The sequence below is a fragment of the Marmota marmota genome, unplaced genomic scaffold (genome assembly GCF_001458135.2).
Source record: "Marmota marmota marmota unplaced genomic scaffold, marMar, whole genome shotgun sequence".
Classification (NCBI taxonomy): Eukaryota; Metazoa; Chordata; class Mammalia; order Rodentia; family Sciuridae; genus Marmota; species Marmota marmota.
The window spans coordinates 9,052,977-9,123,032 of record NW_026000241.1 but is presented as its reverse complement, the minus strand read 5'-3'; the positions used below and the strand labels follow the sequence as shown (position 1 = coordinate 9,123,032).

Here is a 70,056-nt window from a genome sequence, read left to right as displayed (position 1 = left end):
GGAAGCTCGGCTGAAGGGCAATAGGCAGGAAAACACTGGTTTGTTAACCAACAGGTCTCATTGCCAAATGTCACCCGGTTTACAAACAAAGAGCTTCTGTCTTCTTGGCTCAGCCCTCTTGTTCCTGTTCCTGCTTCTCCTCCACTTGCCCACTTCTCCTCATAATCGGGACCCTCTATCCTCTGGGGTCTCTCTTCACAGGGATCAATCTTCTTGGACCTGATTTAAAAATAAAAATAAAAAACCTGCTAAGCAACTCCCCAGTGATGGAAACAGCTCAGGTCTCCATCCCTTCCCCAGTTCTGAGATTTCCATTCTCCTGGCTAGGGTAGCGCCCCGAGTCCCTGGCAGAAATCTGAACTGCATGAGCACATAATCACCACATCTGTTGGAATGAAGAATGTGTAGCAGGTCAGGTTCAGGGGAATCTTCTGGGAAGGAAGTCACCAGCCAAGGGCAGCCTGGAGGGTATCAATGGCTGGCTTAGGGCCAATCATTAAAACTTCTTCCCAGAAGGAATGAAGCCCTGGCCCAGGGAAAGCCCCAGCCAGGAAGGCCCAGTCCCCCTTTCTTGGGGCTGCACTCTGGCCAGGGAGAGGGAGGGCTCTGGGCCTGCTTTCTACATACACCCCGTGAGGACAAGGTCAGGAGGACCCTTCACTAAGGAGGCTGAGATGGACACAGAAAAGTCAGGAGCCTCAAGTTTCCTCCATTTCCCTGAGTGAAGAGTTGCTCCTCCATTCTCTATGCCAAGAGAGCTACTACAATTTAGTTTTGCCTCGTTTGAATTTTATATAGAAGAAATCATACAATATGTGCCCTCTTGTATCTGATTTCTTTCATTTGCCACTATGTTTATGAGGTCATTCTATTTTTAATTTTCTAATTTTGATTTCATTTTGTAATAATTGCTACTATTAGAAATACAACCTGTATTTTGTATTATCCTTAGGTCTAGTAACCTTGTTCAGTTCACCTATAAAGTCTAATTACTTAGAAACTTCCATGAACACAAGAATAAGAGCTCTGTTACTTTTTTTCCAATAACTTTGTGCTGGATGGGACTTTCAGTACAACTTTGAATAGGTGTGGAGATAACAGCATCCGGGTCTTGTTCCTGATCCCAGAAGGAAGGTTTCAACGTTTCCTGCATTAAATATGGTATCCGCTTGCTATAGGTTTGTAGATTTTCGTAGATTAAAATGTTCTTTAGATACCTACTTTTGAACATAAATGAATGTTGAATTTCAGAAGCTATTGAGATCATTGATTTTTCTTTTTTGTGATTAATTGCAATGACTTATTTTCCAAATACCAAGCCAGACTTATATTCCGGAATGTGTTTGTGTATGTACATATATATATATTCTGAACATGTGTGTGTGCACGTGTGTATTCATTCAGTCTCTAATATGGTGATATTTGGTTTTGAAAATAACTTTTTATTAAAGTATAACATACATATTATATATAGCATATGTAATATAACAAATGCTCAAATCATAAATGTATAGTTTGATGGGTTGTAAGTTTTTTAATACCTTCCTATAAAACAGCTCTCAATTCAAGAAATAAATTAGCACCAGCCCCCCCAGAAACCCCACACAGGAGTTTTTCCAGTCAATCCCAAAGATAACCATTGTTCTGCCATCTAACACAATTAATTATTTCTTATTTTTTGTAAGTTTTTATAAATGAAATTGTATAGAATGTACATGAGTTCTTTTATTTGAAATTTTGCTTATGAGATTCTCCCTTGTTTTCCCATGTAGAAGTAGTTCTTGTACTCTCATTGCTATGTAGTTCTTATTTATGGTGAATCTATCATATCTGTCCATTATCTGTCCCTTCTCTGGGTGAAACGCTTAGGTCATTTTAACTGGGGGGCTATTACATAGTGCTGAGTTAAACCTGCATGTTCATCTCTACTGGGCTTACACCAAGAAGTAGGTTTGCACAGCATGTGCACATGTTCTGCTTTAGAAAATTCTGCCAAACACTTTTCAAAGAGTAGTCATGACAATTCTTTCTCCCACCAACGTTAAGAGAGTTCCAGATCCTTGCCAAGGCTTAGAATCCTCTCTTTCCCATTTTAGTCACTCTTTGGGGGAATGTAGTGATGTTGCATGATGACTTTAATTTGAGCTTTCCCTGAGGACTAATAAAGTTGATCACCTTTTCCTGTTTGAGGAGAGCATTAAGATAGCTTCTTTTTGGATGGGGCTGCTCATGTCTTTAGTTTTTGTTTTGTTTGGTTGATTTGTTGGTTTGGTGGATTCAGTCTGTTTCTTCCTGACTGACCTGCAACCTCTAAATATTCTTTGGAGGTACCACCATCTCCCTCCATGAGCCTGCTGCTCTCCTCCCTCACTTTCTTCAAATCCAAATATAGTCTAGCTTCTCTGAGTTCATCCCGACCCTGCACCTGCATTCAGATGATTCCTTTTCCCTTCTTTCATTCGACTAGATGGTCTAGTACCCTGAAAGGCAGGGAGAGTGACCAGAGTGGTTAAAATTCACAGGAATGGGAGTTTTAAACCAGCTCTACCTTTTGCCCTGAGCTTTGGTTTCCCCGTATGAAAATAGGAATAAAATACTTTCCTCATAAAATCATTAGTATTTAATGAAGTCATTCATAAACCTGCTTAGAACCGTGCCTAGCATATGGGGGATGTTTAATGAATAATTTTTCACTCATACATGAATGAATGTAGGATGTTCAATACAAGACCAAGCCATATTTTGAAACCTTAGTAAATATGTTATCATTGCCATTGTTTCCAGACATTTCTGAGCCCTGCTACAAGCCAGTGCCAATGCAGAATGCCTGAGGATCTGCAAGGGGGTCCCTTTCCATGGGCTCCAGATGAGTCATGATCCAGCGTGGGGACAGGATGAACAGAGGCAAGCCCACCTACAAGGGAGGACAGGGAGGGAGGAGGAACCTTGCAGAGTGGGGACCACCTTCCCCACAGTCTCCTTCTTGAGACTGAACCAAGCAGTGTGTTCCGAGTCCGGACTCCAGACATCTGTCTTATTATCTTTGGACACCCATCCCCAACTCAGTTTCCCATACTCCTCCTCTGTCCTATTATCTGTGACTTTGTGGCGCTCTCTTGTGACCTCCACCTCTTTCTCAGTCGCCAGGTCTCTGTCCCTCATCTCTCTCCGCAGCTTTCTTCCTGCAGCACCACCCCTCCCCAGCCGCTTCAGTGCCCCCTTTGGCATTACCTGCCCTGTCTCCCAGTCAGCTGCCTCCTAACCCTTAGTCCTGCCTCTGCTCCACGTCTCTCCACCTAGGGTCCTCGGGGCTTCAAAGCAAGCTTCTTCCCCAGGAGCTGAAGGTCACTGGGTTGGAAACTAGGAGGAAGTGATACACTTCACCTCTCTGCAGGCCCAGCAGCAGACATGGGCAGACCCATGGAAAGTGCCAACCCAGAGGTGAGCCCAAGCCTGCCTGGGTCTTCACCAGCACTCTCCCTCATTGGAAAGTCACACAGGATGTAACATGGAAGCCAGAGGACCAGGATGAGACCTAGAGCAGAACACACTCCTACAATGAGGAACTGGGGGAGTGTGGACCTGGTAGATGAAGCAGAACCTGGTGGCTATTTGGAAATGGAGGAAAGAGTCAGCAATTTCCAGGATATTTGGAAACACCTTGGCTTGAGATTGCTCCTATGACATAATTTGACCAAGAAAATCAAACTCTCTCAGAGCTGAAGTTCTCCTTCAGGGTCTCTGAGTCCAGGGCAGCAGAGAGCCTACCCAGACCTCTCTTTGGGGAGGTAGAATCAGGCTCCCTGATTCCTGGCACTGAGGGGTTTTCCCTAACCTGAACACATCCTCATGGAAGACTGACTGTGGCCCAGGTCTTTGTGGAGTATTGAGGTCACCAGTGTGAGTCAGACTTGGTCCCTGACCTTAAGGACAACAGATAAGGGAGCCAGCAATTTCTGCTATAGGAGATGGGGATGTCCACTGACCATAGGGATTCCAGAGGCATGAAGGACCACACTTGTACCCAGTGCTCTGTAAATGGTGGGGGCCCTGCCTTCCACCAGTGACAGCTCTGGAGAAGGGATAACAGGTCCTAAAACAGGCAGGAAAAACTCCCCCACTCCCCCCCACCAGGGATCCTCCAGCAACCTCCACAAGATGGGCTTGACTGGAACCAAAGGATTGAGAGAGGGATCATAGGGACAGGATTTGTGGGAGCTGGTGGGTAGCAACAGAACTTCGGCTTTTACCCTGAGGGAAGTGGAGCCCTTACAAGGGCTAAGGAAAGACTGAGAAGAAGGGGCAGAGAGGAGCAGAAAGGTGATTCTCAAGGCTTCATCCATAATGCAGGAGAGAGAGGAAGGAACTTAGATGAGGACAGGAGTTGAGAAGTAGTGAGGCAGATTGGATGTCAGACATTCTAAAGGTGGAGAAACCTGGGGTATGAAGGAGAGGAGTGGAGATGGCACCGGGTGTGTGGGCCGAGACTGGAAGGAGGGAGTTGCAGTGCTGAAATGGGGAAGAGGTGAATCCAGAGCTCCATTTTGGACGTAGTGAGACTGGCGGATCTTGGACACCCAGGTGAGGGAACAAGCTCCCTGGGTGCCACTCAGGGTGGTACTGACATTGCAGAAGTCAAAGGGAGAGGTCTGGAACTTTAGTGAGAATTATTATGTGAATCATGGTTCCATTACCTCCCTAGGACCATGCCCGTATCTATTTACACAAAATGCGGGGTCCAACTCTGGGGGGGTTTGTGGGATACTTCACATCACATCTGTGGAAGTCTGGGGTCCCACAATTTTCCTAACCATCCCTTTGAGTCGGACTCTAACCTTCCTGTCATATTCCTGCCCTGTACTTGTGGAAGCAGCATGTGTGGCCAAACTTCCATTCAAGCCTTCTGCTCCAAGGACTGAAGATCACCTGCCCTCCTTCCTGCATGATTCCATCCTTACACATAGACTCAGAGGGGGCTGAGATTTTTTTTTTCTCTGCCCTGGCCATATCTGGTACTGAGCTTGCCTATGGGTGTTAGCTAAACTTCATGATTGATTTGTGACCTCGTCCTGGCCTCTAGGTGAGAGACCCAGCAGGAAATTTATGTCCTGGCTTCAAGGACAATAGGCACATTCACAAACCTCAGAAGGATTTGTGTGCAGTGTGGAACATTGTTTATTCATTGCCTCACGGGTCACTCTGCATTGTCTGCAGGCCTCAGTGAACAAAAGAGTTTACTGAAATGAGAAAGCGGTTGTCCATCAGTTAGCTGTGGTTGGTGAAGCAGGAAATCAGAGGTGTCTGCAGGAGGAAAAAGGAAACAAAGAAGAGTGAAGTCAAACATTCCTAGTGTGTGCTGATAGATGGAGCTGCCCAATCTGTCTGTCTCCTGGCCGTTCCTCTCCACTGCCTGAGGCCAGACAGGCAAACTCTCCCACGCTGGGCTGGGGAGAAAAGTTCACAGGATGTAGAAGCCTGGCCCCTGGGCCAAGTGCCCACCCTTACCCTCTGTACCCAGCCAACCCCTCTGACTCCCCAGCACCTGCTAGGGCAGGGGGGAATGACCTTCTTCCTTCCCTTTGCTAATTAAATTCTCGACCCAGTTAGACTGCAATCCAGGGCCCAGTTGGAGTTTCAAAGATCAAGGGAGCTGGTAGCAGAAAGCTCAGAGGTGCAGCCTAGCCAAACCAGAGGCAGGTGACAGAAGGTCACCATAAGGGCTGCTGACTGGCCTCCAGCTTTGTTCTCCTCTGGGCCCACAGTCCTCTGGGCCCAAGCCAGCGGTGCGAATTGTGACACTGCTCACTGGGAGCAAGGCAGAGCACCTTGCTGAGGAGCAAGAATGAGCAGAAACTCCCAGGTACTGAGGGAGGGAAGGTGGGGTGGGAAGCTCTTCCTCAGGGATGAATAGGACAATCTGGTAGGAAAGAGGGTATAGTGTGGTGTGGCAGCTGCCAGCTGTCAGTGAGAGACCATGTATTCACTTTATGGTAATCGCAGGGACTCTGAGGTCACAGGCCAAGCTGGGGAGGGAGGAGTAGGCAGAGGCCCCAATATGGCTCCTAGGAAGAGTTATAAGAGCCTACAGGAGGCACCCCAAACCAAATTCTCCCCTTGCTCAGACCTTCACCCCTTATAGAACCGTTGACATGGACCAACTCCCTTGCTTCCCAGAGGTCTTGACCACTCTCCCACGTAAAGTCGTCTTCTCAAAGCTTTGGCATCCACGTTCACTGCTGTCATGCCATCAGTCGCTGGCGCACTATATTTGCTGGTTGCAGAAACCAAGGCAAAGTCAAATCCACCCTTCAACAATCGTTGCTCAGGCTGAAGCTTGGAACAGCCTTGGATGTGGGCCAGACCTGTGCTATAGCCCACTGAGCAAGGACCTTCTGCTTTGTGCAGATGTCTGAGGTGGCCTTCAGGCTATAGCTGGGCACTCACTTCTTCCCAGAGGAGGAACCAAGGCAACAGATTGGATGAAACCAGGAGGATTCTGGAGAGACCGAGGCCAGAACTCCACTCTCCATGCTTCCCCCAGAAAGGGCCCAGGTAGGAACCCAGAGAAACTTCCTCAGAATCTTTTAAGGTCTGCCTGAGAGAAGAAAGTCAGAAAGGGGAGGAGAGAAGGAGGTTGGCCTGTCCCCTGGAAGGGAAGGGAGTGAGTGCAGGGTTTTGGGTTCTCACAACTCTGCTTGTGTCACTAGGCCTGACTGAGGACTCACTCCGCCCCAGTCCTAGAATCACAGGTGTTTGAGCTGGAAGTCCCTAAGGGGACTTGGCCAGCAGCCTCAATTCCTGCAAGGCCCACATGGAGGGATAAAGAAAGTTATGAGGCCAAGAAAGTCCAGCTCAGCCCCAAGGGCAGGATCAAGGTGACCTACTACAAAACAGTATGCTGTGTTGCCAGGCCAGACCTTATGTTTTCCTTACCTCTTGATTGTATCAAGAGGCCATGTCATAGGGTACACTCTATGATATTCACACGAGGAAATCACCCCACGACACGCGCTTCTTGGAAAGTGTCCCAGCCTTAAGCAGCACTTGAGTATATATGCTCTGGCATAAATTCTTGAAGCATCTCTCCTTTATAAGGAGCACGATGATAACTGTCTTGGTACAAGGGGCCGGAAGGACATTGCAAGGAGGGACACTCTTGCAGTTTCCATCATGGGCCAGCAGAGGGCAGTGCAGTGCAAGCACCCGCTGGGTACTCTGCGCCCTGGGTGTGCTGGCTACCTTTTCAGCACCATGAGTGAGTCCTGGAGCAGCCTATGTGCTCTGCATGCCTGCTGTCCAAGTCTCTCTCTAAACTTCTGCCCAGCTTGCAGCCCCTACGATCACATATTGAGCTGCCACACCACCTGCACATGGCTCATGTGCTCAGAAGGCCTCTTGTCCTTCCAAATACCCATACCACTGGTTTTTGACCCAGGATTGCTTACTGCTGGCTCAGCAACTCCAGGTCAGGACTAGTCTGACCACACCCCTATCAATAGGAACCTTCTCCAAGTTTGTCCTTCCTTGGGCTGTCAACCTGGAAGGTGAGCGAGGATAAAGTTTATTCCAGCCAATGGGTAGATGATTGTCCAGGGTGGGGGACAAATTCTAGATACTTAGTGCCAAGCAGCATCAACAAAGGATCCTGAGTAAGGGTGACGGGAGATGGAGAAAAACACAAAGAAAACACATTTTTCAAGTAAAGCTGGGGCCAGGGGGGACACAGCACTCTGATGGAGGAACAGTGACCTAGAACTAGCTCCACACATTTAATATATAGAGTCTCATAATTAGGAAGTGAAACTATAGGGACATTGTAAGTTGTGAGTTTTCAAGGCTTGGAAGTTATCAAGAGGCTTCTTTGTGCACTAAAAGTTACAGAGCTAGAAACTCTTTGTGGCTATCCTGCTGTTCAACAGTGCTAGGAACATCCTGCAATTATCCCTCTGTACCCAGGAAGCCCATTGTACTGGAATGTGTGATAACTGTTAGTGTCAGAGCCAAGTGTCAAGGCTGTTAACGTCTTCGCCTTTTGGAAAAGGAATGTTTCCCAGGCTTGGCTTTTGCCAGCACCACAGGATCAGCCAATGACGGGAGTCTCCTCTCCTCTCCACAACTTAGAATTGGTACTCCTCCAAGTGGTGTCCCACAGGTCTGGGATTTTTTTAAAAGGAGAATGAGGAAACTGCAAACTGGTTGTTGCAATTATATTCGTTGACAATAACAACACAGGATATTAATCAGCGGTGGGTCACTTATGTTGTATGACCCAGTTAGAAATTGTGATAAGAAGGAAAAGGCTTTTAATGAGGTTATTTATTATCTTCATAGCATTAAGCAGTCTGCAGAAACCTACCACACTAGGTCAAAATGACCTATGTGACCGTGGTCTCATGCCTCGTGGTTCCCAGTCTGTTTGGGGTGTGTGACATTTTCAATCCTTTCTCAGTGACTCTTACTCAGCCTAGGGTACAATGCAGAGTCTCCTTACTAACTCCTCCACTATTCTAGGAACATTCTCTCTGGGACAGAAGGTGTGCCTTGGTCCTAGAGGAGTGTGTCCTAATTTAATAGAGCCGCCCAATTGCAGCACCTCGGGGTTGAGAAAAAGTCAGTGGGATGAGAAATGCAAGCTCGGGCTAGTGTCGTGTGCACCTGGGCTGGTGTCAGCAGCAGCTGGCTAGCGGCCCACCCCCAACCCCAGCCTTGAGCATTCACCTGGATCTTGGTCCCATGTGGTTCCTTCCTCGTGGCTCTTCCTGGTTTTCCTCTGTGACACTGGAGAGTGTGTCTGATGCCCCTGGACCAGGTAAGCTTCTCTGAGACCCTTCAGGCATAAGGGGGTAGGGGCAAAAAGGAAACTAGACTAAAAGAAACCCAAGTTACAATAAACTCTCATCTGAATCTGGGGTATTCTCTACTCCCTGAGCTGACCGTGGCATCCTTTGCTGGCTGAGGCTTCTTGCAGCATTTAGGGAATAGACAGCCTTCACTCTCTCGGGCCCAAGCTGGAAAATACTGACTAGTGCTGCTTCCAAGATAGTCTGCAGCCACATGCCCAGCCACAGGCTCTCCTGGTTCCCCAAGGAAAGGCCCAAATCAGCACCAGACCACCCAGCAGCACCCAGTAGCCCAATGGACTGAGGCCCTTAAAGAGGCTCTGTAATTGTTCCCTCATATTTTTTTAATTTATTTATTTTAATCAGTTATACATGACAGCAGAATGCTCTTTGTTTCATTGCACACAAATGGAACACAGTTTTTCACTTCTCTGGTTGTACACGAAGTAGGGTCATACCATTTATGCAACATACATGTACTAGGGTAATGATGTCTGCCTCATTCTACCGTCTTTCCCATCCCCATGATCCTGTCCTTCCCTTCCCTCCCCTTTGCCCAATCCAGAGTTTTTCCATATTTCCCATGCCCTGCCCACCATTGTAGATCAGCATCCACTTATCAGAGAAAACATTCAGTTTTGGGGTTTTGGGGGGATTGGCTTACTTATCTTAGCATTATATTCTCCAACTCCATCCATTTACCTGCAAATGCCATAATTTTATTCTCTTTTATTGCTGAGTATTATTCCATATGTATATATAACAGTTTCTTGATCCATCCACCTATTGATGGGCATCAGATTGGTTCCACAGTTTAGCTATAGTGAATTGTGCTTCTATAAACATTGATGTGGCTGTGTCCCTGTAGTAGGCTGTTTTTAAGTCCTTTGGGTATAGACCAAGGAGTGGGATAGCTGGGTCAAATGGTGCTTCCATTCCAAGTTTTCTAAGGAATCTCCAATCTGCTTTCCAGATTGACTGCACCAATTTGCAGTCCCACCTGCAATGTATGAGTGTGCCCTTTCCCCCACATCCTCGCAAACACTTTTTATTTCTTGTATTCTTAATAACTGCCATTCTGATTGGAGTGAAATGAAATCTTAGAGTAGTTTTTATTTGCATTTCTCTAATTACTACAGATGTTGAACATTTTTTCATATATTTGTTGATCGATCGTATATCTTCTGAGAAGTATCTGTGTGGTTCCTTGGTCCATTTATTGGTTGGGTTGCTTGTCTTTTTGGTGCCAAGTTTTTCGAGTTCTTTTTATATCCTGAAGATTAGTGCTCTATCTGATGTGTGTGTATGGTAAATCCTCCTTCTGTAAAGAGTAAAATAGTAAATACTTAGGCTTTGTGGACCAAGAAGAAAATTAACAATATTATGTAGGCACTTATATGATAAGAGGGAATGAAAAATTTCCACAAATCTCTATTGATGAAATTCAAAATGTAACAATAATAATACAATTTTTGTTGGTAATACAGGTCTAGAAGAGTGAAGTCCTTTTGAATGGAATAATACCAAAGTTAGAGTTCCTTATCTTATTGCAAAGGTCCATTTTATAAACCATTCTTAGTTCTGAGATATACAAAATTAAATAATGGGCCAGATTTGGCTGAAAGCTGAAGTTTGCCAAACTCTAGTCCATTCATTTTCACTTCTATATAGAATTCCACAGGTTGGCTGTAGTGTAATTTGTTCAATAATTCACTGAGGTCAGATGGAGGTGATTCCATTTGGTTTTGTTTTCAAATGGTATTTCTGTAAGTATTCCAGTACATATCAGTGTTCTATATACGTGTTTCTCTGTTAGTTAGTGCACATAGAAGTAGAATTGCCAAATAGAACATAATCTTTAATGCCATACTGCTTCCAAAGTGGTTGTACTAATTTCTACCAATAGCAGCAGTAACATTTGTCTCTATTGGTCCATGTGTATATCAATACTTGGTATTTCAGAAGTTCCAGAATATGCAAATCTCACAGCCATATAGTGCCACATCATTTTGACTGTCATTTTCATTTCTGGATTACAAGTGAGGTTGAACCCCAATTTTTCAAAAGCTCATCAGGCCAGGCACGGTGGTACACGCCTGTAATTCCAGCAGCTAGGTAGGCTAAGGCAGGAGGGTCACAAATTCAAAGCCAGCCTCAACAAAAGTGAGACACTAAGCAATTCAGTGAGACCCTCCCTGTTCCTAAATCAAATAGAAAATAGGGCTGGGGATGTGGCTTAGTGTTTGAGTGCCCCTGAGTTCAATCCCCAGTACACAAAAAGAAAAAAAAAAGTTAATATTCTCTCTTCTATAAATTGCTGAATCATATCTTTCACCCATTGGGTTGTTTATGATTTTCTATTGGGTTGTTTATGATTTTCTGACTGATTTGTACAAGTGATTCATATAGTCTATTAACCCTTTCTTAGTTTAAATGGGTTAATGACACCTTCTCCTATTTTGTGTTTTCCTTTTTCAAACCACATAGATCTTTATGTCCTCTAAGTATGTACTTCCAAAGGTTTCTAAATTTTGTTTTCCTTTATTCTTCAGGAAATTAAGATGGGGGACTAACTGTTGTTTATTGGATGGTTTATAATCCTTGAACAATTTTTGATAACTCTATCTTTTCTAAAAATCTTCAGTATATCACCCTCACTTACCATATTTCTGGGTACCAATTGGTCCATTTAGGTGGCCAATTTCTGCACATTGCCTTGATTGCTATAGTTTTTTTTATTATTACTATAGTTTTGTTTTTTTTAAAAAAAAAAAAAAAAACAAGCTTTGATGTTTAGTAGGGAAAATCCCACCTCAACTTGATCTTTAAAATTTTCTTGGTTACTTTGGCCTTTTGCTCTTCTGTTCAAATTCTAGAACCAAGCATGACAATGAAGTCTTTGAAAACATCCATCATGATTTTGACTGAAATTTCAGTACTTGAAGATTAATTGAAGAAGAATTGACATTTTTGCATATTTTAATGGTTCATTGTAGTTGTACATAATGGTGGGATTTGTGGTTACATATTTGTACATGCACACAATATAACAATATAATTTGACTAATATCATATCCCAGTTTTTCCTCCTTTTCTCTCCTCCTCCCTCCCCCTGGTCCCTTACTCTGCTGATCTCCTGTTGGTTTTTAGGAGATGCCTACCAACACACACACACACACACACACGCACACACACCTTTCTTTTCCCTTTTTCCTCTCTAGCTTCCACATGTGGGAGAAAATATACAACCCTTGGCTTTCTGAGTTCAATTTATTTTGCTTAACATACTGTTTTCAAGTTCTATTTTCCTGCAAATGACATAATTTCATTCGTCTTTATGACTAAATAAAACTCCACACACCACATTGTCTTTATCAATTCACCCACTGATGAACATGTAGACTGGTTCCATAGTTTGGCTAATTGTGAATTTTGCTGCTATAAACATGGGTATGCGTGTGTCACTGTACTATGATGGCTTTTTAATTCTTTAAAAAGGAGGAGTGGGATAGCCGGATCATATGGTGGTTTCATGCCTGGTGGTTGTACTAATTTACTATCCCACCAACAGTATAAAAATGTTTCTTTTTCTCCACATTCTCTCCAGCATTTGCTATTGTTTGTATTCTTATTAATTGATGTTTTTAACTAGGACAAGATGAAATCTCAGTGTAGTTTCCAATTGCATTTCCCTAATTGCTAATGATATTGAATACTTTTTCATATTTGCTGGCCATTTGTATTTCTTCCTTTGAGAAGTGTCATTCTAGTTCATTTGCCCATTTATTATTGTTTTGTTTTGTTGTTAAGTTTTTGAGTTCTTTATACATTTTGTGTTAGTTGCGGAGCAGGCTGACCGAATGTTAGCTGCAGGGTAGCCTGGACATTCAGCCCCCATCTGTCTGGTTCCTTATCACTTGTTTGTCTCAAGGTTGAACACTCAACCCCACTCAAGGCTGAACACTCAACTCCCACCCGCCTGGTGCAACGGAACCCACGACCAACATCTGCCCGGTCAGCCTGAGGGCAGAAGATGACACCCTTAGCAACTACTGTATGATCCAATCATTATACACCAACAAGGCAGCTTGCAGACCCAGAGACCCCATTAGATTTTGGCTATAAAAACTCTCTCCTGCCGGGCCCCCCTCACTCTCTCTCACTCTTTCCTCTCTCTCTCTCTCCCTCTCTCTCTCTCTCACCCCCCTTTTTTCTCTCTTTCCTCTCTCTCTCTCTCTCTCTCTCTCTCTCTCTCTCTTTTCCCTGTCGATCAGACACCACCGCAATAAAGATCTCTTGGTCGCTCTGAGTGTCTTGGTCACTTTCCTTTCATTCTGGATATTAATCCTCTGTCAGAAGAGTAGCTAGTGAAGATTGTCTCCCATTCTATGGGTTCTTCACAGTCTTAACTGTTTCCTTTGCTGTGCATCAGCTTTTTAATTTGATGCCATTCCATTTATTAACCCTTGGCTTTATCTCCTGAGCTTTAGGGGTCTATTGAGAAAGTCATTGCCTGCCCCCATATGTTGGAGTATTGAACCTATGTTTGAAAAAAATCAACATTTTAGTGATGTTTAATCATCTGGCCCATGGACACAGTATAGCTCTCCTTTGGGGAAAGATTTGGATCTTATTAGTTAATGTCTATTATAAGTTAAATAATTTTTCCCTGAATTTTTTTCAACATTTTTTGTTAGATTTACTCTTAGGTCCTTTTTTTTTTTTTTTTTTTTTTTTGTAACTGTTATTGTGAATGTCATTTAAAATATCTTTCATTTTCTAATTGTTGTCAGTATATAAATATGCACATGGCTTTGGTATATGCCTCTTATAACTTGAACTTTTATAAATTTTCCTCACTTCTCTTTAGATTCTTTTGGGAGTTTTCTTCTAGTAAGTAATCATGTTCTCTGTGAATAGTAGCACTTTTAAATTCTTCTCTATAATCTTTCTTTTAACAACTAATTGGGCTGGCTAGGACTCTAAGGTTGAATAGTTTAGCTAAATAATGATGTCTACCCTTGACTCACTTCTTATTTTAAAGGGATAAATAAGCTTCTACTATTTCACCTTTTGGAATGGTTTTGCTATTGGTTTTTATTAGGGACTCTTTATCAGACTAAGTAATTCCCTTCTATTCCTAGTTTGCTAAGTTTGCTTTTTTTGGTTTCGGTAGAGGAGGTTTGTTTGATTTTGGGTTTACGTGGACTTTGGATTTTACTGAAAAGCTTTTTTTTCCCAACAGTTTTGAACATTACAGATTATTATGATGAATTGCAATAATATAATTTTCAACGTTTAAATATTTTTGCATTCCTTGCAAAAATTTAACTTGATCAAGAAATATTTTTAAGTATATAGCTAGAGTCATTTTGCCAATTTGTTTTGTCTTGTTTAATGACTTAAGTTGTTAGAGGATATTGGTAATTTGTTTTCTAGGTTGCTTTTAGGATCAAAGTTATACTAGCCCAATAAAAATTATTTACCAACTGTGATATTCTTTCTATGACACATGGAGGGAGAAATTATGTAAGATTGGAATTATCAAAGTATTAGAATACTTTGTAGAAGAATCTAGAACACAGAACCTACTACCATTCTCTGTAGTTTTCTTTAATAATTATAGGACTGTTCAGACGTTAAATTCTCTTCAATAAGTTCTACAACTTTAGAAAGCTATCCTTTTCCTCTATATTTCCAAATTTATTGTTGTAAAGATCCCCAGAAAAGACTTGATACTATACAATAAAGCATCAACAAAAGGTAGTCACCATGAATAGATGTTAAACCTCAACATTAATCAGGGAAACATAAATTTAAACAATGATGAGATAATCTCTACATGCCCCCCCTAGAAAGGCTAAATGTTAAAGAATAGTAATATAACTGTTGGTGACAATGCAGAGCAATTGAAATGCTCATACAATACAGGAGGAAAAGTAGATTGGTACCACTTTCAAAAACTGACAAATCTCTTGGAAGACACATCTAAGAATTTGCAGTATTACAACAGGCAAACACTGAAAGCAATACACATGCTTAATTACAATAGTATAGATAAATATATTGTAATATTAATTCAATGGAATTTGAGGAATAGAGAATGCATAAATTACTGTTATGTGGAGCAACCTGGGTGAATCTCACATATTTATACTGTTGAAGAAGCAAGACAAAATGATGCATGTAGTTTGATTTTATTTATGCAGCATTTTTAAAAGACAAAGTGAAACTGTATTGTTTACACCATTACATCAAGCTTAGTGTTATGGAGAGCTGCCTCAGAAAACACTCTTAAGTCCGAATTCAAATCAAAGAGATCTTTATTTACCTGGCCAGGGACTGTCACCCACCCATAGAGATTGAAACTATGTAAGAGAACAGCAATTTCCTGGCCTGTGGCTTGGGAATTTAAGGACAAAAACCACAGCTCAGGGACTTTCCTTAGCATCATGCAAGCAAGTCAATCATAGAAGCTAAGATAGCAATTAGCACAGCAACTCAAGACAATCGCATCTTGGACTTGAGCAAGTGTTAGACAACCATATCCTGAGTTTAAGCAGGTGGTTAGTAGGGGGCGAGAATCTAGTGCAAAGTCTTGGATCACCAAGGCCACTATATCCTGGGTTGAATACATTTTGTAGGGTACTAAGTACAGAAAACAATACATTATAAGAAAACAGCCTTTATTTCAGTTTCTCAGAAACAGCTCTTGTAACAGTGTTTTATAGAAGGCAGCACAATGGAGTCTTAGGGCTGTCTATGACAGCTCTTGCTTAATAATTGTCTTATCTCACTTAACAAAATCTTATATCTCTAATCTATATTTTTTACTAATCTAAAACCTATAACTTACACTCTTATTGATTGTACTTATCAGTTCACACCACAACATTCCCCACTGGTTTTATGAGACTAAATCAAATCATTGTTTATTTAAGTTTCGTGTTATCTAAGTTGACCATGTCATAATCATATTTTTCAAGGACCAGCAGTCTAATCTTTAGAAGCAGGCTTCCTGTCTTTTTCTGGCCTCAAGAATTTCCAAGTACAGCTGTGTGCAGTGTGCATGTCTGAAAGGGAAACAAAAACAGAAAGTAAAAATCTAGGGTACTGTTCATCGTCGGTTGTCCTCGGCTGTATCTTCTGTTGGAGCTGGCTTCTTGATTTGGGAGTGATGAATCCAATGTTGTTTTCCAGTGACTTTTACAGCAGTAGAAGTGGTCAGGATGGCTGGAAAGGGTCTGTGCCCGAGAGGTTCCAAGGTGAATGGATAATGGCTCGGCTGGAATAGGTGAGTGAAGTTCTCTCCTGCAGCTAGCTGCCGGACTCTTTGTTAAAGCCTGAGTCTGTGGGAGGCTTGCTGGAGAGCCTGTAAGGACTTAAGAAATGAGTGGTCACTTATTTCAGCTAGTTTTTTATCTTTTAGTCTGGGAACCAGCAGGGGTGGTCTTAGAACAAAGGGAAAAAGAAGACCCGTCCAGTCTATGCCAATCTCCAAGTGTAATTAGTAAGGGTGTCTTTTAGATTTCTATTTATCCTTTTTACTTGTCTTAAACTCTAAGGCCTATATACAATGTACGTCCCATTTAATTCTAAAGATTTTAGATAAATTTTGAGTTATCTTAGCTATGAAAGCTGGGCCATATCGGACCCCATGGCTATTGGGAGGCCAAATTGAGGAATTATCTCCTGAATAAGTGTCCACATATATCAGCAAATATTTATAACCATATTGTCTGGGTTTTACTTTAGTGAAGTCCACTTCTTATTTTTCTCTTGGTGTTTTTCTTTGTAGTCTGTTCCTGTAAATTCTTTATAGAGATCTCCCTGTACATGAACAGTAGCAAAACCATACCTACTGACAGGGTAGATATTAACAGATTTTCCTTTGCCGGGTCTGAGAGCCTAGGTAAGTGCAATTAGCTCTGCCTTTTGTGCAGAAGTTCCATGTCCCAGAGGCTGAGCCGAGACAATTTCATTTAAAGTAACTACAGCTGTCCCCACATACCTGATTCCATTTTGGACGTAGCTATTGCCATCAGAGTAGCATGTCTCATCTGAGTCTGGCCACGGTGTGTCCATCAGGTCCCACTGGACATTCTGGAGTGACTCCAAGATTTCCTGGCAGTCGTGCAGTGGCCTAGAGGGATCATCATCAGGATGAGGGTGAAAAGCTGAAGTTTTTAGGAATTTTTTTTCTGGGCTGGTCTAGAAGGGCCTGGTATTGGGTGGTACGAGCGTTGGAGAGCCAGTGCTCTGGAGGGCTCCAGAGTAAGATTTCCACATGTGGAGCTACCACCTATAAATCTTGCCCCAACGTAAGCTTATCTGCCTCCTTAACCAGGATTGCTGTGGCAGCGATGGCTCAGAGGCAGTTTGGCCATCCTGCCCCAACATAGTCCAGTCTTTTGGATAGATATGTTTCCATGGCCCCAAAGTCTGAGTTTGCATCCTTTGGCTATTCCCCTGATTTCATGTACAAACAGCTGAAATGGCTTCAGAACATCTGAGAGGTCCAATGCAGGAGCAGAGACTAGGGCTTGCTTCAGTTTGTCAAATGTCTCTTGTTTTTGTTTGTCTGTTTGTTTGTTTTTGTTTTTTTCAGTCCAAGTCAGAGAGTCCTTTTTTCCCCCTGTACTAACATACAGGGGCTGGGCTAGTTCAGCAAAACCAAGGATCTAAAGGTGGCAATACCTAATGGCCCGGAGGAATTCTCGTACCTGACACTTAGTCTTGGGGCGAGGAATTTGCATGATTGCTTTAATTCTGTCCTGCGACAGAGTCCTTTTTCCTTCTTTCAGGTGGTAGCCCAAGTAGGTGGCTGTTGAGGTGCACAATTGGGCCTTTCTAGCTGACACCCGGTACCCTAAGGTTTTTAACAAGTTGTTGGTGGCCTGTTCACATTTAGTCATAGTTTGGGTTGCTGTCAGGAGATCATTTACATATTGTAAAAGTTCAGTCTCAGGGTGTTGCTGCCTGTAAGCTGTGAGGTCCCAGCTTAGGGCCTCATCAAATAGAGTTGGAGAGTTTTTAAATCCTTATGGCAACTGTGTCCAAGTCAATTGTCCTAAAAATCTCCCTTCTGGATCTGACTATTTAGAAGTAAAAATTGGTTGGCTTAGCTTAGCTGATGGCAAGTTGAAGAAGGCATCTCTGAGATCCAGGAGAGTGTACACTTGGCGAAAAGGAGGCAATGAACTGAGAAGAGTGTAGGGATTTGGTACTATGGGATGAATGCTTTCCATCCTGTTGACTTCTTTTAGGTCCTGTTCCAGTCCGTAGTCTTTTGTCTCAGGTTTCTGGACAGGCAGCAATGGCGTGTTTTAGGCTGATTGACAGGGGATCAGGATAGTAGCTTCCCCGCAACCTGTGGATATGAATGGCTATGACTTTTTTAGCTTCCAGTCTGATAGGATACTGGCGGATCTGCACAGGAGTGGCAGTGCTGTTGAGCTGCACTATACTAGGTGGCAGGTGCTCCGCTAAGCCAGGAGAATTGGATTCTGCCCAAACCCCTGGGATTTTCTTTTTTTTTTTTTTTTTTTTTTTGGAATCTGGTGAGGACATCAGAAGGTGGGGTACAGGGGTCTTTTGTTAAGAGCAGGTATTCTTCCTCAATTGGACAAGTATGTGTGTGTGTGTGTGTGTGTGTGTGTGTTGTATACATATATATGCATATAAAAGCTTCTGGCCCTTTTAATGACAGGTTGGCTGTGCCTCACAAGGAACAAGTGAGTTATCCTCCCTTTTTTAAGTCAGTTCTCATTAGAAATTGGCCCCTTACTTTCCATTCCTGGGGGCTATTGTTGTTTAGGGAGTGGAGCCCTTGGGGGTTGTTGTCCAGGGGCTTGAGGCCTTAAGGTGCCTTGAGACTCTGACATAGCCATCACCGTGACTCTTGTCAACCTTTTAGCCTGCTTTTCTTTGTTGGGGGATCTCTGCTATTGTAGACCCTTTGGGCTATTTCCACCCATTTTGACAGCATCTTTCCCTTAAATCCTTCCTGTCTCTGTAACTTTTTCCTAATATCTGGGGCCGATTATGTTACAAAAGCAATATTAAGAGCCCTTCTATTCTCTGGAACCTCTGGGTCTATGGGTGTGTACACATGATAAGCCTTGAGAAGGCACTCCAGGAAAGCAGCCAGGGGTTCATCTGGTCCTTGAAATGTCTCACTTACCTTTGCCAAATTGGTGGGGTTTCTACTGGCTGCTTTGATCTCTCTCAGTGGAGCCTGGCGTACTGATCAGTCACCTCCATACCTGTGTTTGTCCAATTGGGACGAATTGAAGGGAAAATGAGTTCCACATGAGCTGGATCATCAGAGGGTTGGCCATCAATGCCGAGAGAGTAGTTTGGGGGCTTTTCTTTTGATTTTAACAGAGAAATTATTAGTAGAAAAAGGAACATATATTATGAAAGGGTTTCCTCTTTCTCCCGATGTGGAAGGGGGAGCCTGACAGAGGGGAAGTATAGGGACCGGAGTTTGGGTATAGGATGGGAAGGCTTGGGCATCGAGCGGGTACTAGGCACCTGAGGAACAGAGGGATGGATCCAGAGGAGGAAGATCCAGGTCCTAGGAGCTCTCTTGTTGGACTCTTCTTCAGGGAGGAAGGTTTTGTTAGCAAGACAAGTTTTGGTTTTGGTTTTTTAGCTGTTCCTGTAAGGCAAAATCTTAACCATCTTGGCTCTTCTAGGAGGATTTCAATCCAAATCTGTATATAGGGCAACTGATCTGGATGGCCAGGCCACCCGGAGATGACTCTATGAACTTGATAGGCGGTGGAGAGGCCGGTGATCCCTTCTGGGGGCCATCCGACTTAAAGCCTGACCAGTCTAATTCACAAAGTTTTCTGAGAGAGGAAGCATTACATGATGTTTTATCATTAGTTATTCTCTTTGAAAACTCTTTAAAGTTAGACAAAAAACATTTACAAAACGAACATGAAGTGGACGGATTTTGACCCATAATGAGACTGAGACCAACAGTGAGACACACAACAGACAAGGCGCCATAAACAAACCTAGTTGACCAGAGATTTAGATGGAGTTTCCACCACCCCACCCCACCCCCCAATTTTTAAACCCAGATGGGCCAGAGAGCAACATCTCGACACTGCCCTGGACCGGGAAGTATATGCTGCATCCAGCCTTACCTGACGACCCCAGACTGTGGAGCCACTCAAATCAAGTTCCAAGTTTCAAGCTTACCTTTCCCAGGAGAACTAAGTCGCAGGTGCAAACTGCAAATGCTCTCAAATAGGCAGTTTGCAGGTTTGGCAGGAGCCAATGAGGAGAGGACCCAGGGCTGGGGAGTTCTCCTCAGAGGCCTTCCCCAGCTAGTCTCTGACTCACCAGGTCTCTTGGGTGTTTCTGAGCATTCTCCCATTTCTGAGAAGAGAAATATCTCTTTCATCCCGAACAGGCCCCCAAGAGGTTATTGGGAGCTGCTTCAGAAAACACTCTATGTCAGAATTCAAATCAAAGAGAGCTATATTTACCTAGCCAGGGACTGTCACCCACCCATAGAGACTGAAGCTATGTAAGAGAACAGCAATTTCCTGGCCTGTGGCTTGGGAATTTAAGGACAAAAACCACAGCTCAGGGACTTTCCTTAGCATCATGCAAGCAAGCCAACCATGGAAGCTAAGACAGCAATTAGCACAGCAACTCAAGACAATCGCATGCATCTTGGGTTTGAGCAAGTGTTAGACAACTGTATCCTGAGTTCAAGCAGGTGGTTAGCAGGGACGAGAATTTACTTCAAAGTCTTGGGTCACCAAGACCACCATATCCTGGGTTGAGTACATTTTGTGAGGTACAAAGTACAGAAAACAATATATTATAAGAAAATAGCCTTCATTTTAGTTTCTCAGAAAGAGCTCTTGGAACAGTTTTTTATAGAAGGCAGCAAAATGGAGTCTTGGGCCAGTATATGACAGTTCTTGCTTAATAATTATCTCACTTATCAAAATCTTATATCTCTAAATTTTTTACTAATCTATAACCTATAACTTACACTCTTATTGACTGTATTTATCAGTTCATACCCCAACACTTAGAAAAATGGTTTCCTTCTAGAGATGAGGAAGCATTTTTGATGAGGGGAGGGGGGGACACTTGAGGACTTCTACAATGATTGCAATATTCTATTTCTTGAACCTAATGGTATTTATATGAGTAATTGCTTTATAATTCGGCTGACAATAAGCATATGTGTTTTACCTGCTATTCTATAGGTATATGGCATTTACAATAAAACATCAAAGTTCAAGATCTTAAAACCAGGATAAACAGATATGAAAGAGAAACAGATGTGTACTTATGTCTATTTTTTTTTTTTAATGTGGCCTAAATATTTGAGCCGTACTTAGGGTTATCAGAATAGCTGCAGGTTCAAAAAAAAAAAAAAAAAAAAAAAACTTAAGGAAATACATCAAAGAGTAAACTGGAAGTCCTTCCAGGAGTCAGTAACAGATGAAGCAGGGGTGTCTGTGGTGAGACCCTGGGCCAGCACTCAATAGTTCCCTAATTAAACGTTTTAAAATGCCCTCCACTGTCTCTGCATAGTGTATAGTGTCTGTGAAAAAGCGTTTGCTGGTTTTGTGAATAACTCTTTATTCAGGAAGTCTACTGTACTTCTAGACAATACACTGGGACTGAGGAGGATCCGGCTCAAGCAAGGGTGGGATTAACATAGAGTTTTAAGCCAGGGTTTGGCTCACTTGGGTCTTTCATCAGTGAGACTCCCAGGGACCTAGGGCAGCACAGCCAGCCCAGGCCAGTCTCCCCTCTGCAGGTCACCTCGCCGCTACTTTCTCCCTTTCCCTTCACCAGGGCTTGAGGTATATTTTGTGGGGTAGGAGGATATAAACCATAAAACTTGAATAATTTAGAGAATCATTTGTGAAGGTTCTGTAATGTAGTTTGCAAACTCATGCACACACAGTTCGGGCAGAGGGAGCCTAACTCTTCTCACTTCAGGCCCCCAAATGAGGACTTGGCCCTAGATTCAGACCCAGGAACTGTCGTCCAGATGGTGCAGAGCCACGCCAGCCATTGGTCATAATTCTGGCACGCCTGCCACACTTCCGGGACACAGGCCACACTTCCGGGCCCTAAGCGTTCTCGCGAGATTTGTAATATTTGGCATAGACACCGCTATAGCTGATGCTGCTGGTTTTCGAACCTTCATAGTAGGGGATGCTAGTTCAGAAGCCGGGGGCCCTGCAGCGTCTGGCTGGGCAGAGGGCAGACGGCAGAGCATTCAGGCACCCGGACCAGGGTATTTAGCAAAAGATAAAATCCAGGATGCCCAGTTAAATTCGCATTTCAGATACGCCAGGAACAAACTATTAGTAGATGATACTGACTTTAGGGTACTTGTACTAAGATCGAATTGGAAGTTCACTGATGAGGAAGTTCAAATGCAGCTGTGATTTTGCAGCCCCCCACCCAGCCCCTGCCCTGAGGCAGCCCCAGGAGCTGCTGACTGTTTGCCAGAATTAGGAACTGGGGGATAATGGGAGAAATACTGAGTCCCAGGGGAAACACCGATGAACCAACACAGCCAGGAACAACTGGAACTCCCGAGCACGAGCACGTGCCCTTGACGCATTCCCAAGTAACATGAGGGCAAAGCTCAACTAGCCCCAAATTAAGCTCCACCCTGGCTCTATCTCTAGTCCAGAACCTAGAAACAGCCCTCCATAAGTATTAACACCCCACAGGAAGGAATTGCTGTCTTTTCCCCTGGTGATAGCCCCATTCTCCCTTGAGTATGTATCTACTTTCATAAATAAACCTCTGTCTATGCCTTTGACTGGAGCATGCTGAAAATCCATCATCATTAGTTGTCAGTTCCCCCTTCTCCCTAGAAACTACTTGGACTCTCCTTCAGAGACAACTTTCCTGGCACCCCCAGGGGCGGGGGTTGTGCTGGACCAAGAACATTTAATAACAATTATTTATATTTAGACTTTTTTCACCATTTACAACAGAATTGTGAAAACAAGCTTGAAACACACAAGAAGAAAAGGCTTCAAAAAACACTAAGCCTCAGAGCAGCGAGGCTGGAGGTGTTCAGAACCAGGGCCCCTGAGCTCCATGACCTCAGACCCTTTTGGCCTCCTGACCTGTGTATCTGGTCGAGATGTCACAGGTGCACCTGCTGGGTGGTGGCAGGAGAGTCCACAGGTTCTGAAATCACATGGCTTCCTATTGGTTCTGAATTGCTCATTACATAAGCCGTGGCCTGGGCTGTGAATCTTATCTCAGGTGGTTGGTGAGTTTGGGTCAATGATTTTTGTTGTTGTTCTTTTGTTTTGCTCTTGCATTCAGCACAGGAACAGTGCAAAATGAAAGAAAAACAGGGGAAGCCATATTTATTAAACAGCTTAGCAATAAGAAGATCATAGAGGTTAAGATTGACCAAGTTTGAAAGGGAAAGAGATTTACCTTGAATACACTTACCTCGAATAAACTTAAAGTTGGGAATCTGAGAGAACTATGTTAGTATGACTAGATCATGGATGATGCCAAGTCCAAGAAAGACTCAGAAGAAAAAGAGGCAAGTTATCAGAGGAAAATGGAGATAATTCCAAAGCCCAGACCCAGAAAACCATGGACAGTTGCCTTCCTAAAAGCTATAAGACAACTGCAAGACCATCCCACCCCACTTCTCTCTTCCCACGTCCAGACCCCAAGCTGGCATAGTTCTACGGAGCCATAATACAGTTTGGGACAGAATTCATTCAGCACTTAATCAAGCAATTACTAAATACCCAAGCACTATTCAGATAAATCAGAATTCCCTCCTTTTCTGTCTTAGAACTGGCAGTTTCCTAGGAACTAAGGCAAGAAGTGATTTAAAAGCAAATAAATGAAAAAACAGGATAGTGAGAAGATAAGAGAGTGGGGGGAGGCTAAGAGGAAGGGTTATTATTTTATTTAAGGAAATTAAAGAAGTCCTGTCTAATAAGGATATTTGAGGGACTTAGAAGAGATAACATGAGCCACATTCCAGCAGATCGTGTTTAGGGAAAAGAGGCCACCAGAGCCAACGGTGGCATTTGAATTTTTGGAGGAATTCTTCAGCAACTCTGTAAAGCATGGTTTTTAAGAGAGAAGGGAAGAACATGAGCTAAGGAATTAATAAAATTGTTCAGTCAACAAATAGTAAGGCTCTGAACCCATGGAAGGGATAGTAAGTAGGAGAAAGAAGGCCACATGAGTTTAGGCATGTGCTGAGGTCTCCTCCTGTCCCCTGCACCTGATGGAGAAGCAGGCAGGGGAGTCCAGCCTTCAGGACAGCTGGTAAGGCCCAGGAGGTTTTATTTCCTAGGGCTGCTGTAAAAAAAAAACAAAACGTAATAAACCTATTCTTTTACATTTCTGGAAGGGTCAGCAGTACAATACCACGTTTCCTCTAAAGGCTGCCCTCGGGAGAATCCTTTCCTGCCTCTCAGAGCTTCTATGGGTACCAGACTTTCCTCAGCTTGTGACAGCCTTAAGCCAGTCTCTGCTTCTGTCTCCATGTGGCCCTCTCCTATGCCTCTGTGTCTCAGATGTCCCTCTGCCTCTCCCTTATAAGAATACCTGTCCTTGGGTTTAGGGCCTACCCTATGTCTGGGATGATCTGGTAATATAGTTTACGTGTTGTGTTTAGTTTTGCCTGTTGTGTTCTTAACCCAGTTTTGAGGCCCTGGCTGATGGTAGATCCATTTCCCTTCTTGAGCAGATGAAGCCCACACTCCAGACCACTGTACACTTGCCCTAACAGCTCCAGGACCAGATACCTGGTGACTGGGGAGAACCCATGTGTCCCCAGAACCCTTGAAATTATTCAAATTAGCCAATCCACAGGGAGCCCATGAGACCTACCTAACTCCAGGGCACTTGCCACACATGAGCTCTCCTCGCTGTACCCTATCTCCAGACACCCAGTGTGGCCCATCTGACAGGCTTCTCTAGTTCAGAGCTGTAAATACTAAAAAGTTCTGCCTTCCATCGATCTTCATATCATTCTGTCATGTTCTATCATCAAAAGAAACTTCAAATCTTCCACAATAGATCTCCTCTCCAGATCCTTAATTACATCTGCAAAGGTCCTTGTCTCCAAATACACACTCGCAGGTGGACATGTCTCTTGGGGTGCTACATTTCAACCCACGGCACCCTCTTTGAGAAGGCTGATAGCAGTTCTTAACCATAAGTTTAGGAGACTGGCTGGTGAAAGAGTGCAACTGTGGACTTTGGTCTTGGGGACATAGACTTGAGACAGAGGACAGCAGAGGCCCAGGGATTCTGTGGGATCTAGGACTGTTCGCTAATGACACTAGGAGTTAGTAACCTTCTGAACAAAAACTGGGTAACAGCAGAGACTTAAATTCAACACCCGAATTCTACCCATAGAAATGAGGAAGAAGGCAAATCACTAGGTAGACGAAGGAGAAGACAGTTGCTTCTTGTTATTTGGTCATTCTGGGCTCTTACCTGGCGCTCCTCAGGGAAATGTAGAATTGGGTTCCTGAGAACCACTGGCCACAACATTTTGGTAATCTGATTGATGCATGACCTTGTGTTTTTACTGTCTAAAGACATTTTATTTAGTATATATTGTTGATTCATTAACATTGAACTCACAACCAAAGGCATTATATCTCAGGGCTGAATGAAGCTTACCCACCACTTGCATTTCTCTGTAAGGAGTACTGCAGGCTTCTTGCTGTTAGGAACAGTACATGGCACTTCAACAGCCTGTTTGGGAGCTGTTTGAAACAGCGAAGTCCCCCCGTGAAATGCCCAAAAAATATGAACATGGCAAAATGGACCTCAAAAAGAACACTTTTTTAGTAAAAGCTGAAATAATCAGGCAAAGTGTAGCACAGAGAAAGAGACTGAAGAGGGAAGATCAAAAGAGAGAAATCAAAAGGGCTTCCCAAATCTAGTTAGTTTATAACTGAGCAAATAATGTTGGGAAACGAAACTGGTGAGGGAGGAGGGGAGACTGCCACCGTGTGAGCCTTCCCCGGGAGGAGCTGCATCCGGGCAGAGGCAGTGGGCAGCTGGACCTCAGAAAGTTTCCTTCTCCTCCCCCTCCTCTTTTCCTTCCTTTCCTCCCAGCCAAGAGTACAGCTTTCCTCTTGGGAGATAGCCAAGGACACAGGCCAGTGGCTGCATTACAGGAAGAACCACCATGTTCATAGACAATGCCTTGAAGTGTGGCCTCCAGGAATCTCGTCCACCTTCTCTGGGCTGTTGCCACTCTGGCGCTGGCCCCCTACTCTGCCCACCCCTCCTTCCTCCTCCTCCTCCTCTGCCTCTTCTGGAGGAAGTGGGGTGATAGCAGAGCACCTCTGGGAAGAGGGTGGTGGCTTCTGGTTGGTCTGGAACCAGTGGCCTCTCACCCACCTGGAAAATTGTCACCTCATCTCCTGGAACAACATCAGCTTTGATTGCCAAAGGGTGAAAGATCGGGCTTGGGATCTCCATTCTCCCACTCATGCTAGGAAACTGGAGGCCACTGAGTGTCTGCAAGACACCCTTGAACTGTGACTAGTCATGAGTGAGGACCTAGAGGGCATGGAACAATGATGCTGGGATCCCTGTGAGTTCCCACAATGGCCGTGTCCTTCTTCTCTGTGTCTCTCCTCCTGGAGCATGAACACATCATCCCAGTGTTTAAGGATTTTCAAATATTAGACAGAGAAGAGCAACTGTGACCTCCCTCTGCCATTACAGGGACTCCAGAGGTAAAAAAGGTGCATCCCAGGTGAAAGGTAAGTAGGCAACAGAGACAGACTGAGACTGATTCCAGAGCTGTCTTCTCTGGTCATATTTTGATAGATAAAGCCATGAATTCTGTGTCTTGAAATGCCCTGTGGAACCTGCTGCCAATCTCTGAACTTGGAAACTGACTCAACTGACCTTTGCCCCTGGGGCAGAGATCTGTCCCATGGTCCCAATCTAGGTCTTCACAGGGAGAGACATTCGGAGCCCTCATTCTCTGAAGTGGACAACCTCGCCTCCTGCCACACACCTGGTCAGGACTCCGGAGACCCCAACCCGTTCAGGCACACCATGGGGGACAAGAAGGGTCAGGACATAGAAGCATGGAGGCAAGTATTCCAGACGTTAATTCAGGAGGTGAAACCATGGCACAAATGGACCCTCACAGCAGACAAGGGCCTTCTTCCCAACGTCCTGCAGCCGGGCTGGATGCAATACCAGCTGTGGACTTTCGCCAGGTGAGAGGGGAATGCTGTGGTACATGTGCCAGAAAAAATCCTTGCTTGTTTCTGACTGTGCACACTTGTTGCTCTTCTGGTTCCACCTCAAAATTGTGTCACTTGATAGAGGTCCAAGGAGGTCCCCCAGAAGAGAGAGGACGATCTCAAATCCACCCTGGCGGGTTCTTGACCTACATCACAGAAAAGAATTTGAGGATGAATCAGAAAGAGACCCAAGTGAGATTTGATTAAGAAAATAAGGGATACACAGGGAGAGAGAATGAGTACAGGCTGTCTCAAGAATAAGACTTGCTTTGGGGGTCTAAGACTCTTCTTTCAAAGGAAACTGTATGAATGTGAGAAGTATATAGGAGTGAGCTCAGTTCTTCTAATTACAGAGAAGAGGGCAGTTGGTGGTGGTCTAGTTCTCATCTTGTTGACATCTGGTTGATATCTGGTTAATAGAATTTGTACCTATATCATAGGTCTCTAACATTATTTTTCCTTTGTCTTTGTTTAGTCTAAAAAAAAAAGAGGTTGTATAAGCTAGCAATGTATGTAGGCATTAATACTCTAAGAATCAGGGGATTTTAAAGAATTCTGGCCTGGGGAGCAAAAGTGAGGGTATTCGTGGACCTTCTTAGATTTGAAGTGTTAATCTCTTTTTCCTTCTGTTTATTTTTTTCTTTATTCTATCCTATCTCGCTTGCACATTAAAGACTACAGAAAGAAAGAAGTCCATCCATCAAGTTTTGACTTCATGAAATATCTTCTTTCCCATCAGGCATAGTGGTGCATGCCTGTAATCCCAGAAACTCGGGAAACCGAGGCAGGAGGATCATGAGTTCAAGGCCAGCCTGAGTGACTTAGTGAGACCCTGTCTCAAAATAAGAAATAAAAAGGGCTGGGAATGTGGCTCTGTGGATTCAATCCCTAGTACCCCCCCCCCACTAAAAATCATTTTTCTTTATATAATTTCAGGCCTCAGCACTGGTTTGGGCTAATGTTCAGATAAATAATTCAGTCTGCAGAGGTGGCAGGGGAGATGGGAGATGGGAGCTGGGAGGAGGAATGGCAGCTGTTTCACTAAAGGGATGTGACACTTGTTCCCTACCTTGGGAGACTGTGGGCCAACCTGGGTTTAGTGGACTGCACCAAGGAGACCCCTCAGGGAGAATCCAGAGGAGCAGGGTACTGAGCAACTCACATCAATCCTGCCCCCCTCTACTCTATGCTGATAGAATCTTTTAAAAATAGGACTCTGGGAAATCACCCAACATTTCACCCTTTCTTTTATAGATGGGAAAATGGAGCCCCAAGACCTGGGGGGAGGGGAGAAGGGCCCTGCCCACTACACAAGGAGTGGAGTCCTGGGATAAATCCTGCCTCCTGCCCTCTCTGGGAGGGTCCAAGCAGAGGAGGCGGAGCTTCTCCAGGCCAGAGCAGGCATGGGGAGCCCCTGACCAAACTTTCAATCTGTTTATTTGGAAGAACTTGGAACTCTGGGCTGGCACATTGTGAAGTGAAGCCAGAACACTATGACCAGGCCAAGGCAGTGAACGGGCAGCTCAAGGTGGCCCAGTCCCCTGTGCAAGGCCAACCCATGCTGACTTCCAGCTTGTGGACATCACAAGGCTCAGAGCTTCTAGGAGTCTTCCCCCTGGCCCATCCTCAGGTCCATTCCGAGAGAGCAGGTTAGAATAGAGGTGTGGGAGAGTCCACACTAACTTATGCTGCTCATTCCCCTCTAATTCCCCATCTCAGACTGCCGGCACCCCTGCATCAAGGCCAGCAAAGCTAGGCTCAGCTGCTGTGACAATACACCTAGATTTAACCTTGCACATGGCTCTCAAGTTCCCTGAGGGGAGAGCTGGAGAGTTAGAAGGAGCACATCACTGCTGCCCGTACTCCATGGACCATCTGGTCCCATGGCCCCAACCTAACTGCAAGCGGGGCTGGAAGTGGGAGGGTGAGCACAGATGTCTCTGCCATGCTGTGGCCCTCTGCCTGTCCTGTAATTCCTGTCATGGGTGTACCATGTGCTTCCTGCCTTCTTTCTCTCCCAGTCCTAAGAGGTACTTGTGCAAATATCTTAACTCAGAAAATTACCCTCCTTGCTGAGACACGGTGTTGTTTCCTTGAACCCTGTTGGAGGCCAAGGCAACATTCTCCAGACTACCTTGAGCAAAGGAATGGGGTTGAGGGGAGCAAAAGAAGACAGTGTTGCAGACAGTGATCTCCCCTGATGCTGTAGATCAGTGGCCCTGGGCAACCAAGGGCCGGCAAAGCTTCTCTCTAGGACAAGGACTTTTCAGTCTCTCTCCCTGATCTATCTGTAGCTTGATGACCTAACCAATACCCACTGTTGTCACTCGTGGACTTCAGCAGAGGGATCTTGGGTTATCTATCTCTGGTAGCCTTTGACCTGTTCGAATCTGTTTGAAGGATCCTTGGCTCAGGGTCAAGAGACTGGAGCTCCAGTCCAGCCTCTTGTATTCCACTGGGCTCTAGAGCATGGAGCTCCCAGAGGTGCCCTCATCTCTAATGAGGGCACATTGGACTTAGAAGGTGCCCAAGGTCCCATTCCCAGCCCAGACAGTTTGTGATAGACTATTTTGATCACAGCACCTGTGCGCTGGAGATGAGAACAAGGAGCTCAGTGGTTTCTTCCATTGCTAGTCCATGACCCCAACCCCATCATGTCTCTGTTGTGTTCAGTGACTCCTTCCTCCCTCAGCAGCAGCCCATAATCTGGCTGAAGCTCTCCTCTTCTATCTCCACAGGTTCCAGTGTTCTTCCTGCTCTCGCAGTTGGGCCTCTGCCCATGTCCAGGTCCTTTTCCACATGCACTGGAGTGAGAAGAAACACAGGGGCCAGGTGAAGATGAGGGTCTTTGCCCAGAGATGTAAGAAGTGCCCCCAGCCTCCATTTGAGGTCCCTGAGTTCACACAGGAGAACATCTCAAGGGTCCTGAATAACCTGGTGATCCGAATTCTGAAGAAATGCTACAGAGAAGGATTTAAGATTGTAGAGGAGATTCCTGCGATCAAGGATATCTGTCTTCAAGGGCCACATGACAGTAAAAACTGTGAGGCATGTCTGCAGGGATCCTGTGCTCAGAGTGGGTTGGGCCTGGCCAAGGAGTCACCAGTGCCCACACCCTCCAAGGATGCTGGGGAACCCAGGCTAACTGCTACTTGTACCAATCTCCCCTGCTCACAATCAGCCTCTGGAGTGGACAAGATCCTTACACCAGCAGTGAGCCTCAAAGTCTCTAACCCTCCCAAGGCTGACCCCAAGGTCAGACACAGCTCAGAACCACCAACTGCTCCAAGAATTGTAATCCCACAGGTGCCACCCATGTCGACAGTGAGCCCCCAAATCTCTAACCCTCCCAAGGCTGACCCCAAGGTCAGACACAGCTCAGAACCACCAACTGCTCCAAGATTTCCAACCCCACAGGTGTCACCCAGGTCCACAGTGAATCCCAAAGTCCCTGACTCTCCCAAGGCTGACCCCAATGTCAGACACAGCCCAAAACCACCAACTGCTCCAAGATTTCCAACCCAACAGGTGCCACCAAAAAGCTCACTTTCCCCTATGCGGGCCACTCGAATGCCTTCTCCCACAAACAATACAGCAACAGATGCAGCAGCCAGGGTCACCAGACCAAAGACAGGAAATCCATTACCCTCCTCCTCCTTGCTTGCTATGCCCACAAGCACTACAAACCTCCCCACTTCTTGGAGCCCAGAAGCAAACACCACTTGCCAGATGGAGAGTAGAATCCAGATCTACCCTGAAAGTGGGCATTTCTATTCCAGCAGGGGGCATTTCTATTCCAGCCCATTCCAGAATTGCGTACCAGGGCGCTTAAGCACTTCCTGCTGTTGTCTCCTTCTAATCATTGTTGTCGTTGTCACAATGATTATGGTAAAAAATACTTTCTGAGCAGGATGTATTAATTGCCTATTGTTGTTCTAACAAATAACAACAAATTTGTTGGCTTAAAATAAAAAGGTATTATATTACAATCCTGTATGCCAGAAGTCCAATATAGTTCTCACTGGGTTAAAATCAGGGCACTGACAGGGAATCCAATCCCTAGTCCCAGGAGATGCAGCCGGGTGGCCTGAAGCACAGGCATGGAGCTTACCATGCCGGTGCAGGTCTGAGGCATGGTGAGCGAGGGCCAAGGCAAGCCAGGTACACCAACCTGTCGCACCCAAGGCGGCTGACCCAACCTGGTGTGGATGTCCCTCCACACATCATGGCAGTCCAGCACTCCAAGCAGCCACAATCCACCATCCTTATCCCATGTCCTAAGGCACGGCAGGAAAACAAATGGGGCAGACCCAAATGGAGATGGCAGGACCAACCAATAGCATTAAGACTTTCAAGACCTGATTAATATAAATTTGGATCAATAGCATTGACCCAAGTGGACACTAGCACACTCAAGCAGCAAACTGCTATTGGGTCCCCTCTCACCCTTTAAGAGTTCTGTCTCTTTTTCCCACTTGAATAAATCCTACTCTTTTCACTTTTGCTTGAGATAAGAACCTGGAAAGAAGTTGGTAGCGAGCTTCTGGGGTCTGCTGTGACACTCACTGGAGGGCATGGCCCACCATTAAGAGCTGCAACATGCCACTCAGTAATATGTGGAGAAGAGTCTGGCTTTGCTGGCTTCAATCCTGGGAGCTGATGCCTTCAGGCATCTCTTGCCTTGATTAGCTGCTAACACTAAAATGGGGTTTTTCTTGGCTGCAGAGGGCAGCAGCTTATGCAGACCCCACCTTCCAGCAGAAGTGGAGAAACTGGTTTCAGCAACCCTGTGTTTCTTCCTGCAGGCTTTAGGAGGAAATCTGTTTCCTTGAATTTTCCAGCTTCTGGAAGCCATCCCTGTTCTTTTAGGCTCCCAACCTCTTTCCTCCATCTTCAAAGCCAGCAGTGATACACCTCTGACCCCTTTCTGTAGTCATGTCTCTCTGATAAGAACCAGGGAAATTGTCCATTTGTAGGGACTCATGTGATTGTATTGGACCCAGCTGAGATCCAAGATAACCAAGGATAATCTCACCACCTTAACTTTAACCATATCTATATATGCCATATAGGGTACATAGTCACAGATGCTGGGGATTGGATGTGGACATTTTGAGGCCATATCATGGAGGAATTCACCCATAATTTCTTCTAATACTTGTAAGGTTTTATTTACATTTAGATCTCTAATCTATTTGGAATTTATTCTGATATATGGTTTGAAGACTAGCTCTAATTTTATCTTTTATCTTTTGGCTAGGTTATCCAGTTATTCTAAAAACACTTATTAAGGGCTGGGGTTGTGGCTCAAAGTGGTAGAGTACTCGCCTAGCACATGCAAGGCCCTGGGTCTGATCCTCAGCACCACATAAAAATAAATACATAAAATAAAGGTATTGTGTCCTTTATTGTCCTAATGGACAATCTCTTGGCCCCCTCTTGGGTCACAATCTAAGCTTCTGACTGCTCTTTCCTAAAGGTTTATTCAGTAGAAATGTTGAAAATAGTGGCACAAGTGGGAAATGTCATAGGAAAGCCCCCCTAGAACCAAGGAGGGGGAATGGCAAGCTGGACTGATGACCTTGAATCCAGCAAACTGTTCCTAAACAAATAAGAAACATCTGGTTATGAGGAACTTCAGATATAGAAGTGGGAGCTGTGCACTAACAGAAGTCTCCTGTGGAGGAGTGCTATTTTAATTTGTCAGATTAAATTACTACATACAGAGTTTCCCCGATGTCATTTCTCAGCCCCAGAGAATTTGGCTTCTGCAAGACTCTAATTACCTAAATTATGATGTCACCTTAATTTCAGTGTTAGTTAATGATCATTATGTCCTCTGTTCTATAATGAGAGTGTTTTTAGAGTAAAACTGGCAAAGGTGACGATAACAAGAAGTTAACTGGAAAGGATTATTGAAGAACAGAAACTCAGCACAAGACTTCAGAGAGCTTTGATTCACAGAAGAGGTAACTGTAAGCCAGACTTGACATTGGAGTTTACAAAACAAAATGTAATTATTTTTAATTGTGGTGATACACACACACACACACACACATAAAATTGACTATGTTAACCACTTTAAAGTATAGAATCACATAGTTACTTTCACATTGTTGTGAAACAGATCTTCAGAACTCTACACCCATTTAAAAAATAACTTTTGGGCTACGGCTATAGCTTAGTTGGTAGAGTGTTTGCCTCTCATGCACAAAGCCCTGGGTTCAATCCCCAGCACCATAAAAAAAATGATAATAATTTTCTCTTTCTCCTTCCCCTCCAGCCCCTGAAAAATCACCATTCTACTCTCTTTCCATGAACTTGATTAAATACCTCACAGAAGTGGAATCATACAGTATTAGTCTTTTTGTGATTGGCTTATTTCAATTAGCATAATTGTCCTCAAGGTGCATCCATGAGGGCTGAGCATGGATCTCAGTGGTAGAGCATTCAGGCCTTGGGCTCAATGTCCACACCACACCCAATCAAGTTCATCCAGGTTGTATCACGTGTCAGAATCTTCTTCCTTCCCAAGGCTCAATGCTATTCTATTGTGCGTATATACCACATTTTGTTTATTCATCTATCAATGTATATTTTATTGGTCATTGTAAATTGTGCTGCTGTGAAAATAAAAGTGTGCACATCTCCTTAAGACCCTGCTTTCACGTATTTTGGATAGACACCTACAAGTGTGATTGCTGGATCCTGTGGAAATTCTATTTCTAAGTTTTTAAGAAACCACCGTATTGTCTACACCATTTGACAATCCCACTAGCAGTTCATAAGGGTTCCAATTCCTCCCCATCCTTACTAATATTTCTTTCTTGATTTTTGTTTATCATGGCCATACTAACAGGTGTGAAGTGATATCTCATTGTGGTTTTGATTTGCATTTCTAGAAAATGCAATTTTTGTGGTGCACTTTCATACTTTTGAGGCAATATCATAAATAATATTTATATATCTATTGGAAGTAACTGTTGGGAAAATAGCAAAAATGCAGGTGCAAATTCTCTGTAGATTCGCTATTTGTCATCAAACTTTTGAGCACAGTCTAAATGTATTAGCCAAACTCCAGAAACTTAAAATCTTATATGAGACAAGACAGATACTGAAGGGATCCAGCTCAACCCAACTGCAGAATATCTTGACTCATAAACTCTATGATTGCCCCCAAATAACCCTGGTCTGTTTCCCCCTGCATAGTTTCCAGTATGCTATAAATAAACAAAACCATTAGAGTGGCATGTGGAGCTTTAGAACTGGACACTGTCACCATCAGCACCAGGAATGCTTCTGATGTCCTTGTTGTTCAAACCAGGTACATTCTGATTTAGACATAAGTCACTTTTGTCCTGACCACTATATCTCCTACAGCAACATGCTGGCTGAGGAATCCCAGGAGAGATGCCCTAAAGAATCAGAAGTCTCTTCCAGCTCACTCCATGAGGTTAATATTTCCCTTTACAGGATGGACATTGTTCTTAGCCTCATGAATATTGGAAAAAGCAGCTTGAAGAGAAGTGTTTGCTCTGTACAATTTTATTTTTTTCAATTTTAAATACCAAGTGCTTCTCACTGGCAATTTTGAAATAACTCCTCTAACAAATAATAAGAATTCTTTGGGGCTCTAATTACATTGCCACCCAAACATACTAAGCCTGTGCTGCAAGGAATACCATTTGGCAAGGACCTGGAGGATTCTGCACAGGACTTGGCAGAACAGGGCTCTATGTTGTGCCTTCAGTTCCAACATTCTTGATTGCACACAAATCCAGCAAAGGCTAATTCATAAGAGCCGCAAAGGACTCTCCACAGACATGGCATATATTTTAGGAAGACTAGACCCCTGCAAGGGGTGAGTTAATTAAACTAAAATGAATAAATAAAGTTCTGGAACCTCCACTCCACTTCAACTCTTACAGAGCGTAACTTCTCTCCTGATTTATGCAGTGGTCACCTTTCTAGCACACCGTAAGAAATACCTGAGAAGAGCAATTTGTGGATAGAAAGGGTTATTTGGGGTCAATTGTGGAGGTTTCAGTCCATAGCCGGTTGGCCTGTCGCTTTAGGATCTGTGGCAAGGCAGCACATCATCAGAGCAGCACATGGACAGCAAAGCCACTCCCCTGATGCCCAGGAAGAGAATGAGAGCGAGGGAAAGATCTGGGTCCCACAATATCCTTCAAGAACACATTCCCCAGTGACCCAAAGACCTCTCAATGAGACCCACTGCCAGGCACGGTGACACTGGACTGTATTCCCTGTGGCTCAAGAAGCTGAGGCAGGAGGATGGCAAGTTAGAGGCCAGCCTCAGCAACTCAGCGAGGCCCTAAAAAACTTAGTGAGACCCTGTCTCAAAACTTAAAAGAAAAGAAACAACAACAAAAAAAAAAGAGCTGCAGATGTAGGTCAGTGGGAAAGCACCCCTGGGTTCAATCCCCAGTTAAAAAAAAAAAGTTTTCATCACCTCTCAATAGTGCCAAGATGAGGACCAAGCCACGTAACACATGAACCTTTGGGGACTCTTCTCCTGCAGCAGGCCAGGAAAGAATCTTTTCCTCTCTGAAGTAGTTTATAACATCCTTATCCCAGAGTATCCCCACCATACGCAAAAAAAAAAAGGAAAACTCTTCTTCACAACAATAGAGATGCCAAGAAGCTTCTGAACAGGCCTTGCTAAATTCCCCAAGTCTATCACCACTAGTCATTCCCTTTGGTCCTCCAATCATGTCTCTACAACTATCTACTTCTTTATCAAACTCACAAAAAAAAAAAAAAAAAAGCTTACCTGTTTCTTTGGACCTTCATTTTTTGGGGGGTGGGGCACTGGGGATTGAACCTAGGGGCACTTAACCACTAAGCCACATCCCCAGCCCTTTTTTTATATTTTATTTAGAGACAGGGTCTCAGTGAGTTATTTAGGGTCTTGCTAAATTGCTGAGGCTGGCTTTGAACTCATGATCCTCCTGCCTTAGCCTTCTGAGCCACTGGGATTACAGGCATGCGCCACCGCACCCTGCTGGATCTTCATTTCTGAAGGCTCCCGTATCATGTAAAACTTACATTAAATGTGTTTTTCTTGTTAATTTGTCTTTTGTTATCAAAGTCTCATCCATGAACCTAGCAATGGATGAGAAAGGAAATCTTTCCTCTCCTACATTTCCTTCATAGAAAAAAAATGGATGTTGTTGTCCATTTTGAAACCAGAAGACCTTTCTTCTAAGAAATATTTTATTCTTCTCTCATTCCTTTAATGTTCCTACAAATATTCTATTATGTAAATAACTTTTCCAAATTAGGCATCAGCAGCCAGGCATGGTGGTGCATACCTATAATCCCAGCTGTCTCTGGAAGCTGAAGCAGGAGGATAGCAAGTTACAGGCCAGCCTTAGCAATTTAGTAAGACTCTATCTCAAAATTAAATTTTTTAAAAGGCCTGGGGCTGGAGCTCAATGGCAGAGCACTTGCCAAGCATGTGTGAGGCCCTGGGTTCAATCACCAGCCCCGAAAATAATAATAATAATTTATAATAATAATAATACATGGGTCCATATGGATCATGTAAAATTTTTTATTTTAAATCTCTAGGATATTTCCACTAAGAAGCATTTTCTACTTTTGGAACTTTCTGCATTTTTATACTTATATAATAAATTAAGTAGTATTTTAATAAACATATTCAAATAACATGCTTCTTTTCAGAGTATTATATAACATGAAATATATGTAAATGCAGTTTTTTTCACTTATTTATATGTGACACTGAGACAACTGGTTTTAGTGAATGAAATAAAATGATATAAATTACAGACAGCCTCTCTGTGTGAAAACCCACTCCCCTTTTCACTTATAGTTTCCATTTGGCTATAGATGGCATGAGATAAAACTTCAAAATCTTTCAAGTAGTGCAACCAATAATCTTGATTATATATATATATATATTTTTTTTTAAATAATTTTTTTAAAGAGAGAGAGAGAGTTTTTTAATATTTATTTTTTAGTTTTCGGCGGACACAACATCTTTGTTTGTATGTGGTGCTGAGGATCGAACCTGGGCCGCACGCATGCCAGGCGAGCGCGCTACCGCTTGAGCCACATCCCCAGCCCCTTGATTATATTTTTAAAGTGTTAATGAAAGCGGTTTTTCATTTTCCTACTCCTTTTATCTTTTAAACTTCTCAAGAGTTTGTTTTCAAGTTGGAACAACCCTTTATTGAAGCATTACCAGGTGGTTTTAGAATGGTCTGCTTATTTTCTATCTGATGAGGATTAAATATTTGAACTTGTCCAAAATATTGACTTGAACCAAAACCTGGGGTGTTAAAAGTAACCTTTTTGAACTGCATGCCTCTGAGAACAGATTAGCTCTTCGGATAAGAAAAATAAAAATCACCTTTCAGAAATGAAAGGTGATTAACTTCCAAAACCTCCAATTGGCTATACCTTGTTGTCACATAGGGCAACTACTTGTGGCTATTTGAATTAAATTCCACTTAAAATACAGTCCTTGAATCACATCAACCACTGTTCAAGTGTTCAAGAACCCTGTGTCTGGCAGTTACTGTGCTAGATGACAAAGATACAGAACATTTCTTTCACTGCTGAAAGCTACTATTGGACATCACCAGGCTAGACCATAAAAGTGAATGTGTGCACATTTTCCTTCTTAATCACAAAAGCTAGTTAAGCATTTCTTCAAGACAATCAGTCACATCTTGTTTATCTTAATCTAAGACAATTGTATAAAAATAGGAACTTTGTAAGATTTATCCAAATCATGTGATGTGACCTAAGATCACAAAGCCCTGAAGTGAATCCCACCTTTTATGCTGTAACATACAGTCCCATGGGCCTCCTGGGCCATGGTCACTGTGGGTGGTGTTTTCCTGCAGTACCCACAGGGAAGCCTTGCCCAGGATGAACTCAGCAGTGTATGCAGTTGGTCTCCAGACTCTAAGTGGACCCCTGGGAGGAAAGACCCCCTGAGGGCACTGCTTCTGCTTTCTGTACTCAGGTAGCTCCCAGGACCCCCAAGGTGGCACTCAGGAAAGGATGGTTGCTGTCCAGGCAGGCCATTCAAAACTTTCCACCCCAGCAGGGCTCACACTTCTTCCTTGAGGGACAGCCACACCCCATCTGAGTGTCTGGAACCCCATGCTTGGGCAGCCTTCCCACCCCTAAGGCCCAAGTCACACCCTGGGTCTCTTCTGAGAGCCAAAACAGAGCTCCAAATATTCTTGCCAAAATATAATTTAAAACATCATGGAAGTAACAGTTCATTTAAATCCAAGGAACGTTAATTACTCTCAGTAAAAGAAAAAATGTATTAAACATTTTCAAATAACAAAACTATGATCTGACTCGTCCAATATGAAGGCTCTTTTCATGATCCTTTACCCCTTGATTTCTGAAAACAATGCATTCAGTGTCAGAATTTGGTCATTAAGTTATAATTTTACAAAAAAACCTTCTATAATATTAAATGTGCATTATTTAGAAACAATTGTATGCAAATGAACCTATAAATACCAATATATAAACTAATTTATCATTCTTGAGCCCATAGAGGAAGATATTCATATACTTGAAATTTGAAAATTATTTTTCTTAATGACTATGACAGTGGTTAATAGACTTTGTCCTAAAACACAAGCCATGATTTCTATGTGACATGACCTATGCACAAAGTTGTAAAGCTCCACAGGATGATGAGATTTTGCAGTCTTCTGATGGACGATGTTAAAGTTGAAGGCTAAAAGATACCTTGGTGGTATAGCTGGGCACAGATTCTATGAGGAGAAAAAAAATAAATACTTCAATAGTCATTCACCCTTTTATTATTATTGCTACTTAATATTTTAAGCATAGATAATGTCTAAGTGATGAATAATGAATTCATCCCCACCATTAAGTTAACCATCACTAATGGGTAGCCAAGCTTAGGAATGTTTACATGTAAGATGGAATCATTAAATCTTGTCCTTGGGGCTGGGGATGTGGCTCAAGGGGTAGCGCGCTCGCCTGGCATGCGTGCGGCCCGGGTTCGATCCTCCACAAACAAAGATGTTGTGTCCGTCAAAAACTAAAAAAATAAAATATATAAAAAAAAATATCTTGTCCTTGGCAATCTTTCCAAACAACTAACACAGCTGTGTCAAGGATTTAGAAAGCATATAGCCCTATAATAATAAAAGTTGAAATAATAAAAATCGAAATAGATGGGCAAAGACCAGGGACTATAGGTATCAGGTGGAAGGAAGGCTGGTTTATGAGAGAAATTTGGGCTATCCCTAATCCAAGCATGACCTTAATAAGTGCACCTTCTCTCTGCCTTGCTCTTTCCACTAGTTACTGCCCCATCCCTCAGTCTTCACAGCGAAATTTTGTCCAAGGATGTTCTGTACCAATGGTTCTCAGAAATGTGGGTTGTCTCAGACCGAAGGCACCAACACAACCCGGGAGCTTGTTAGAAATGCTCCTGTGCAGACCCCACCACAGAGCCAGAGTCCAAACTCCAATGTAAGGTCCTCTAGAGTTCAAGGAACAGTGAGGGCTTCAAGCTCCTCATCAACCTCAGACCACAGAGGTTGTAGGTCCAGGTGGACTGGCAGACTCTAGTGTTTTCTGCTGATAGACATGGATTCTATGACTGATGGGGAAGGAGAGAAAAAAGGGAAGACTGAGATAAAGAAAAGCAAACAGTTGGGGTGCGGTGGCACATGCCTGTAATCCCAGCAGCTTGGGAGGCTGAGGCAGGAAGATTTCAAGTTCAAAGCCACTCTAGCAACTTAGCGAGGCTCAAAGTAACTCAGGGAGACCCTATCTCTAAATAAAATATTAAAAAGGGCTGAGGATGTAGCTCAGTGGTTAAGTACCCCTAGGTCAAATCCCTGGCACCAAAATAAACGAATGAATGAATGAATGAATGCAAAAGAATTTTTAAAAATTCAAAGCACACACATTACCATATCTAACTGGACTTTAAGAAATTGCCATTTCTTGGGTTGGGGGGATATAACTCAGTCAATAGAGTGCTTGCTTCACATGCAAAAGGCCCTGGGTTCAATCCCCAGCACCACCAAAAAAAAAAAAAAAAGAAAAGAAAAAGAAATTGCCATTTCCGTAGGTCAAAGCTAGCTGAATATTAGCAATATCACTTGATTCAACCTAATATGAATGTATTTACAAAGGATCAAATTATTACAATTGTTCAGAAATAAGTGAATGGATCAAAACTCATCATCACTAAAGGTAATTTTAAAAAACAAGTATCTTTCATAAATTAGGTATTTCTTTTTTTTTTTTTTAAAGAGAGAGAGAGAATTTTTTTTAATATTTATTTTTTAGTTATCAGCGGGCACAACATCTTTGTTTGTATGTGGTGCTGAGGATCGAACCTGGGCCGTACGCATGCCAGGCGAGCGCGCTACCGCTTGAGCCACATCCCCAGCCCCATAAATAAGGTATTTCATTTAAGTAAATACATTTCTATATTTTTGTCACTATTAATAACTACTGAATAATAAATAAGTTTTAACTGATTGACTTTAAAAGTGAATTATTATTTCTATTCTCATAGATTCAAAACTTCATATCCATATCCTCTAGTTCTTTCTTGTATTTTTACATAATAGCACTAAATATAAAAAAATGAATAAAGTAATAATAAAGATAACAATAAAGTTTTTTTGTTTTGTTTTGGTACCAGGGATTGAACCCACAGGCCCTTAACCACTGAGCCACACCCCCAGTATCACCACCCCCCACACCCCTTTTTGTCCAGCTGTAGATAGATACAATACCTTTATTTTATTTATTTTAATGTGGTGCTGAGGATTGAACCTACTGCCTCACATGTGCACTGAGATACAACCCCAGCCTGGNTTTTTTTTTTTTTTTTTTAGTGACAGGGCTCACCAGCAGAATCTGGCCTCAAATTTGGAATCATCCCTCTCCAGTCTCCTGAATCACTGGGATTACTGGTGTGCACCATTGTGCTGGGCTTAGGTTTCATATTTTGCATAAATTTCTATTTTATTTCAGAATAATTCAGCACTTGAGATTAGGAAGAGCCAGATTAGAGGTAGCAATAGAAATAGATTAGAGGTAGCAATAGAAATTATCTTCATTTTGTTAAAGTTTTTTAGTTTGCCAAATAAATGGCATTTTTCATTAATGCCAATGAAATCTCTGAGTGTATGAATGACTAATTATTCAGACACCTGCTAATGAGGGGGAAGAGTGCTCACATTCATGGTGTCTCCTGAGGGGGGCTGAGGCAACCTGCCCACAGTGCCCATCCCCAAAGGCAGTGGAGTCCACACAAACTCCTCTCTAAATTCTGTGAGGCTTGCACCTGGACTATTAAAGAACTGGAAAATTAAGCAGTGATTATTAGGCATCTTGCATTTTTCCTTGTGTGAGTTTGTTTTGTTGTTGTTGTTTGGGGGTGGGTAGTGAGGATTGAACTCAGGGACATTCAATCACTGAGCTTCATCCCCAGCCCTGTTTTGTATTTTATTTAGAGACAAGAGTTTCACTGAGTTGCTTAGCTCCTCACCATTGCTGAGGCTGGCTTTGAACTCACCATCCTCCTACTTCAATCTCCTGAGCCACTGGGATTACAGGCGTGCACCACCGTGCCTGGCTCTTTTTGTGTTCTTTACACAGGTATTTTTTGATTTAGATGATATAACTTTTTCCAAAAATGTAAGCAGACTTTTGAAATGGAATCATTTATTTTCCCATTAGCATAGAATGTTGTTTTGCAAATATGATTTAGTTTAAAACCCACAAATAGTTAATAATAGAGCCCTTACATCTCGAGTGTATGTTTCTCAGCCTCTCTGCCCAGTACTTGATGATGTGCCCATCATTCAAGGATGATTTTTAAGGAAATTTATCATTTGGGTTCTTTGGTGAGGAGTAAATGGTTACAGAGTAACCTGACTCCCTAATCAATGAACTTTTTGTCAATATGATTTATGTTAATAAATATATTGTATGATCAGTGGAATTCTTCATATTTGTTTTAGATAATTTTAAATATGAGCAACTCACCTCTTTCTTTAAGATCCTCAATATAGGCTTTCATAAATTCTTTATCAAAATGTTGCCGTTCCTGTTCACTTTCCATTATCTCATCACCATCTTGACCCTGGGCCTTATCAATAGGATTATCCATCAGACTTATGAATCTATTCAAGAAAGCATGGAAAATACCACATTTCCAACTGTTCATGTTTAAGCAAAAAATTCCTAACGTTAGAAGCCAACCTTTGCAGAGAGCAGTGATTCACGCCTATAATCCCAGCAGCTCGGGAGGCTGAGACAGGAGGATCACAAGTTCAAAGCCAGCCTCAGCAATGCTCCTTTATCAACCTCCCAAATTGTTGGGATTATAGGTGTGTGCCACCATGCCCAGCCTGTATCTAATCTTTTTATTGAACATTCGTCAATTCAAAGAGCTTTCATCCATTATTCTGAGATTGCCAAATCCTACAACTACACTATTGGAAGTTATTTCAGTGATGCGATGGTTCTACCCTGACTTCTCTCGGATGCAAAGTTGCCAAGACTGTTCCCTGGTGCCCAAATGGGTTGGATCCTCCTACCTGTCTCACCAGTGATCTTCTCCCCAAACAACATTCCTAACATAGTGGAGGAGGACCCTGGAAGACCTATTCCAGGGGAAGGAATAGAACGGAACAGGTGGGGAATGTCTTGTACCTCTACTAATCTTGCATTTACACAGACATGAAACAGGTCTCTCACTTCCCAGTAGTTAAACCTCTGTATTTGTTTGCCACATGTCTTACTGCAGTGACAGAGAGATAAGGAAGACTTAACTCTACGTTGATAGTGAGCATTTACCAGTGAGAGAGAACCTGTGGCCTTCACAGAAGATGGGTCTCTGGACACAGAGAGAAGGTGGTTCTTGCCAGAGCTTCCCCGGGTGAAGGCTCGGGAAAGGCTCCAAGCTGCTAAGGCTCCAAAATGGTCTCAGGGTAGAAGTGATAGGAGAAACCCCTCAGCTCCAAATTTTGGCAGGATGTGCTCCAGGGAGTCACACCAGGTATCTCAGAGTCATTTGAGGGAATGATGGAGCTGGGGTTTCCACGACCAGGATAAGAAAGACTATGTCTCCCCCAGATCCCAGTCTGTTTGTATCACATTTGCATGGATGATTTATCTTAGCTTGGGGTGGTTTATGGGTTCGTTTAGGGAATCAAAAGGACAAGGCACCCAGGGAGGGTTTTGTGAACGGTGGCTGACCCCGCAGGGACAACAGCCGTGTCTGTGCTGAGCAACAGGGGGCTCCTGGCATCCGTCTCCCAATGCCTTCAATCAGCAAGTAGCATTTGTCCAGAAATCCTGTTCCCTGGTTCCCTGAGCTCTATCTTCTCATGCCATGTGCACCAAACTTCCAAATCCAGTGAAAAGCAAACTGGGATCAGGTTCTCTAGGGAGGAGAACCATCTAATCTGGTTCTGGAGACAGGCTCTCAGGCTCTGGAGGCTCTTTGCTCTCTCCCTGTGTCTGACTGTGTCTACCAGGATCTCTGGTCTACTCACTTCAATGGCGTGGAGGAGTCACAAAGGGCAGTTGGGAGCTCCACCAAATGGTCCCCACTGACGACCAGCAAGGTGAGCTTCTTGAGGTTCAGCATGCAGTACGGGAGGTAGGTCAACTTGTTCTTATACAAGAGAAAGCTCTGCAGTTCTTCCAGCCTGAGGAGAAGTAGAGAGGATCAGAACACAAGGGCTTGGCCTCCTAGCCAATTACAGATTCCAGAAGGCAACCCCTACTGAGCGGATTCCATCTATGTGATGGATATGAGAACAAGCTAAACTTTACATTTTAAATAAATAAATAAATAAAACCACACCGGATAACATGATTTTTTTTTTTTTTTAAGTTTTTGCTGACTTACTCACCAGTGGAAGACACAGATAAAGCAGCAAGGTAGCTGGGCATGGTAGTGCACCCCTGTAATCCCAGCTGCTTGGGAGGCTAAGGCAGGAGGATCACAAGTTCAAAGCCAACCTCAGCAACTTAGCAAGGCCTGAGCCACTCAGTGAGACCCTGTGTCTAAATAAAATATGAAAAAGGACTGGAGATGTGGCTCAGTGGTAAAGCACCCCTGGGTTCAATCCCTGGTAACCAAAAAATAAATGAATAAAAAGCAGGATAAATACATTGTACAATTCACAGTAGGTCACCATGGGGCCTCAAAAACCAGTATATCCCTTCCTCTCCGTGTCTCCTGGATTTCCAAGGGCCAACAGAGCACAGGAAAGAAATCACACCAGTGTTAGAATGAGAACAAACAGATTTTGGAAACAGATTTCCTTTCGCACAGTTTAGAAGCATGGTTACTCTTCTCCCACCATTATATTCTCACACTAAAATGGGAAGAAAACCGCAGAGTGAAAAGGAAATGAGCAAAATATTTTCCAAATATATTTAACTGTTTTCCATTTTATTCTAACTCACTGACCCTCCCTCCATTTGTCCAGAAATCCTGTTCCCTGGATTTTTCTTTCATTCATTTGCAAAGTCGTGACTAATCCCACAAATATTTCACAAAGTTCCTCTCATGTTTCAAACTTAGACTGTCCCCAGTTATTCTCATCAAAAATCCTCTGAGCTCTGTCTTCTCATGCCATAGACAGCATTCTGCACATTGTATGTACAGGAGTAGGAAATGTCATCTGGGGTGGCACTCAGGCCCCAGCCATTGCTGGCCTCTGTCCTAAGAGCTTACTTCTGTCTCTTGATAAATAAGATTGTAGATTCAGGAGGCCAGAGATTGTGTTCCATTTAGCACTTTAAACCCAGCCCACTCATGGGAGCCTGATAATATTGGTGAAATTAATCGATAAATCAATCAGTCTTATATATTTTAGTATAATAATTATTTTGTGAACATGAAATAACTACAAGGATACAGTTTGAAAACAAGCATACTGGTTGTTTGAAAGATTGTGTATAAAAAAATCAGTAAATGAAAATAATAAATATTGTCCTCACTAATATTCTAAATATAGAGTGATAGGTTTCTATTTTATATGTAATCATTTTCTACTTCTATGGAGTAATGGAAAGGTAACGGTGTTGTTTTATGAAAGAATGAAGCAAATTACAGTTCGCCAAGACAGTGAAGAGGTACTCAAATGCATGTATCCATATACATGTGTGATGCCAATTAGAAATTGTTTTATTCTATAATTTCCTAGGAGCGATACACTCTGAAAAATTAATTGATTTATTGATTAAATGATTAATTAATTGATTCAAAGCATATTCAAGTGTCATGCATCTTAACAATGTTCACAGCGTTAAGGCGTTAGTAACTGATTCATATACCTCACCTTCGGCAGGCAAGTAGCTACCTGTCTATATCTTGTGGCAGGTCATTCAGGTTATTGTTGCTGATATCCAGCCACTGCAAATTAGACATCCTCAGGACACAGATCGGGACACTGGAAAACTTGTTTGCTGAGATATCTACGAATGTAACTTGCTTCAAATTACTTAGCTAGAAAGGAATAACAAAATATTCTAATTACCGTTATAAGAGTGGGAATTAAGTTCGATTAATAATTTTTAGATTGACATTTCTTTTTCAAAGGCATCTCTAGGAATCGATGCAAAGCAGACCAATCCAGTATGTATTTTGAAGCATCTCCTATGGATCTTTTCCTGGGTTTCCAAGATAAACGACGCACTGTGGCTGCCCTCAGGGAGCTTCTACTTTCATAAATAAAAAAAGGAGGGGTAGGAACAAAACAAAATCTAGACCCTTCCCTCAATCCATATGTGCTATAACATGAATGAAGAACTTCAAAAATATCATGCTAAGGGAAAGAAGTCAGACTCAGAAAACTATAGCATGATTTCCATTTCTAGGAAATTTCCAGAAAAGATAAGCTTCACAGAAATATGAACAGATTTGTGGTTGCCTACTGCTGAGGGCAGAGCAGGGAATAATAGCAAGTAGGCAAAAGGAAAATTTGGGGATAGGTGAAGGAAATATCCTAAAACTGAATCATGGTGAACTATACACTTAGGATGGGTAAATTTTATGATATGTACATCATACCTCAATGAAGGGGGGTGGGGAGAAGAAGAAGGGGTGGAGACAGCAGCCTACCAGGGTATTGCCCCAGTCCAGATGATAGACAGCTCTGGGGTGGATCAGGGTGCTAGGGGAAAGGTTATGAATGAGCAGTGGTCAGACATGATATACTCTGAAGGATCGGCTGGACAGGATTTGTTTAGATTATACATGGCTCATGGGAGCAAGAGAGATCAAGGATGAATTGATGTACTTAGCCAGAACATCCAAGTGAAGAATGAGCCATTCCTGGATTGGGGAAGACTAGAGGATAAGCAGATCTGTGCAGGGAATCCAAAACTCTGCACCCTCACAGGGACAAGCATCAGACATTGTCTGGACTGAGATGGGTACTGACAGCAGAAGCAGCCACATCCTCCCACCCAGGAAAGGAAATAACACGCTTCCTGGGTGGCTGGGCTGTCAGGACCTCACTAGTAATAATCATTTTTAGCCCATTCCTCACTGGCAGAATTGTATGACCCTTTCTCCGTTTCAGCACAGGAAACTCATTGAGTTTTATTTGACAATGAAAACTGTATACTTTTATCTTCTCCATTTTATCAAAAAATTATTCAAAATCATTTCTCCCTGAACACAGACCAAAAGAAATAAATGAATCTTTCTTAAAATTCTGTACATTTCTTGAATCCTATGACAATTCTAGACATCTACAAGTTCAGCTAGGAGCATATGAAAAATTGTTTTACCCCTGGATTTATCTGCAGTTTAGCCATGGTGGAGAAATAAATCAGGATCTGCATCAGAGACGACAGGCATCAGATATTAAATAGGCATAAAATTAAAATAGCTTGTGTGAAAATAGCATTTCTAAACTTAAATGTAGGCCCTGGGTTAGTTTCATAACATTTTTAAAGATGCTATGATTATGGGCATAAAGTAATTGAAATGTCAGAAAAATGTGATGGATTTTATCTTCTAAAAATTCTTGCCCACACCATGGACCATTCCTATGGAGAACTGAATGAAATTTAAATCACAAAGCAGAAATGTTTGCATCTTACTTCAAATGGGAGCTCCATTAATTCCAGATTTCCAGAACAGTCCAGTCTTTCTAGATTTTCACAGTCCCCTAGTTCTGGAGGAATGCTCTTCAGATGGTTGAAACTCACATTGAGTTCTTTCAGGTTCTTCAAACGACCTGGCATCAGAAAAAATTAAGCTCCCGTGAATAAGTCCTTCAGGGTCTTTAAGAACAAAAGCAAGCCAGGCTTGTTGGCACCCGCCTGTAATCCCAGAGACAGGAGGCTGAGGCAGGAGGATCCAGGGCATCCTGGGCAACTGTCTCAAAATAAATCAATTAAAAAGGGGTGGGGATGTGGCTCAGTGGATAAGTGCCCTACCACCACCAAAAAAAAAAAAGAACTATATTAAGTCACTAATAAGCACTGTGAGCCTGACCCCAAATGAGCTGGAAATAGTAAAATCTGGCCTCTGGACTAGGCTTTCAAGAAGTCCTCAAGTCAAAAGCTGAGTGATGGTGGCCAAGTCATCTGACCTCCCTAGAACTTGCTTTCTCCAATCTATAAGATGAAGGGGCAGGAGATAAACGGCCCTTTATGTCAAAGTTAGAACTTTTCAGCACTAAAACTTCTAAGCTCCTGTCTGCCTTTCCAGAAACCAGGCAAGGAATAGAGGCATTGATCTTGCCTTGTCTTGACTTTGACTTCACACTATTCCCCTGCTTTGTGGATCACTAGTAGAAGAGACAGCACACGTACGTGGGTTCCCTTTATAATCAAGTCCACCCAGGGTGATACAGATGACCCAGGAAGATTCTGCACACGTAACTCTAAAGAACACCAAGCTCAGGAAACACAGGGCTTTTACAGCAAGCAGCCAGCAAGCCTGCTCTCTGGGGGAGACGTCACCTCATCCTTCAAAGTTAGCAACGGCATAAATAATCCTGAGATCAGGCTGGGTAAGAGGGTGTTCAGGGGCCTTGTGGTCTTGACACACCTGGTAAGGTATGTGCAAACACCAGAGGCCTGAAAAGCCACCTCTGACCCATTCTGTCTTCGTTTCCAACAAATTTTCAGGTGACCATGTCACTTCACTGGGCCTACAGTGTGGATTGTGAGAGTGTAGCCCCGAGACCTTTGCTTCTCACACGCCAGGAGAAAGATGGGCAAAAATGATCACTGTTGTCTTCATTTGAATATAATGCAACTGAGCAATGAAATTAGTGAGAATTATAAAATTCTAACCTATCAAAAAGACATAATAATGCCGGACACGTGGCACATGCCTGTAATCCCAATGACAATGGAGGCTGAGGCAGGAAGATTGCAACTTGGAGGCCAGTCACAGCAACTTAGTGAGACCCTCAATAACTTAGCAAGATTTCTGTCTCAAAAGAAAAAAATAAAAGAGCCCAGGGATGTAGCTCAGTGGTAAAGCACCCCTGGGTTCAATTCCCAGAATCATCATCATCATCATCTAAACTAAATTTATATCGAAAAAATATATTTAAATTCTTTATACAATAACCACAATTCTGTACATTTGTATTTCTAAAACTAAAAGAAGATAAACAAAAGTTTCCTAAGCAAATCTCTGTTCACTTATGAGACCTCTACCTTCTGAGCAATTGGCCAACATCTCTATGAGCTGAGTGGTGCAGGTGAGATCACAGCACGGAAGCCCATGGGGACACTGTGAACACAAAGCTCTGAGACCCCTGGAATAGCCCAATGACATACTTAAGTGACATACTTAAGCACTTAGAGGAGGAAACCCAGTATTGGCACAGTGTCACCTGCCCAATAGCTTCCTGCTTACCACAGACAAGAGCGCTGGAGTTTCCTGCTACACATACCAATTTCAGCTGGAAGACATGAGATTTGGTTTTTTGGCAGATCCAGAATTCTCATTGCTTGAAACAGCTCAATGTATGTAGGAATGATTTGAATCAGGGTATTGCAAATGTGCCATTCTTTCAGGTGTGTCTGCTCCTTCAACGAGTCGGGCAGCTCCTAAGAGAATGAATGACGTAGATCAGAACCAGTCCTCGGTGTGCACAAAGCCCCTGAAACCAGTTCTTATTTAAAGAACAAAAAGCGATGCTGGGCACAGTGGCACAAGGCCTGTAATCCCAGCCACCCAGGAGGCTGAGGCTGGAGGATCACAAAGTCAAAGTCAAAGTCTCAGCAACTTAGCAAGGTCCTAAGCAACACAGAGAGACCCTTGTCTAAATAAAAAGTGCTGGGGACAATTATGAAGAATACAAGCAATAATAAGTGTTGGTGAGGATGTGGAGGAAAAGGTACATTCACACATTGTTGGTGGGACTGCAAATTTGTACAACCACTGTGGAAAGCACTATGGAGATACCTCAGAAAACTTGGAATGGAACCACCATTTGACCCAGCTATCCCACTCCTCTGCTTATACCCAAAGGACTTAAAATCAACATACTACAATGACACAGTCACATCAATATTTATAGCAGCTCAATTCACAATAGCGAAACTATGGAACCAAACTAGATGTCCTTCAATGGATGAATGGATAAAGAAAATGTGGTACCTATACACAATGGACTATTACTCAGTCTTAAAGAAAAATGAAATTATGGCATTTACAGGTAAATGGATGGAACTAGAGAATATCATGCTAAGTGAAATAAGCCAATCCCAAAAAAACCAAAGACCAAATGTTTTCTGATAAACTGATGCTGATCCATAGTGGAGGCAGGGACAAGGGGGGTGGGGATAAGGGAAGAATGAAGGAACTTTGGATTGTTCAGAGGGAGTCAGGGGATGGGAAGGACAGTAGGAGGAGACAGACATTATTTCCCTATACACATGTATGATTACACAAGCCAAATGAACCTGAACCATGTACAACCAGAGGAATGAGAAACTGTGCTCCTTTTGTGTACAATATGTCAAAATGTACTCTACTGTAAAATAAATACATAAATAATTTTTTAAAACTGGGGGACCTTGTGGCCCTCCCTAGGTCAGACTATGCTGACCTAGGGAGGGCCACAAGGTCCCAGCTGCCCAGCCTTAGAGAGGTCCAAGAGGATCCTGCTGTTCTTTTCTATGCTGCCATTTCTCAGAGGAAAAGATGGGCAAACCCAGTCCACAGCAGGTAATGGGCTCCTGCTTACCCACTGGAAAGCTGTCTAAAGGCCAAGGCCTGGGGCTCAGGTTACTCCCACTTCCTGCAGACAGTGGGCTGCACTCACCTTCCAGTGCTCCCCCGAAAGTTCAAACACAAATGGGTTGCTCTGCTTGCCTTTGTCCTTGGCAAGTAAGCTCGGCCTGGAGAGCGAGTTCCTCTCGATCTTCTCCAGAAGCCTCACGCTGGTGTCTATGAAGCCATTCTTACAGTACTGAGCCTGGGGGATGCCCTTCCTCCTGCACTCGGCAACGAAGTTCCACTCCTCCTTTATCCTGAAACAGGAGCAGAGGCCACAGTCACTCTCTGGGGGAATGGCCACCACGGTCTTGAGAAGCAATTTGGGCCTGGAGCAGTGGTTCATGCCTATAAGCCCAGCAGTTTAGGAGGCTGAGGTAGAAAGATCACAAGTTCAAAGCCAGCCTCAGCAATTCAGCAAGGCCCTCAGCGACACCCTGCTTCTAAATATTATACAAAAAATGGCTGGTGGGCTGGGGATAGAGCTTAGTTGGTAGAGTGCTTGCCTTGCATGCACAAAGCCCTGAGTTCAATTCCCAGCACCACCAAAAAAAAAAAAAAAATGGCTGGGAATGTGGCTCAATGGTTAAGCACTGGGTTCAATTCCCAATACAAAAAAAAAAAAGTGATCCCTCCAAAATGTTAATGACCAATAGCACCACCACTGTAAATTGCTGTATTCACAGAACTCTTCTCGATTCATGTCTCTAACTTTTCTTGCCTTGTTTCTTAAACCGAACTTTAAGGTAAATTTTGGCAATGGAATGAGATGGCGGCTGTTAAGCCCTATATAATACATCTTTCCTATGTCACTAATTGCAAATTGATATAAATATTTCACAGATTTTGTATAGCCAATGCAAATGGAGAAAGGGAAATTAGACAAACCCCATTCAGAATGGATTATATACCAAATACACTTTGTGTTTCTTTTTGAAATGTTTTGTCTTATTGCTTCTGAAACCTAATGAAAGAAAAGTCACGATGAGAATATAAACTATTTCTTAAATTTCCATTCTCTTCCTTGAGTAATTAAAATAAATAAAATGTCATTAAGTTTATGCTTTATCACCCATATAATTGAATCTGAAATCTTCTCCAGGATTAATTTTCATAGAACTTCAAATTTGAGATAGATTTACAAAACAAATGCCATTAGAGTGTTCTACTAATTTTTATTTATTTGTTTATTTTTAAATTTTTGATACTGGAGATTAAACCCAGGGGTGCTCTACCACTGAGCACCAACAATCTAAATAAAATAAAATGTAAAATAGGGCTGGGGATGTGGTTCTTTTAATTTTTTATGTTGTGACAAGGCCTGGCCAAGTTGCTGAGGTTTACCTCAAATTTTCAATCCTCCTGCTTCAGCCAGCCAAGTGTCTGGGATTATGGCCCCTGCATCCAGCAAGCTCTACTCATTAAATCAATAAATGTGTATTGAAATATTTTTTTCCTTAGGAAATGAGCCCACGATCCAAGCCCCGCTGGCAAATGCCCTCATTGGCTAAAAAATTCTTCACTCAGAACCTGGCAATAGCTCTTTTATTTCTCCCTCTAAATGATTAAGTTTCATTTAGATGGAGTGGTTTTCTGTATTTTATCTCTACAACTTTTAAGAGTTGATATGTAATTCATGAGACAAATACAGCAGTATAAAATGAAATAAATACTCTGAAGAGAAGTAGCAGAACAAGTTGGAGGATTTTACATATTTTAGTAAATTTAAGCTAACAAGTTAATTGCCTTTTACGATCAGGCATTCATCAGTTTATTGTTGTTGTGTTTTGGGGGTTTTTGTTTGTTTTTGTTTTTTGATACTGGGGACTGAACTCAGGGGCACTAACCACTGAACCACATCCCCAGCCCTATTTTGAATTTTATTTAGGGACAGGGTCTCACTGAGTTGCAAAGCACCACTGCTGAGGCTGGCTTTGAACTTGAGATCCTCCTGCCTTAGCCTCCAGAGCCACTGGGATTACAGGTGTGCACCCCCGCGCCCTGTTTATCAGTGTTTTTAATATATTAATTTCTGTACAGGAAACAGACTCTAAGAAAAAACTAAGTTAACTTTCAAATAGTACTAATAATCATGAATTATATTATAGAAACACAAATACAACTATAAAGAAGAGAAATTTATTTCCACCGTTGCTAAAGGTTCTGTGAAACTAAAAATTTCTTTCTTGAACATCCCATTTCCCTCCACACTCCTACACCATGTTCCTCTTCACCTGCCCCACCAACTTCGGGGCTGCTCTTCTTACCTTGAGCTGGAAAAGCCTAAAAATCCCCAAGAAGGTTTTTGTCTTAGATTGAAATGAGGCACAGCACAAACCAAATGACACTGAGCCTAATTCAGAGTCAATCTTACCTGTGTGAACTGTGTAGAGGTGTTTATACCTTTTGTCACTTACTTAAGGAGGACAAATATACCACCATTTGCCAACTAGATGTGAGTCTGGACTTCTTTGAGAACTAGTCAACCAATCAGAATCTCATTTCACCTTAACCACACCCACAGTGCCTCATCCGGGAGTTCTGGTTTGGATTTCTTCACAGAATAAAAGTTATACACATATGCAAAGTCACCTTTCGCCTTCTCATACATTTATCAATCTTGTACGCTGCTAATTGGCACTATATAATCTACCATTGTAGTGGCACCCCCTTCCTTCACAGAAAAGTCTTAAATGGGATTCTCCAGAAATCTTCACCATGGCTGATTTTGGGACTGACAGCAAAAGAGTCTCTGCAAAAGAGTTCAACGTGGATAAACTTCCTATTTTCATGTCGCCCTGTTTTACTTGGCCACCGGCCGGAAGAAATCAACACTCCAGGTGCTGGACACCCCCTTACTAGTTTTTCACAAACTTGTATCCAGTATAGTAGTTTGTAGAAATATGTAAACAAGGCCTCTGGCCTTGAGCTGGGCTTCACAGAGATGTCTACATTTTTAAGATAAGAGAAGATACAAATTGGGCTCCATGGTAACAGCTGGCAGGGGGAGGAAAGAAAGGGGAGAAGAAGCTCTCCCCTTCTCAAGTGTTGACCCTGAATGGTTAACTTGCCCAAAACAGTGACAGAAAAAGCTGCTTTTATGTGAACTTCTGCAGACTGTGAACTTCTGAGCCCCTCCCCTTACATGCTGGGTATAAAATTCTGAAACCACCTGAACTAAGGGTTCAGGGGACTGATTGATTACAGCAAAAGCTGTGCCCTCTGAACCTGGCTACAGCCAAATAAAACTGTTTCCTGCTATCTTCGGTGCCTTGCCTCATCTGTCCCTACAACACCATAAATTCATATCTTCCATGAATGCACTTTTTCCAAAACACTAACTCAACTTAGTTTTTGTGTCCATAATTTTCTTTGACTCATACTTTAGGAGTTTATATGAAAGTTCATCCGATTGCATCACTTCAATTTAAGTAAATGTGCCAAATGAATCTTACCTAGATCCAGCTCAACAGGTGAGGCATGACAGAGAGCTAGATGCCCCAGGGGCACCAGTAGACATAGCTAGAGCTGAGAGCATCAGAGAGCTACGTGAGTGAGCTCAGTGAAGGCTGGCTAAGCACCATCTATGGCATTTGGCAGTAGAGGAATGGCCAGGGCATCCCTGTCTCCCCTGGTCTAACATGGTGCTTGGATTATATGTAGGTTCTTGCAATTATGGGTGTTTCTGTTAAGAAGCTGAGTGTGCATGTGTTCAGCAACAGCATCAGGGTTCTGAAGTTCAACGAGGAAAGTATTGCAGACAGGGAGAAATACCAGAGGAAAAGCATCTTCCTCCAAGGTGACAGTGGCCTGCCTGAATGTCATTCACTAAACAAGCAAGAACAACAGGCACAAAAACACATACTTTTCCAAGGCGCTTTTCTCGAGCCTTTCCGCCTCCTTCTTCTGCCAAGCTTTGTGCTTCTTGACACGAGTTTCCCACAAGGCTCTGACAACAGAAATGTCAAACACCACGACTTTATGTCCCATTGTGGCAGCATGAGATTACCTATTTGAAAAAAAAAATACATATGTCAGGCACACAGAAGAAAATAATTTTAACGTGAACTTTAAAAATGAAATATGAATGAAATTGCCTGCCTTAAATAATGATGGCATGCCCTAGGACTTCCAGAATGGCAGTTTCTTATGGTCAGGTAATACTCTTTGTACTCAAGTCGTAATTCAACACTCACCCTAGGCCAGCTCCTCTAGGGCATCACATCTGTCCCCTACACCTCAGCTGGCTTCCCAAAGCCCCTCGGGCATTCTCCAAGCCCCATGGCTCCACACTCTATGGAACTTTCTGGTATATGCATCTAATCTTTCCATCAGATTGTCATATACTATACGATAAGTTAAATGAATTAATCACAGCACACACAAACACATGCGCACACACAGACATAGTCTCCTCAGTAGAATAGTAGATGTAACTCCTTAGTTATATTAAACCTCCATAAGAAAAAAGGCTTTTGGGAAGCCGAAGCAGGAGGATCCCAAGGTCAAAGCCAACCACAGCAATTTAGTGAAGGCCTAAAGAACTTAGCAAGACCTGTTTTAAAACAAAAAGGGTTGGGACGTGACTCAGTGGTTAAGCACCCCTGGGTTCAGCCTCTGGTACCAAATAAATGAATATACTTGAGTGAAGGCACAATTCCAATCTGCCTCCTGTGATTCCCATGTCCCTTCACTTTCAGTCTTGGCAATGCACTCAGCTAAATTCCGTGTGCACCATCCAGTGACCAGTCTGGAATGTGGGCGGTGACCTGCTTCCTGTTCAGGTTCATGAGCAGCCCAGGAGTTCATAAACAACCTTACAAAATTGCTTTTTCCTGGCTCCGTTTTCTCTCTGATGCTTTCCAGATTCCTGGACTTCCCTTTTTCAGTCCTCCAGCCAGAAAACCTGTTCTGAGGAGAAGCATCAAAAGGGCTGCAGAGGGAAACAGCAATTCCAGTTCTAGACATGTGACCACCAATTGCCACCTGCTAGAGACATTCTCAGGACAGGGGCAGTGAGCCCTGTGGGGAAAGCCTTGGCAGACCTGGTGGGCAGAGAGGTGGGGAGGGGGTTGGAGGATGTCTGCTGCTGTCAGTTCCCACCCTCTGCCCCATTGACCTCCAGGTAGGTGACCATGTGATCTCTCCTCCAGGCATCTCAATCAAGTTGGACAGCTGGCTGGAGGCAAGGTCACCTCCTAAGTCCCAACTCCTGAGCTGAGATTTCATTGTTCGTTGCCTGGCAGTTGCCAACAACAGTCTCCAGTGTGTAGATGGCAACCAGCACGGGGCTCAGTCTGCACAAGGCGCAGCTGGCAGGTAGACAGGCGCTGGAAGTGCTGGTCCTCCCCACACTTCCTCCATTCCTCCCTGTTTACAAGGTCCCCTCAGCTTCGGATGCCCTTCCCCACACCCTTCCCTACACACATGGCTTCCTCCACACACCCTCTAAACTTTGGGGATCTCTCCTCAGTCTGGCCTTCCCGGCCTCCCCATTTCAAGGAGAGAGTCTCCTCTTATTTTCTCCATCTGTTATTTATTTACTTCACAGAACTTAATGCAAATTATTTGATTTTTGTGGGTGTTGTTACGTTTTATCTGTCCATGAACCAAACCATAGAAAAACTACAGCTCACTGACAGGAGTCCCCTGTCAACACCAAGCAGGTCACCCAGCAGCAGATAGGAAGACCCGGAGGGGAGGAAGGCTTGAGCCCTACAAGGGCTGCAGATGCCAGGCTCCTGTTTCTGAACCTCAGTACAGAGACACATGCACTGAGCCAGTGACTTGGTGTGTGTTTCTGTCCTTCCATTCCTGGGAACCCTCAGTAACTGACATGTATGTCAATGCAGAAAGACGAGCGCAGGTCCATCCACAGGACCAAGTTCCCAATCTAGGGAGAATATGTGCACTAGGGAATATTTCAGCTCCAAATGCTGATTAGACATCAGAGGCTGAACCAACTGCTGCAGGAGCCAGAAGAGCAATGCCCTGTGGTGGGGGACAGGAGAGGTCCAGAGAGACCCAGCAGGAAGGGGAAAGGGCCATCCATACAAGTTTGGTTGAAGGACTTTCCTGCCCACCTCCCCAGTTGAGTTATATCAGAATTGCCGTACAGAGCCATCTGCACTCTGGAGCCAGAGGGCATGACTGGAAAAATATGTCCCCTGGCACCAGATCTGTGATCTTCACTCAGAGGTCATATGCCAGGGGAAGGGGGAGGGTTTCTGTCCAATGGCAGACTGGGCTGCAGGGGGGAAGGGTGCGGAGTGGGTGTCAGGCTAGCACCTCAGACAGCACAGGAAAAATCTGGGGGAGTCTGACAGGAGACTCAACCAAGTCTACCATTTTTTTTTGGTGCTCCCTACGTGAAGCTGAGAAAGAGAAAAGAGCAAAGAAAGGAAGGGAGGGAGACAAAGCAGGTACCAGGGTTCACCTGAACCAGGCACCTCCCCACCCACCTGTCCCTTGGTGCCCCCAGCACCTCTCCCAACTTCCCTCAGGCTGAGCAGCTCCAGCCCTTCGACAGCATCCTTTCAGGGGTGTCCTGCATATGGAGAAGACCCCGTCAACAGCCTGGCTGAGCTCAAGAGAATGACTGTAGCCTCCAGGAATTGCTAGGGACACCAAGGTGTAATAGGGACCATAAGAGGAGCTTGCGTAACTCACAAATTCCATTCCCTCACACACGGCCACTGCCTGGACCCCAGAGTTGGATGGCAGAATGTGCTCCTCATAGAAACAGTGCACTGGACACTGAGGCGCACATTTGTAATCCCAGCTGCTCAGGAGGCTGAGGCAGGAGGATCACGAGTTCAAAGCCAGCCTCAGCAACGGGGAGGTACTAAAGACCCGTCTCTAAATAAAATACTATTAAAATAGGGCTGGGGATGTGGCTCCGTGGTCGTATGCCCCTGAGTTCAATCCTCAATACCAAAAAAGAAAAAAGAAAAAGTGAAACAGTGGAGTAAGTGACAGGCAGGGCGAAGGGGGCGGGGGACAGGACATGACACCCAAGTGAGGTCAGTAGAGTCAAAACAATGCAGCCACATTCTGAATTGAATGAACTTTTATGCTACAGGATCCAAATTTCCCCAAAAAACACCAGATTATTTTGATGGTAATTTGTTAAACTAGAGTTTCAAACCAGGGGAGGCCAGGGAACAGATGGGATTAAGAAGACCAAGTCTGAGTCAGACTGCCTGGGTTGGAATTCTGCCTCTGGCTTATTGGTCGCCTGTCCCTGAGGACTTGTCCTCCCCGTTCTGATGTGGACACAATGGAACAACAGCATCAGCTCACAGAATTAGTGAGAGAGCTAACTGTGATCATTTGAGTTCAATGCTTTAGATGGTGTCTAGCACCAGGAAGGTCAATTATTTAAAGAAAAGAAATTATAACAGACCTTTAGTAATCAAATGTACGATAAAAGCCCAAAGGTCCATAGGCATCCAGGGCTTTCTCACCCTCGTGGTTAGTGAGTTTCAAGACGAGATTGGTAGGTAGACCCCGGCAGAGCAGTGGGCGCATCAGGGCTGCTTAAATCTCCCTGGGATCACTTTTCACCCTCGCCCCACCCCTTCCGCGCCCCCTGCCAGAGGGCGGGAGAAGCTTTCCGGAAGGAAAGACTGCCCGGCCTCCCCACCCCCGCTCCCATCAGGTGTCAATCATACTTCTCAAAGCCCTGAAAAAGACACAAACAAATTTGATTTATCACTCCTGGACAGAACTTTGGAGCAGATTGAGCTCAGCCTTGGACACTAGGGCAGTGCGCTCAGAGTAACCCATCATCCAGGAGCAGGGTTCGTGGGGACCCTGCCACGGGAGCAGCCCCACGGATGGGCCCCACGGATGGCACCTACGAGCCCCATTCGCTCTCCCAGTGCCCCACTCAATTTTAGTTTTTGAACTAAAATAGACATGGATGACTACCTCCGCAGTGTTTGGGGGGATGATGTCCCGTCAGCAATCTGGCTGAGCTCACCGTGCACCGGGGAGACCGGAGCCACTAAGCGCGCGGCCACCGGCAACCATCCAGCAGGGTACACGCCTCTCCCCTCGCAGCAGGACAGCCCACCCACCTGCTCCTCTAACATCCCTCCGCCGCCGCCACAGAGACCGGCCGCCACTCACCTCCCTGGTGCGGGTGGCGCAGACAGTCTGCGGTCTGGCCGCAGGGCCGATCCGGCTTCAAGGCTGTTTACACCCGCGAGCAACACCCGGAGTGGAAGGGCCGCGCTGCCGGGAGCCTCCCGGGCCTGTGCGCTAACAGGCTATATTTGTAAGCAGATAATATGATCTGGAGGACATGTGCTGATAAACTATCTATCTATTCTATGTGACTCAGCCCAGCAGGAGACAAAACAGATTTGGTAGGGGAGGGCTTGGCAAAGGGCACCAGCCCGCCAGTTTGAGCCCCAGAGCAAGATTGTCCCCAAGCCTCCGAAAGCACCAGACCTTTTCACTTTAGAAATCCCGAAGTGGAACAAGCAAAATAAGGTCAGAAAGGAGAAAGGGTCGCATGTTCTTGGCACTCTAGTCTAGGAACTCAACAAGAAGCAGGATTAAAACACATGGCAATGTAAAAGTTTTTTTCAGTGTTTGAGGCCATGTGGAAGGTCTTGATTTCATCCTTTCATATTTTTCTTTTTAATTTCCTAACATAGCAATGGTCCACTTTATGCTTTGAATATAGAACTTGCTGCTCTGTTACTACAATTTATTTTTTAAATGGACAAGTTTCTTTCTCTCTCTCTCTCTCCCTCCCCCCCTCCCCTTGCTCCTCCCTGATCTCTCCCCCTCCCTAATCTCAGGGGAAACAAGATTACATTTCTTCCCCATCCTAGGCGGAATTATCTGTCCTTGAGCAGTCACCCACCATAGGAATGTAGTAATCCAGACTTCAGGGATGGCACCAGAAGATCTCAGAGATGACTATCTCCCAAATTAACAAGTTAATTAAAATTCCAACAGAGAACACATGGAATGTAGCCTTTGAATCACCTCTTTAACCACCCCCTCCTCCACACACACACACACACACACACACACACACACGGGTTCCTGCTAATGGGCAGAACCACGGCCTCTGGGATAGGAGTCCCCTGTGTTTCTCCTTTGCTAGCAAAGCAATAAATCTTTTTCCTTTTTATCAAAACCATGTGCTGGTTATTGGATTGGCACTGGGGACAAGGACAGAGCTTTAGACCTTCATGAATTTAGGTTCTCTTTAGAGAATTTATTAATTGGGCAAATTTGTCTTATCCAATATGACATGCAACAATAAGGTAATAATTAGTCATGGAACTCCTTGCTGCTCCCAAGAATTCAACCCCTTCCTGCCTGTAACAGCAATGGTTCCTAATATACCTTTGCCTTAAAACTGAAAACCACAGCTTTTATGTCATGTATACATCATAGTTCTAATTACAAAGTTGTTTTATTTTTAAATTATTTTCTATATGGAATATATTCTATTTGCTGAATATAAAATTTTTGACATTAATAACAATTATTTTTAATTGTATACTAAGTTATTGATGGGGCCCAAATAAATCTTTGCAACTATATTAAATCTCACCACTAATGTGTTGGATGTGCTTTTTTTTTTTTTTTTTTTGTGGTGCTGGGGATTGAACCCATGGCCTTGTGCATGTGAGGCAAGCACTCTACCAAATGAGTTATATCCCCCCAGCAGGGATGTGCTTTTTATTACTTAGAGTAGAATATTAAAATTATTTTTCTCTCTTGCTAAATAATGTAATAAAGAATTAAAGTCAGCTTACTATAATAGTACATGCATACTGTTATGGTTAGATTTTAGGTGTCCCCCAAAAGTTCATGTGTGAGACAATGCAAGAAATTTCAGAGGTGAACTGATTGGATTATAAGAGCTTTAACCAAATCAGTGCATTAATTAATCCACTTGAATGAATAAACCGAGTGCCAACTATAGGCAGGTTGAGTGTGGCTGGAGGAGGTAGATCATTGGGAGTGTGCCTTCAGGTTTATGTTTTGTCCTTGTTGAGTAAAGCACTGTGCCAGCTCTCTCGCTCGCTCTCTCTCTCTCTCTCTCTCTCTCTCTCTCTCCCTCTCCCTCTCTCTCTCCCTCTCCCTCTCCCTCTCCTTCTCTGCTTCCTAGTGGCATTTCCCCTGTTACTTTCCTCCAACAGATTCTTCTGCCATGATGTTCTGCTTCCCCTTGAGCCCAGAGGAATGGAGCCAGCTATCTATGAACTGAGACATCTGAAACCATGAGCCCACAGTTGACTAAACACATACCCATGTATGTGTGTGTATACATATATCACAATTCACAACAGCCAAACTGTGGAAGCCTAGGTGTCCATCAATGGATGAATGGATAAACAAAATATTCAGCCATAAAGAAGAATAAATTGCCGCAGTCTGGCTGGGCACAAAATCACGAGCCACCACACAGCTTGTAGATTCAAACAGCAACTCTTTATTCCCGAACTCACACCAGCCGTCTACAATCACGTTCTGGGGAAATCCACGTTCTCTGCCCAAATCCACACCCACTGGGCTTCTGTCTCCCAAAAAATACTGTCTGAATCCCGTGAGAACTCAAGGGGAACTCCAGCAGCAGGATACGCCCTATTCCCAGCAGGAATAACCTTAAACCTGGAACCACCCTAAACCCGGATTGTCCTAAACCCGGGAACGCCCTAAACCCAGATCCGCCCTGGTCCTTGAGCAAGGTCACCTACATGCAATGTCACTGCAAAATGTCCTATTTCCACGAGTCCTTCCACTAAGCAACATGGGGTACGCTGGCAAGGAAATTATCATACCTACTTGGCTAATGGCTCCCAGCAATAAATTATGTCATTTTCAAGAAAATGGATGTGGCTCAAGTGGTAGCGCACTTGCCTGGCATGCGTGCGGCACTGGGTTGGATCCTCAGCACCACATAAAAAGAAAGATATTGTGTCCATCTAAAACTAAAAAATAAATGTTTAAAAAAGGAAAAAGGACTTGCCTTCCTGTTTAGAATCTTAAAAAAAAAAAAAAAAAAAGAAAAGAAAATGGATGAGAACATTGTTAAGCAAAATAAGCCACTCTCAGAAAGTCAAGGGTCATATGTTTTCTCCCTCATATGTGAAAGCTCCAGAGGAAAAAGGAAAAGAGGGGTGGTGAGAGTTTCCTAAAAATCAAAGGAAGATCATTAGAGGAAAGGGGGGAGAGGAAAACTGGGAAATTATTTTAGCTAAATTACATTATTATATTGTGTACATGTAGAAATATGGTTTTTGTAGCCAGGCGCGGTGGCACATGCCTGTAATCCCAGCAGCTAGGGAGGTTGAGGCCAGAGGATCGCAAGTTCAAAGCCAGCCTCAGCAATTTAGCGAGGAGCACGCAACTCAGTGAGACACTGTCTCTAAATAAAATACAAAATAGGGCTGGGGATGTGGCTTGGTGGTTAAGTGCTCCTTAGTTCAATTCCCGGTACCAATAAATTAATAAATAAATAAATCCTGGTTCAGAACAGAACGCTCTGTCATTTGTTCTAAGATTCATATTTTATTTAGTTTTTCTCTGGAGGAAAAAAAAAAGCCAAACTTCTTAACCAACACAATTTTATTCAACTGGCAGAGGCCAGAATTCAGAGCTGAGTCAGTTCATCCCTGTGAGTTGGGATAATAAATGGATGTGTCTCTCTGAAAGCTGACCTCATATCCACCTGGTACACCAACAATAGGAACATAATGCTCAGTGTCACCCCCTGCAGGAGGAAGACTTTGCCAATGGCCCAAATCTATGAGGAAACCCAGTGGCACTTTGTTCACTCCCATTCAGCCAAACAAATGATCAAGAGCAGCTGGTCCCATCATACTACAGTGACACCTGCATACCCAGGTTTACAGCAGCACAATTCACAGCAGCCAAACTATGGAACCAGCCTAGGTGTCCACCAACAACGGAGGAATGGGAAAAGAAAATGCGGTATATCCACAATGGAGTTTTATTCGGCCATAAAGAAAAATGAAATTGTGTCATTTGCAAGAAAATAAATGGAACGAGAGACCATCATGTTTAAGTGAAATAAGTCATCTGTTTTCTCTCATATGTGGAAGCTAGAAAGGAGAAAGGAAAAGAAAAATTGTGGAGGGGTTTCATGAAAATCAAAGGGAGATCAGGAGAGGAAAGAGATCAAGGGGTGGGAGGTGGGATAGAGACAGGAAGTGCTGGGGAGTGATACTGGCCACATTGTACTGTGATATTGTGTGCTTGTACGAATATGCAACAAAAAACACCTCATCACTACGTACAACTATAATGCACCAAGTTTTCTTTTAAAATGATAGAGAGAGAGAGAGGACTTATTAGGCCAAATGTCAGAACTATTAAAAAGCTACAGTCTGGCATTAGTATAAGAGACAAATAGACCAATGGAACATCTAAGTAAGTATGACATAGAAAAACAGGAACAATTTGTTCCTTATGAAAATAGTATCACACTGGGCTGAGGATGTAGCTTAGTGAGAAAGCACTTGTTTAGTATTCCAAGGGCCTGGGTTCAAACCCCAGCACCTCAAAAAAAAAAAAGTTTAAAAGTATTTATATTCATTATATTTCTGCGGAACAAATTCTTACAAATTTAATGGCTTATTCAATACCCACTCACCACCTTGGTTTCCATGGGTCAGAAATCCCATCAGTGGGTACATTACAAAGTACCCAGGTCATTTGTGCACAGGATATCTCTTCACTAGAGAACTTTAATCCATTTCTGAAAGCAGTTTGGGCATTGTGCCCCAGCCTCCCACCCTCCACTTGCATTTAATCCATTTCAAAACCATTAAGAGCTGTGAAGAATGCCCGAATGTAATGAAACACAAAATCCACTTAAGAAACACTTTTAAATGAGATGGGCCAGGTCTTGTGAAAAACAAATGGACCTCAGCTTGCCCTCCTAGTGTAACTCTTAGCAGCTTGTCTGCCCATCTGTCTGCTGGGGCCAGTTGGCCTTGACCTGGTCAGTGGGGAATCAGGAAGTGATCACACCTTCTCTATCAGCAGTGTTTGGATCACACTAAAACAGGCACTTGGTTTAGATTATTGGGCTTGTCTAAGAGGAGGGCTGGAGCCCAACCTTGGAAATCTCTGGCTCTTTCATTGCTCAGCACAGAATAGCTGGTCAGTATGACATAGGGATTTAGGATAAAGAGATATACTGAGTCCGAAAGGAAACGTCTATGAGCTCTTGAGATGCACAAAGCACAGTTGTAAATCTTGAACAACAGGCCCTTGGCTCATGCCCTTGTATAATGAGGGGAATTCACAAGCCCAGGAAAAATGGACATGAAATTGTGCAGCTCCAACCTGGCTCCACCTCCAGTTAGGTCCCCCTTATAGCCCTTCTATAAAGGCTAGATAGCCGGGTTCTCCCTTGAATCTACCTTCCTAAATAAGCCTCTGTCTATGCCTCTGTCTGGCTCATGCTGAAATTCTTTTCCATCACTTCTTATGCCAAGAACCCCACTGGCCCTGAGTTCAAGTCCCCTTCCCTCTGGAACTCCTTGGATCCTTCTCCAGAGACATCTCTTCTGTGACACCTCAACTGTTGAGTTTGTTGGTTGTTGGTTTGGGGGTTTTTGTTTGTTTGTTTTGTTGGTGCATTTTGGTAGTAGGGATTAAACCTGGGGCACTCTATCATTGAACTACATCCCCAGCCTTTTTAAATTTATATTATTTTATTTTTTGGTTCTGGGGATTGAACCCAGGGGTGCTTAAACATTGAGCTAAATCCCCAGTCCTTTTTATTTTATTTTATTTTTATTTTGAGACAGGATCTGAAAAATTGCTTAGGGCCTCACAAAGTTGCTGAGGCTGGCTCTGAGCTTGCCATCTTCCTGCCTCAGCCTCCTGAGTCGCTGGGATTACAGATGTATACCATTGCACCTTGTTTACATTTTATTCTGAGACAGGTTCTGGTTAAACTGCCCAGACTGACCTCAAACTTGCTATCCTTAACTCTCCTGCTGGGATTACAGGAGTGTGAATTTGATGGGAAAGAAAAAATTTTTAAATCATATTCTAAATTCCAAGTCATATTTATTCCTAAAGTCTAACTCAGACTTTCCCTCATCAACCACGGTTCCCAGTAAATGCATCAAAATTATCTTGTCCAGCGGGGCATGATCATACACTCCTGTAATCCCAGCATCTGGGAAGGCTGAAGCAAGAGGATTGAAAATTTTAGTCCAGTCTGGACAACTAGGTGAGCCCCTGTCTTAAAATAAAAAGTGCTGGGAATATAACTCAGTGCCCTGGATTCAATTCCTGGTTTAAAAAAAAAAAAAAAAACTTCTATATGGTGAATAAATCACCCAAAATTCTGCATATGAATAATGGCTTGAAGCATTTAGGATTTGCCTTTCTTTCCTTCCTAGTTGGAGAAGGCAGCATGCATTGTTCTCTCTCCCATTTGGAGAAACAAGTTGCTTTCCTGTGGCACTTCTTAAAAACCTTACCCTGGTCCCATCCCCATTTCAGAAAATAGGGCTGAGACTTCCAGTCCTGTCTGCCAGAGATGTGGCAGATGGACTAAGATTTAGCCAAAAGTTTATCAGCACAGGCAGATGCTGCAGAGTTTGGGAAGCTGAGATTTCTGAAAGTCCATGTTTCTGGACCTCCTGGTGGGGGGTGGGTTTTAAGAGATGGGGGAGGGTTCCTGAAAGACAGAAAAACAAGCCTTTTACAACACAATGTTGAGAGATAAGGTAAATTCCAGGGCTGGGCTATGGGTGCCAGAACAGGCTCTCAGCTCCACATTTGGAAGCCCACATAGGGAGGACAGTATCAGCAAGTGCTTCCCAGGGCAATGGCATATAGCCTGAGAATCAAAGAAGTCAGTCCAAGTGATGAGCTCTGAGAGAGAGAGAAAAAGAGCCCCTCACTAGATGGAGACCTGGATCTATGAGCATGACCAGCCCTGCTTGTCTTTTTAGTTTGATGAACAAAACCTCTGACGTATGCTTATATGAGATCAACTAAGAACAAACACACCATCGATTTAAATGTTACCAGATTCAAAGACCTACACCATGTGGCAGCTTCCTTGGACCCCTGTCCAGTGACAGTTACCAGCCAGGGCTGTACATTGGCACACATTGGTAATTCCAGCTACTTGGGAGGCTAAGGCCAGAGGATCACAAGTTCAAGGCCACCCTCAGCAACTTTGCAAGGCTCTAAGCAACTTAACAAGAGACTCTGTTTCCAAATAAATAATAAATAAATAAATAGAGCTGGGGATGTAGCTTGAACCCACCCCTGGGTTCAAGCCCCAGTGAATTTTCACTGTGAGGGACAGTGAAAATTACCAGCAGGTCACAGAAAACGAAATACAAACATCAAGTAAACACAGGGAACCAGGCAAGTCCAAATGAAAACAAAATACTATTTTTCACATACGGAAATAGGAAGGGAAAAATGGGGTCCTCACTAGGAGCGGTGGTGTACTCCTATAATTCCAGCAACTAGGGAGCCTGAGGCAGGAGGATCCCACATCAGCCTGGGGAACATAAGTGAGACCCTATCTCAAAATAAAAAAAGGACTGGGGGTGAAGCTCAATGGTAAAGCCCAGCCCTAATACCACCCCCCCCCCAAAAAAAAGTGTCCTCTTCTAAATCCTTCCCCATTCCTTCTTTACCATTTATTGTTTGAGTTTGCAGATTTATGTTTGCAGGAATCTGGCACAGAAACTTGTGGCAAATGTTGAATAGTTTCCCAGTTGTTATTTGTTAAATTCTCCAGTGAAAACAGAAAGTATTAACTTGTTAATGAGTTGGCCAGGGCCTGCTGGGTGGATAGCAGCCACAGTGCTTCTCAGGGGCTATCAGAAACTGTTGGATCTGGCCTTGATGGGATTAGAGGGGCCCCAGAATTCCCTGAGCCACCTCCCCCACCCCTTCTGTACATCTAGTGGCCTGGCGAAATGGAATATTCGGAGGACTGCATCAGAAAGTGCTCCTTGGAACTTTCCCTTTCCTATCCTGTGACTGTGCAGCAGAAATGGTGTTCTTTTCATGAACCCTTTAGTTGGGATTTAATTCTATGTGTGTTCAACCAGTGAAACTAGGTCAAGCTGACTTTTTAAAGCTAAAATCTATCCTATACTCTAGATTTGTTTTCCTCCTCGAATGTTATTTTATCGCTTATAATTCATTTTTATTGGTGTATTATAATTATACAGAATAGAGGGACTCACTGTGATACATTTCTACATACATACACGTCACAAAATCTGGCCAATTTCATTTCTTAGTATCTTCCCCGAATTTTAAAAGGACACTGAAAGTATGTCCGTTGATTATGATGCTTTTGTTGGTTTTAGATCAAATGCTGATTTTATACTTTAAACACAGCACTCACTGTCCTTGGGCCAGCCTTGTGGCCTCAGTTCAGCTCTAAAAGTTCCACAATAGCACCTTCAGATAAAGAAGCACCACCCAGGTATGTTCTGTTACCTGTTTTAACACAAACCGGCCCAGTCTCTGGGGAGAAAAAGACATTTAAGCTCCCCAAAGCGATTAGTTGTCTTATTCATAATCTGATATGAATAACGTCCATGTAGTTTACCTACTTAGCACACTGGACCGCGGTGGACCGTGATGCACAGGTGCCCTACAAAATTTGCTGCAGAAAGTAACGTCTTTGAGCCTCCCGGCAGCTACAAGGCCTTTCTTTTTGCGGAGTTGGGCCCCACCTCCGACCTCCTAGAGTTCAGGGCCAAGTTCCCCGGTTGGTGGTTGGTCCTCCACCAATCGCAGCCTGTGACCCGAAGCTCTGAAGACCTGAGGAGCTGAAGTAGCAACAGGAATTGAATTGCTAACTGTGGTTGAGGTGGAAATGTAGCTGTGTCCTACTATTGCTGAGAAGGATCTCCACTTCCCCGCCAAAAAAGTAATTTCAATTTTAATTCTACCAAGGTTAAGTGTAAAAGTAAAAAAGGGCTCTTAGCTTCTATAGAATCCTGGTATTCACCCACAGAGGCCCTGATGCTGACGTGGTCTCAGATGCAGCCTCGGGTACAAGAGTTGGGCAAGGGCACAGGGAGATCAAGATAAAAATGCAGAGAAAACCCAGGGGGAAGGCCGAAGTGCTCCTAAAGATTTTTCTGGAGCTCTCTGCCTGGGTCCGGGCTGCACAATCCCACCGGCCAGCTGCTCGCCGGCCTCCACCCGCAAGGCTGGCTCGCTCTCCCAAGCCCAGCACCTGCATATCCCCTTCCCACCTTGGTCTTACCCCTCACCCACCTAACTCCTGAAGGCAGGGGGCACACCTTTGCTAGACCACCCGAGCTTCCCTAGGGCGGAGCACGGGTCTCAACAACCTTTTTTGGAAAAAACAAAGATGAAATCTACTTTCTAGAAATAAAATTTGAGAATAAAATGCAAAGGTCTTTAGACACTCCCATACGTGGTGTTTGGGTTTTTCTTAATAAAACAATGGTTCTCCATCACTTCAAGTTGGGATCAACAACTTGATAGAATAATCGAGTTGCCCCCATCCCCACCCCCGGGGAGCGGGGGTGGGGGGGAGAGTAAATCTGGTATTTTTCACCGGTAACTGAGGATAACCGACCTCAGGGATGGTCACTTTCTTTTCCTTTCCTTTCTTTTCAGGCGTCTTGCAGTTCACTTTCCAGCCCTGCAGCATTAGGGCATTCTAAGGGGGCTGAGCCTCCTGCCTCCCCGCCCACCTGAGGGTCCTTTTTGCCACCTGAAGGAAGGAGGATCCCCCGGAAGTTCCTTGCTCAAGGTCAAAACATTCATTAGATTGTATTCACTAGAATACCCCAGCTTCCAGGACATCCCGGCTCCTGCTTCTCCTAAGACCTGGGAGAAGCTTCTTTTTCATCCGGGATACTTTTTAAATTGTCATTTTTCACTTCTGAAAATTAAGGTTTTTCCTTTAAGTATTTTGGCAATGACTTTATGAGTTAAAGCCACTGCTTACATCCCCTGCCCCCTACATTTTTAAGAGCTGTGGACTGCAGGAAGATGGAGCACTTCTCTTCCAGGTAGGAGCTAATCTTGAACTGTGGACTGGATGGCTAGAGATTGCCAGCTTAGGAAATCATTTTTCTATACCTCTCTGATTTTGTCTTAATCGAACCTTAAAAACTTTCCAACAGCCCTGCTGTTTTTCCTGAAAAACCTGGTACTTCAGACTTACAGTCTACTTTGCCATGGGCTTTTGACATTTCTAATCATGCTGCTGATGAAATGTTTTCCTACTCTTTTATGAGGAATACCAATATTATAGCCAAATTAAAAATCTGCTTCTGAAAAGGTCAAATATATAGAGAGACTGATTTTATACTTGCAAAACTGTTAAGAACGACAGCAAAAAAAAAAAAATTAACCTGAAAAACTTTCCAATTACAGGTTTAATTGAAATAGTTTGTGAAATGTAATTTGATAACACAGAATGTCATTTTTTAAATTCGTGAGTGTGTGTGTGTGTGCGCGCGCGCGCGTGCACGTGCTGAGGATTGAACCTGGGGTGCTTTACCACTGAGCAACATTACATCCCCAGCCCTTTTTACTTTTTTTGTTTTGAGACAAGGTCTCACTAAGTTGCTGGTCTTTCTTACTATGTTGCTGAAGCTGGCCTTGAACTTGTGATCCTCCTGTCTCAGCTTCCTGAGTTGCTGGGATTATATGTGTGTGCCACTGTAACCAACCATTTTAAAATTTTTATATGAAAACTCTGCAAGAGAGAAAAAAAATGTAGGTTTTGTGAAATAGATAAGATTTATTCCCTCTTTAACTCATGTGCTTGTGAGGTTAGGCCCTTAGAAATAATGAAGAGTTGGATATTGTTGATATTTTCAACATTTTCTTTGTTAGCCTGAGTTAGCTATAAATAAATAAAGAAGAAAGGTGAGATTCTGCAATTCCTCTTTAGTGGTCTGTGGTCTTGGCTCTGTGTTGAGAGGACCCAAGTGTTAATTCCAAGGGTTTTATTTGCTTTGATTTGCTAACGGGATGTCCCTATTTCCTCTTCCTAGGGTGATTTTCATCATGGCCATTTCCAACATGTTTGAACTGGGATTAGTTGCTGGTGAGAAAGCTTTTGTTCTTTTAATCACCAAACGTTTTTCCCCCTTTTTTGTAGTCCTAGGGATGGAACCCAAGTTCTTTCGCATGCTAGGCAAGTGCTGTATCTCCAAGCACACCCCATCCTTCACTGTTTTGTTCTTTTGATCACCAACTATTTCTATGTGGCCTAAAATACAGACTCCTGGATTGATTTTTATCATTAAGGGTTGGGCCACCATGAATTTGCACATGCATCTCTGGGAGACCCAGGCTTTAGAGATGGAAGCATTCAGTCCCAGGAGAAACCTGCAGTTCGTTCCCGGTCTTTCCAGTTTGTGCCATCCATAGGAATACAGGACAGTAAGAGCTACCTGCCTTAGATCACCCCTGACCTGGTCCATCTTGTGGACTTTTACCTAAGGGGGTGGGCACGTGATGCTGGGTGGGTGGGTGGATGGGTTGGGTTGGTGAGACTGGCATGGCATATTTCACTTCCCTGGTATGCAGTTTCCCTCCCCTGATTCCACTTCACACTGGGGTCCCTGAGAACCGGCACTGCCAAGTGCCTGAA

The 70,056-nt window shown here is 43.5% G+C and overlaps 2 protein-coding genes and 2 long non-coding RNA genes across 12 annotated transcripts; 2 read left to right on the top strand and 2 right to left on the bottom strand.

Moving 5' to 3' along the window:
* Positions 1-15,511: 15,511 nt before the first annotated feature.
* LOC107145415 lies at positions 15,512-17,682 on the bottom strand. The gene is made up of 2 exons (XR_001503908.2): positions 16,852-17,682; positions 15,512-16,221 (listed from the first exon to the last, which is right to left on the bottom strand). It is a non-coding gene; the product is annotated as an uncharacterized LOC107145415 (long non-coding RNA).
* Rtp3 (receptor transporter protein 3) lies at positions 15,908-31,107 on the top strand. Of its 8 annotated transcripts, none has more exons than XM_048795519.1 (4): positions 19,877-26,451; positions 26,586-26,623; positions 26,815-27,091; positions 29,857-31,107. In XM_048795519.1, the coding sequence occupies exons 1-4, from the start codon at positions 26,435-26,437 to the stop codon at positions 31,022-31,024; spliced, it is 1,500 nt and encodes a 499-aa protein (XP_048651476.1). In that variant the 5' UTR covers positions 19,877-26,434; the 3' UTR covers positions 31,025-31,107. The 8 variants fall into 8 exon arrangements, 7 of the variants coding, with proteins under 7 accessions (XP_048651477.1, XP_015344845.1, XP_048651476.1 ...); XM_015489360.2 differs by having other exon boundaries at positions 22,908-26,451; positions 26,789-27,091; XM_048795521.1 differs by having other exon boundaries at positions 25,844-26,010.
* Positions 31,108-37,325: 6,218 nt separating this feature from the next.
* On the bottom strand, positions 37,326-58,789 carry Lrrc2 (leucine rich repeat containing 2). 2 transcript variants are annotated; one of them, XM_015489356.2, is made up of 9 exons: positions 58,545-58,789; positions 54,277-54,420; positions 50,461-50,668; positions 49,084-49,240; positions 47,270-47,406; positions 45,520-45,665; positions 43,699-43,854; positions 42,185-42,321; positions 37,326-38,913 (listed from the first exon to the last, which is right to left on the bottom strand). In XM_015489356.2, exons 2-9 carry the CDS (start codon positions 54,399-54,401, stop codon positions 38,864-38,866), a joined length of 1,116 nt encoding a protein of 371 aa, XP_015344842.1. In that variant the 5' UTR covers positions 54,402-54,420; positions 58,545-58,789; the 3' UTR covers positions 37,326-38,863. The 2 variants fall into 2 exon arrangements, with proteins under 2 accessions (XP_015344842.1, XP_048650671.1); XM_048794714.1 differs by lacking the exon at positions 58,545-58,789 and adding an exon at positions 58,344-58,473.
* A 9,616-nt stretch (positions 58,790-68,405) lies between these two features.
* LOC107145600 lies at positions 68,406-69,850 on the top strand. Its single transcript, XR_001503927.2, has 3 exons — positions 68,406-68,461; positions 69,455-69,507; positions 69,711-69,850. It is a non-coding gene; the product is annotated as an uncharacterized LOC107145600 (long non-coding RNA).
* The last annotated feature ends 206 nt before the right edge of the window (positions 69,851-70,056 follow it).

What these genes read in the sequence shown, in the direction of transcription:
- Rtp3 (XM_015489357.2), top strand. Translation starts at nt 26,718, where the DNA reads ATGCCCTGTGGAACCTGCTGCCAATCTCTGAACTTGGAAACTGACTCA. An exon ending in CAGCTGTGGACTTTCGCCAG is followed by an intron (nt 27,092 to 29,856) that starts GTGAGAGGGGAA and finishes CTATCTCCACAG; the next exon opens with GTTCCAGTGTTCTTCCTGCT.
- Lrrc2 (XM_015489356.2), bottom strand. Translation starts at nt 54,401, where the DNA reads ATGGGACATAAAGTCGTGGTGTTTGACATTTCTGTTGTCAGAGCCTTG. An exon ending in TAATGGAGCTCCCATTTGAA is followed by an intron (nt 45,666 to 47,269) that starts GTAAGATGCAAA and finishes ATTCCTTTCTAG; the next exon opens with CTAAGTAATTTGAAGCAAGT. An exon ending in TGAGGATCTTAAAGAAAGAG is followed by an intron (nt 38,914 to 42,184) that starts GTGAGTTGCTCA and finishes TTCTCCTCATAG; the next exon opens with AATCTGTGCCCAGCTATACC.